The sequence below is a fragment of the Nerophis ophidion genome, linkage group LG08, assembly GCF_033978795.1.
Source record: "Nerophis ophidion isolate RoL-2023_Sa linkage group LG08, RoL_Noph_v1.0, whole genome shotgun sequence".
Lineage (NCBI taxonomy): Eukaryota > Metazoa > Chordata > Actinopteri > Syngnathiformes > Syngnathidae > Nerophis > Nerophis ophidion.
Window position 1 is genome coordinate 64,618,459 of NC_084618.1, and position 72,089 is coordinate 64,690,547.

The 72,089-nt window shown below is 40.0% G+C and overlaps 2 protein-coding genes across 2 annotated transcripts; both read left to right on the forward strand.

Annotated features, from left to right (window-relative positions):
- The first annotated feature begins 2,681 nt into the window (after positions 1-2,681).
- On the forward strand, positions 2,682-51,999 carry LOC133558171 (liprin-alpha-3-like). Its single transcript, XM_061909348.1, has 31 exons — positions 2,682-2,855; positions 14,827-15,552; positions 28,256-28,357; positions 28,501-28,665; positions 32,763-32,837; positions 32,946-33,005; positions 33,159-33,287; positions 36,388-36,480; positions 36,970-37,022; positions 38,929-39,157; positions 39,269-39,352; positions 39,441-39,572; positions 39,673-39,735; positions 39,830-39,909; positions 40,046-40,232; positions 40,300-40,493; positions 40,567-40,810; positions 40,873-41,012; positions 41,081-41,229; positions 41,300-41,396; positions 41,480-41,561; positions 41,712-41,912; positions 41,979-42,041; positions 42,417-42,443; positions 46,978-47,153; positions 47,227-47,324; positions 47,410-47,585; positions 47,656-47,724; positions 47,919-48,081; positions 50,946-51,014; positions 51,092-51,999. The coding sequence occupies exons 2-30, from the start codon at positions 15,187-15,189 to the stop codon at positions 50,996-50,998; spliced, it is 3,750 nt and encodes a 1,249-aa protein (XP_061765332.1). The 5' UTR covers positions 2,682-2,855; positions 14,827-15,186; the 3' UTR covers positions 50,999-51,014; positions 51,092-51,999.
- An 8,861-nt stretch (positions 52,000-60,860) lies between these two features.
- On the forward strand, positions 60,861-65,481 carry LOC133557108 (fibroblast growth factor 21-like). Its single transcript, XM_061907358.1, has 4 exons — positions 60,861-61,529; positions 61,604-61,681; positions 64,745-64,848; positions 64,925-65,481. The coding sequence occupies exons 1-4, from the start codon at positions 61,391-61,393 to the stop codon at positions 65,213-65,215; spliced, it is 612 nt and encodes a 203-aa protein (XP_061763342.1). The 5' UTR covers positions 60,861-61,390; the 3' UTR covers positions 65,216-65,481.
- The last annotated feature ends 6,608 nt before the right edge of the window (positions 65,482-72,089 follow it).

The window sequence follows — 72,089 nt, forward strand, 5'->3', positions numbered from 1 at the left end:
TTTTGTTAGCTGTTAGCTAGCTAGCTTGCTAGTGTCCATCCGCAGTCGATAGTGTTTTAGCTACTTCTAAATCACTAATCTTCACTGCCATGGCGACAATTAAACCACGTTTCTAAAACATATCATCCTTGAAGGACAAGGAATAGCTAAACATGCTTTATTACACACCGTTGGTGTATACAATAGATAACCGCAAGCTAGCGCTCCTGAATGTAAACAAATGGGTGGATCTACATAGACATCGACTGTAATGATATCCAGTACAATACAATGTGGACTCGTCAGACCACAGAACACTTTTCCACTTTGCATCAGTCCATCTTAAATGACCTTGGGCCCTGCGAAGCCGGCGACGTTCCTAGGTGTTGTTGATAAATGGCTTTTGCTTTGAATAGTAAAGTTTTAACTTGCACTTACAGATGTAGCGACCATGTGTAGTTACTGACTGTGGTTTAATGAAGTGTTCCTGAGCCCATGTGGTGATATCCTTTACACACTGATGTCTGTTTTTGATGCAGTACCGCCTGAGGAATCGAAGGGCCGTAATATCATCGCTTACGTACTGTGATTTCTCAAGATTTTCTGAAACTTTTAATGATTTTACGAACCGTAGATGGTATAATCCCTAAATTCCTTGCAATAGCTCATTGAGAAATGTTGTTCTAAAACTGTTCGACAATTTTCTTACAAATTGGTGACGCTCGCCCCATCCTTGTTTGTGAATTACTTAACATTTCATGGAAGCTGCTTTTATACCCAATCATAGCACCCACCTGTTCCCAATTAGCCTGCACACCTGTGGGATGTTTCAAATAAGTGTTTGATGAGCATTCCTCAACTTTATCAGTATTCTCTGTCACGTGTTGCTGGCATCAAATTCTAAAGTCAATGATTATTTGCAACAAAAATGGATTCATGTTCGCTTGACCGCACTGTGATCCATAGTAAAGTTTCACCTCCGGGATTTTTAAACAAGGAATCACTGTGTGTTTGTGTGGCTAAAGGCTAAAGTTTCCCAACTCCATCTTTCTACTGTGACCTCTCCAATATTAATTGAACAATTTTCAAAAGATTCAGCAACACAGATGTCCAAAATACTGTGTAATTATGCCGTTAAAGCAGACGACTTTTAGCTGTGTGTGTGCGTAGCGCTCATACTTCCTAAAAACGTGTGACGTCTTGCGTACACGTTCACATTACACAACTTTCCAAGACAAAACTCCCGGGAAATAAAAAATTGTAATTTAGTAAACTAAAAAGGCAGTATTGGCATGTGTTGCAATGTTAATATTTCATCATTGATGTATAAACTATCAGACTGTGTGGTGGGTTTCAGTAGGCCTTTAATACTTGGCAAACTCATCATGTGGGCCGGATAAAACCTGATCAGGCCCACAGGCCGTTGGTATGACACCCCGGGTCTAATTGATAATGAGTCATGTTGAAAATAAATGTTTATATTCTATAAAAGCTGCAGCTTTATCCAAATTCTCACCAAAATTCTAATATTTCACCTGGCTGTTGTGCTACATATATTTAGTGTTCTCATTTTATATATATATATATATATATATATATATATATATATATATATATATATATATATATATATATTTATATATATATATATATTTTTTTTTTTTTTTTTTTTTTTTGAGGGTCCAACTTTATCTGTCCATGTGTTTAATTGTTTCAAAACCACTTTAAAATAATGCTTTTGCGCAGTATCCTGAAAGATTTGAAATCGGTTTCAAATCTGACATTTATACTGAATGCATATGCAAATCGTGCAGATGGTAACATTTTTCAAAAACGGCTGGCTTGTCTAAGTTTGCCTAGCAACAAAGGTGATGTGTAACAAAAATGTGTTGTTTTCGTCTCTTAAACCTCCTTATTAATAAAGATGGAGTGTTTTCTCCATCGAAACACCCTGCAGCCTCGGATTAATTCAATCCAATGTTAATTTAATAATCTGTTTTCATGTCGTTGCCCCCAAAACGGGCATCCCCCAGGTGCTGCTGCCGATGCAGAATTTAGACGAAGCCCCACTATGGAGAAGGAAAAAAAAATGCCTTTGTCACTTTAAATCCTTGCCGTGTCTTAGTCGATGACATCATTGTCTGAGAGCACATTACATCACCCCTTCCCAGGCTTGCTCTCTTAAAGACAGCAGCACCTTATGTTTACCCAGCAGCAGCACACACACACACACACACACACAATAATGATAACATCAGGGTGAGGTTATTATTAGAATGGGGGAAATCTGGGGAAGTTCTTGCATGATTAATTATAATAACGGTTCATTCTCGAATATTCCAGTAAACGTTACATGTTAGTTTCTGCACACTGCAATGCAATACGGTGTTTGCAAATAAAACGTCTGTCACTCACTTTGAGCCTTTTTTTTTTTTTTTTTTTTCCCACTCTCCTCCCTTCGCCGCATCAACGTGTGCGTGAATGGCACGGAGTTGCGGAGAATGCTGAGAGAATGTTTCTTTAAGACCCATTACCTTCCAATTCCACAGAGAGGAGCGGGGCGGGGGGGGCGGGGGGGGTCTGTGCTAAGGTGGCGTAACGTCTCTCTCCCTATCTCTCTTTCTCCCCCCCCCACTTCCACTCCTCTTCCTTGTCGTCGTTTACATGTGGAAAAAAAAGGGGGGTGGGGGTGGGGGGGGGGGGGGGATAACACACACACACACGCACACGCACATAACGCACGCGCGCGCACGCGTTCGGAAGAGTGGGCTTCTCTCGGATCCGGATGAGGGGCGCCGACCCACGCACAAATGGATCTCGGGGAGTATTTAACGCCAAATATGGAGACTAAAGGCTGACAAAGCGACGGCTGCATGGTAAGAAATGCAACTTTGACAATGATGGATGCTGGCAGTGTAGAGACAGGAAGGCGATGCTGTCATGACAGGTGTGTTTGTGTGCGGTGAACATGCAATGTGCGGTTTTTTTTTTCTTTTTTAGTGGCCATGACGTTATCGTCTCTGCAGGATGCACGGCGTGCATGCACACACGCAATCTCTTTTGCAGCACACACGTAGGGGTATGCATAAAAAAAAATGTTCCAGTAGAAGAATGTTAATTGCTAGCAATTGGTGACCATCGTCGACCAGCTGTCATCTCGTCAATTTCCACCATTATTGCGTGGATGGCCGTGGAGGATTCCTTGTGGAGATTCAAAAAGGAAGGGGGGCGGGGGGTATTTTTCTATCTTTTTTTTTTTTTTTTTTTAAAGGCGTTGGGTTCGTTTCCGGGTGTTTTCATCTCTGCAAAGCAGCTGCCGACAATCACTTATCGATTCCAATGATGCGTTTCTTCACCCACGGGTGGATGGGGGGGGTTGAGTGGTGGGATTTGAACCCCCCCCCTCCCCCCCCCCCCCCCCCCCCCTTGTCTCCCACTCTCACACACATTTGCACGTTATTTAATTAACATTCACAATATAAGGAAATCCGAGGATCCATCACGTATTTAACTGTATTGCACCTGCTTGACACTGGGTAGTACCCCATATAAAAATGTTTCGCTTTGGTACCCGAAAGCCCGACTTTTCCAATATAGGACACTTCCCAGCCAAAAGAGGCAGTTTTTCCACAACTAAAAACAGAGTCCTATTTTGCCACTACACACTAAAAAAATACTGGGTTATTTTGATAACCCACTTTATGAGTTGCTAGTGCAGTGTTCTTCAACTAGTGTGCTGTGACATACAGTCTGGTGTGCCGTGGGAGATGATCTAATTTCACCTATTTGGGTTAAAATATTTTATGCAAACCAGTAATTATAGTCTGCAAATGATGTGTTGTTGTTGAGTGTCAGTGCTGTCTAGAGCTCGGCAGAGTAACCATGTAATACTCTTCCATATCAGTAGGTGGCAACAGGTCGCTATCTGCTTTGTAGATGTCGGAAAAAAAAAGCGGTAGGCAGTGTGAAGGTAAAAAAGGTGTCTAATGCTTAAACCAAAAATAAACAAAAGGGGGGAGTGTCCCTAAGAAAAGCCATTGAAGCTAGGGAAGGCTATGCAGAACGAAACTAAAACTGAACTGGCTACAAAGTAAACAAAAGCCGAATGCTGGACGACAGCAAATACTTAATGTGGAGCAAAGACATAGTACATCTGAACATGACATAACAATCAACAATTTCCTCACAAAGAAGAATAAAAACAACTGAAATATTCCTGATTGCTAAAACAAAGTAAATGTGGGAAATATTGCTCAAAAGAAGACATGAAACTGCTACAGGAAAATACCAAAAAAAAAAGCGAAAAAGCCACCCAAAATAGGAGCGCAAGACAAGAACTGAAACACTACACTCCAAATAAGTCAGGGTGTGATGTGACAGTACATCTACTTTGAGACAAGAGCTATAACGATGCATGCTTGCTTATGCCTTAAAGTCATATCAAACAATTGCGACAACTTTTTATTGTCAACTGAGTTTGGTTTTTTAATGATTTCTGCTGGTGGTGTGCCTCCGCATTTTTTCAACACAAAAAAATGTGCCTTGGCTCAAAAAAGGTTGAAAAACACTGTGCTAGTGTATGAATAGCAATCCATTTTGGGGGTTATGAGGGTATTTTTTCGGCAGCACGGTGAACCAGTGGTTAGTGCATGTGCCTCACAATACGAAGGTCCCAAGTTCAATCCCGGGCTAGGGATCTTTCTGTGTGGACTTTGCATGTTCTCAATGTGACTGTGTGGGTTACCTCCGGGTTCCTCCAACCTCCAAAGACATGCACCTGGGGATAGGTTGATTGGCAACACTAAATTGGCCCTAGTGTGTGAATGTCCAGGGTGTACGCCACCTTCCGCCCGAATGCAGCTGAGGTAGGCTCCAGCGCCCCCCGCGACCTCGAAAAGGACAAGCGGTAGAAAAAGGGATGGATGGGTGTTATTTAAAGTACATTTCTGGGTTTTCTAAATGATTAACCATTTTGGGGTTGTTTTTCAACGAGTAACGCATTTTAGGGTAATGTGCTTTTTTAAAATTAAAAAGTTACTTTTTTCTTGAAGGGAATTTCGTTATGGATTCATGTCATTAACATTATTTACAATCACCCAACAATGACTTAGCATAACTCAACGTTTTGGTTAAATATCTCAACCCAATAGTTTGGTTGGGAATAACCCAACATTAAGTTATTATAACTGAACTTTTCGGTTAAATAATTCATTACAAAAGTTGGTTTGAAAAAAATAACCCAAAATCTTGAGTTAAAATAACTCAAATAAGGGGTTTGTTCTTTTCTGAACCAGCAGTTGGGTTAAAATTGGGTTATTTTCTAACCCAACATTTTATTGTGTGTATTTAACTGTATTGCACCTGCAAGACACTGGGTGGTACCCCATATAAAATGTTCTGTTTTGGTACCCGAAAGCCCGACTTTTCCAATTTAGGACACTTCACGTTCAAAAGAGGTAGTTTCCAAAACTAAAATGGGTGTCACATTTTGCCACTACACACTAAAAAAATACTGGCTTATTTTGATAACCCTATTTATGAGTTGCTTGTTTATGTTAAATGTATGCCAAATTGTATGAGTCAAAGTGAAGTGATACATTTGTTGATTTAGAGAAGTTCCAAAACTTTTGCAGATATTGTCTTTCTACGGCCCAGCTTTGCAGATAAAAGAGAAAAAAAAAAATGTTAAGCAAGTGAAACCAGTGCAAGCTCATAGTTGTTATTTACATCAGCGCTCATCCATCAGTGAAATTATTTTACAGGGGCACAGTCAGGATGCCAAGTTGCTTTTTAGCCGGCTCCCCAGCATGAGGAGCTAATTCAAAACTGTATTAGCGCTACCAATGAGCAGTCCTGGATAGGAATGGGTATCAAATTCGGTCGGCATTACTGTGGACTGAGTCACGTAAACTTAAACTAGACTGACCATACGTCCTCTTTCCCTGGACATGTCCTCTTTTGCGGGACTGTCCGGGGTGTCCGGGCGGGGTTTCTTAAAGGCCTCAAATGTCCAGCGTTTTGAATCAGGGTTGCGTGAAAACGAAGGTACGCATCAACATTTGAGTAGGAAGGGCAGGGACAGAGAGAGCGAGAGAAAGAGGCAGAGGATTGATTGTCAAGTAAGGCATACTTGTTCAACAGCCATACAGGTCGCACTGAGGGTGACCGTATAAACAATTTTAACACTGTTACAAATATGCGCCACACTGTGAAACCACACCAAACAATATTGACAAACACATTTAGGAAGAACATCCGCACATAACACAATATAAACATGACACAACAAATACCCAGAACCCCTTGCAACACTGACTCTTCCGGGATGCTACACTATACACCCCCGCTGCCCTCCGCCCCCAATCTGAACCCCATTACGTCACATCAAATATTCCACTTCAAAAAATACTTTTGGTGGAATATTTTGGATATTTTGTGTGTTTGCCATAAAAAAAACAACATAGTTCTATAAATCCATTCATAAATAAATCATATCCAAATTAAAAAAAAGAGGCAGCTCAAAAGAGAGGGTGTGTGTCCAGCAGAAAATAAGCATGATAAACAAAGAGGGCTGGGGTTTGGAGGAGGGCAAAATGTCCCGCAGCCGGCCGCCCGAGTTCCGGGATGCCCAGCACGTCCATAACGCACCCCGCAAAGTCAAACTGGAAGTGGAGGGAAAAAAGCTGGGAAAGAAGTTAAATGTCCTCAAAGTGTTCCAAAATTCTGTTTGACAAAAAAGGGCTGAAAACAAAAACAAAAAAACTTAATTAAAAAAAAACTAAAACATTTCGAAATGAGGAATAGATGTGAAGGCGATGTAGACTCCAGAGATTTAAGCGTTAAGTATAAAATGTATGTTTGCCCTGGCACACCATAATCATCATTTAATGACCCAAGCAAAACACTTTTTAGACTTTTATACTGAAATAAATACATCTACAACATATTAAATAAAAACATAGAAAAAACTAGCAGTAGCGGTAAAGTTTAGATCCATGAAGGAAAGAAGAAAGTGAATGAATATTTATAACTGAATACATTTACATATGCATACAAATGTATCTTCTTTTTATATTATTTATTTTAATGGATTAAGTAATGTTTATGACAACCTTTTTTCAAAACACAGTATATAATGTGAGCTATAACAGGACAATGCATACGTTTATTGTTTTCAAAATGCTTACAAAAAAGTGGGACCCCAAACATTTACTGTGGGACCCCATTTTTATGACTTGATGGGGTCCATGGGACCCCATTTTGAAAATTTCTAGCACCAACACTGCTGTCAACAGAGGGGAAAAAATGCTTTATTTAAATAAATATATTATTAATAAAGCAAGTTGGAGTATCATTGGCAAATTTTCACCAAGTCCCGGCCTTGGCGTGCTGCCCGCCTTGGCATGCATATATGTGTCCTCTTTTTGGGATTTCAGAATATTGTCAGCCTACCTAAACCGTATCAATTTTTGATACGTCACGTCCGGTTGCAGACTTGGCACCAACTAAATAAAAATAGGCGTATTAATGGCGCACTGCCTCAAGATAATGTTGCACTGTTCCATACCAACAAAGCCGGTACTCAAATTTAAGGCTTCTCTTTCAAGCTCGCTTGATGCTAATTTGCATTGGATATTAAATATACATGCTACTGATTAGCATTGGCAATTTTACAAGGTGATTTGGACACCTCAATCAAAACTACAACTAATATGCACATTATAATCACACAGCTGGTGTGTGATAAGTACAATATTTACAGTATAAACACTTTGTAGGATTCAACAAAAGACATGACTGGCACAACTTATTGGCAAATATTACTTACAAGTGTAAGAAAATAAGATATAATGACTGAACAGAACAGTTATTATTATAACTGTATATATTTACAAACCCCGTTTCCATATGAGTTGGGAAATTGTTAGATGTAAATATAAACGGAATACAATAATTTGCAAATCCTTTTTAACCAATATTCAATTGAATGCACTACAAAGATAAGATATTTGATTTTCAAACTCATAATTGTTTTTTTTTTTGCAAATAATAATTATCTTAGAATTTCATGGGTGCAACACATGCCAAAGTAGTTGGGAAAGGGCATGTTCACCACTGTGTTACATCACCTTTTCTTTTAACAACACTCAATAAACGTTTGGGAACTGAGGAAACTAAATGTTGAAGCTTTGAAAGTGGAATTCTTTCCCATTCTTGTTTTATGTAGAGCTTCAGTCGTTCAACAGTACGGGGTCTCCGCTGTTTTATTTTAGGCTTCATAATGCGCCACAGGTCTGGACTGCATGCGGGCCAGGAAAGTACCCGTACTCTTTGACTACAAAGCCACGCTGTTGTAACACGTGGCTTGGCATTGTCTTGCTGAAATAAGCTTGGATGACAACATATGTTGTTCCAAAACATGTGTGGACCATTCAGCATTAATGGTGCCTTCACAGATGTGTAAGTTACCCATGCCTTGGGCACTAATGCACCCCCATACCATCACAGATGTTGGCTTTCGAAATTTGGGCCTATAACAATCCGGATAGTTATTTTCTTCTTTGTTCCGGAGGACACCACGTCCACAGTTTCCAAATATAATTTAAAAAGTGGACTCGTCAGACCACTGAACACTTTTCCACTTTGCTTCAAACCATCTTAGATGATCTCGGGCCCAGCAAAGCCGGCGGTGTTTCTGGGTATTGTTGTTTAAATGGGTTTTGCTTTGCATAGTAGAGTTTTAACTCGCACTTACAGATGTATCGACCAACTGTAGTTACTGACAGTGGTTTTATGAAGTTTTCCTGAGCCCATGTGGTGATATCCTTTACCCATTGATGTCGGTTTTTGATGCAGTACCGCCTGAGGGCTCAAAGGTCCGTAATATCATCACTTACGTGCAGTGATTTCTCCAGATTCTCTGATGATTTTACGGACCGTAGATGGTAAATTCCTTAAATTCCTTGCAATAGCTCGTTAAGAAATGTTGTTCTAAAACTGTTTGACAATTTGCTTACAAAGTGGTGACCTTCACTCCATCCTTGTTTGTGAATTACTTAGCATTTCATGGAAGCTGCTTGTGTACCCAATCATGGCACTCACCTGTTCCCAATTAGTCTGCACACCTGTGGGATGTTCCAAATAAGTGTTTGATGAGCATTCCTCAACTTCATCATTATTTATTGCCACCTTTCCCAACTTATTTGTCACGTGTTACTGGCATCAAATTCTAAAGTTAATGATTATTTGCAAACAAATTTTTTTTGATCATTTTGAACATCAAATATTCAACTGAATATGGGTTGAAAATGATTGGCAAATCATTGTATTCCGTTTATATTTACATCTAACACAATTTCTCAACTCGAATGGAAACGGGGTTTGTATATTTGTATTTATATTTATAGTGTTAAAGTATAAATACAAAACAAATTTAAATATTTTACAAATTAACATAAAGTACTGGAAGTTGGTACCATAATGATTCCCAGGTTTTGAGAGATGGCTCCGTATCGGTCCAAATGTGAATGGTACCCATCCCTAGTCCTGGATGTCCACATTATAACAGTTGGTACTCAAAATCTTTTAAAGTGCGGAAAGAAAAAAAAAGAAAGGCTTTATTGCGGTGCCCAGACAGGCTCACTGGCAGCCAGCATGAGACGCTGAAGAAGTGCAAAGCTCTTGTGGATGAAACAGTGAAGAAAAAACAGGAAAGAGGAGATGCACTTCATTATTGTGCAATCCATTGCATTTGGGCCGCTGGTGTACAAAAATGACACAGAGGCTGTAATCAGCAAGAAGAAACTCAACGATTGGAGCGTGATGTACAGTACTATAGGTCACAACAGCAATGCCGATTAAATGAAGATAAGTGGAGTGAGATCACATTTTCAGAGCCCTTACCTTAGATTTTTCATTTATTTTCAAGAGGGAAATGGGAAGATCAATACCATTCTAATGTCTCACCACGCTAATATACAACACAGCACAGTGGGGGCTGAAGTTAGCTTAGCAAAATGAGGCAGAGGGAAAGTGCATGCTGGCTGCCTGTGACAGGTGGACAAAGGGCCACAACATTAGCTAATCCTGTATAAACTTTAACCAAAATAATGTATGATTATGAATACATACTTTTATTTTTATTCATGAATATATGCATTTTGGTTTTTTTGTGTTTTTTTTAACAAATGTTGTGGTTTGTGTGAAGTATCCCAAGACAAACAAAGCTTTGCATCAAAACTTCTAATTTAACAAACTAATACATACATTCAGTCAGCACTGGTTAAATAGCAATACATTCTATAGTAAACGGTTTAAAAAAATATTTTAGGACTACATATTTTTAATGTTTTAATGTATTTATTTTCATTTATTTAAAACAAATGGTGGCTTGATTATCATTAAATTATTTCCTATTGTATTGATTTTTTCCCCATATTTTTGGGGTTTTGATGTAACTATATAAATGCTTTGTATATATGGACCAACAATTAAACCTTTACAAAGAAAGTTTACATTTGTAAGTAGTGATGTTAAATAGCTTTGAATTCAAAGTATATTTCTGTATTTTTAAAATATATATATTTTTCATAATTTTTTTATAAATCTTGCTTTAATTGTTTAACTCAGTGTTTCTTTCAAATTGTGCCTATTATTCACAATCCTTATGTAGGACAAGAACTTTTTTTTTTCTTAATGCGTCCTAAATAGTAAATACATGCGATCAAAAGTCCGCTTACAATGGAGTCAAGGGGAGTCGCTCTATTCTGCTTATAAAGCGCTTGAAAAACATCCAAACACCTCCATTGAGGTTTTATATATACATTGTAAGTATGTATGTAATGTCGTAAAAGGCACAATTTTAATATGTCATATTTACAAATTTTGATCATTTTAAACATTTGGTGGTGTGATGGTTAGCTGGCATCGTGGTGCGGGTTTGTTCTCTCAAGGATGCAGTCGGATATGGACACAGTGTGAAGGTAGGAAATGAAGATGTATTCACCCTAACAAAACAAACTAAGAACAGAAACACTTGCACAAGGCACTAAAGACAAAACAAACAGAACTAGCATGGGAACTAGAAGGAACTAAAGGCGCTAGCATGTGAGCTAGGGAATAAACAAAGGAACAGCGTGGAAGCTAACAAGTACAAAAATAGTCTTTTACCACAATCGAGAATCAGCGTCGTCACCTGTTGCATTAAACAGAAACTAGAATGCAAAACCGAGTAAACGAAAAAGGCAGGCTTAAATACGGACAGTAATTAGGAGGCAGGTGCGCGTCAAAAATAAAAGGCAGGTGACACAAATGCTTAGTTATGACAACAGAAAAAAAAAGAAGTGCCACCAGGAACAACGGAAGATAAACGCTAAAAAGATGTGATATGAAACAGAACCAAAACCAGAAGAAGACATGATCCGAGCAGCGGATCATGACAGGCGGAGTATTAATTTAAAAAATGCATCACTATATTTGCTTTTTCCTTTGGCAACATCACTGAATACTGATCATTTTAAACATTCGGCGGAGAATTCATTTAAAAAATGCATCACAATGTTTGCTTTTTCCTTTGACAACATCACTGATTACTGCTCACTGCAGACTTCATCGGGAGACAACAAACATAATAAAACATCCCTTACTGTACAATGTCTGCTTTCATTAGGATGCTGACTGACAGAATCTTGCTATATTACCATTTAGATGAAGAATAACTCATAACCCTAGCGAAGAAAAACGGGCGTGGAACCAAGCACAGACCAAGTGTTTTTTCTTGTCTTTCTCGCTATTTCTGGGACTCAATTGGATGCCAGAGTCTGACAAACTCATCAGATTATATCTTCATCCTTCCACTATTCAGCTGAGACGCATTATTTATGATATAGAATAAACTTCTGCAAGCTCCGAGGCGAGAAAGCCCCACACCAGACGCTGATGTCAATACAGCCACACAAGCTGTTTGCTCCCTCAGATCACAAAGCTGCTAAAAGTAGTATGTCTGCGTTAGCGCTCTTATAATGACAATATCACAAATACTTGGTATTATTGTAGCTTTTTGAAAGATTTTTTAGAGGGATTTATGGGCAGAATAGAGGACCTCCTATTTACTCCATTAAAAGCAGAGTTTTATTTAAAATACATAAAAAAAAACATCTGTCGTCTTGTCTCTCATGATCATAAATGATGGGCCAAAAAAAAAAAAAAAAAAAAGTAGTTCCCTTTTAACCATCGGGGCCCATTGTTGGGCCGCAAGCGTTCTTTTGAGGACCACTTACAGGTATGAGCCGCAGAGGCAAGATGCACTTTTCCACCACTCTTGGCATTAAAGACAATATCAAAATAAACAAAAAAAAAAGTCTATAGAGCTAAAGTCACAAAGAGGTTCTAACATGTTCCAAATAAAATGTAATTGAATATAAATAAGGTTCCAAAGCGCAAAAACTATGACAAGCAATCTAATTTTAGTGTTAGTTTATTCAATAAAAGTTATATATTATTATTATTATTGGTAATACATTTGTTGAGAATTTCTTTATTTTGGCAGTGCGTTATTTTATGTAAATATATATTTTCATCACTTTTTTGAGTCCCTTTTGCAGTGTATTTGATTAGTATTTTATTTTTGTGATCAGCCCGATCAAAGCATTGATGATAATCTTTGTGATTAACACATGCGTTCATATAATTTGACAAGGTTTATCTTGTTCAACTGTAAGTAGATTGATTACTGAAAAATAACACAATCAAGAATAAGATTACTAATTCAGTGTTGATATTTAAGTGGGCTTCATCCCCTCTGTAGTGGAAAAGAAGGGCTCGAATGTCAAAAATGAGATGATTGTATTTTTGGAGTAGGTATAGAAATGCATTAAGTCATGCTCAACTAGGTCTGTATCTAAACATCTGTAACTATTAATTTATTTTATGTATTAATATGATATAGTTTATGTGTGCTAGATGGGTCTAGTTTTATAACATATTTGTTTGTGGTTCATAGTATCCATCCATCCATTTTCTACCGCTTATTCCCTTCCGGGGCGCTGGTGCCTATCTCAGCTACAATCGGGCGGAAGGCACTTACACTCTGGACAAGTCGCCATCGCAGGGCCAACATAGATAGACGGACAACATTCACACTAACATTAAACATTTAATAAATGATCCACATATATTGATTTATGATAGGCCTAATTATAATGATGTGGTAAAAGTCGTATTTAAGATGGGTTTTTTTTTGTGATTTACATATATTAAAGGGGAACTGCGCTATTTTTTTTTAACTATGGCTATTGTTCACAAGCATTATGAAATACATGATGGATGTATTTATTTGAATGCATTCTAAATATTAAATAAATACAATCAAAAGTTCGCTTACAATTGAGCCTAAGGTAGCTGCTCTATTCTGCCTACAAATCCCTTAAAAAAAACTCCAAACACGTCCATTAGGTGTTAAATACAGGATGTAAATATATATGTAATTTAGCAACAGTCATATTTATAACATTTGATATTTACATATTTTGATCAATCAAAGCATACAGATTAATTTAAAACATTTATCACAATGTTCTCTTTTTTTAACTACATCACTGATTACTTGCTGCAGACTTTATAAGAGCCAACAAACATAATAAATTGTCACTTACTGTACAAAGTCTGCTGTCATTAGGATGCAGACTGTTCATATATTCCCATTTAGATAAAGAAAGACATGCACCTGGGTTTATGTTGATTGGCAACATTAAATTGGCCCTAGTGTGTGAATGTGAGTGTAAATGTTGTCTGTCTATCTGTGTTGGCCCTGTGATGAGGTGGCGACTTGTCCAGGGTGTACACCGCCTTGCACCCGAATGCAGCTGAGATAAGGCTCCAGCACCCCCTGTGACCCCAAAAAAGGGACACGCTGTAGAAAATGGACTAATAATCCTCGCTAAGAAAAGGGGGTTGGAACCAAACGTCCTCTTATGTAGTTCACCCCATTTAGAATTTTAAATTGGCTGTCAAAAGTGTAAAACATGTCGGATTACATCCTCATCCTACTATCCAGTCGAGAGGAATGATTCATGATTCACAATAAAGTTTGACGAACGGAGAAACGAGGAATCAGCTGATCTGTTGATCATGTCAACATTGGCATACAAGCTTGTGATCAGAGCGCCGCTATAAACAGTTTGTCTGGGTTAGTGCTTATAATAACAATTTAACTATCCATCCATTTATTTTCAACCGCTTGTCCCTTCTGGGGCCGCTGGAGCCTATCTTAGCTGCATTCGGGCGGAAGGCGGTGTACACCCTGGACAAGTCGCCACCTCATCACAGGGCCAACACAAATAGACAGAAAACATTCACACTCACATTCACACACTTAGGCAAATTTAGTGTTGCCAATCAACCTATTCCCAGGTGCACACTAATACTTGGTTAATATACAAGTTACAAAATGTAAATGGAGTATTGTTGGCGCTGTATGAATGCATTTTTATTGAGTTTAATGGGCGGGATAGAGGACCTCTCATTGGCGCCGCTGTAAGCGGACTTTTATTTACTTTTGTTACGAGTTAGCATTCATTTTAAAAAATACATTTGTCGTCATGTCTTTTATAATGATTGTGAACGATAGGCAACGTTCCAAAAAAGTGCGATTTCCCTTTAATTTCTTGGTCTTTTTGGGGTTTTTTTTTCCATGTTTGTGGTCCTGAGCTACATGTAAAGTATGCAATATAGACACACCTGTAGAATTATACATCACTTCAAACTGCAACTGCAATAATAACAATTTGGTCAATTTGTATTATCAGAAGCATGTACTTTTCCTAACTGTGCTTTTCCTTCTTTTTCTAGCTATTGCATGGTGCTGTGGGAAGTCCAACATTCAAGGGGCAGAGTCCCTCCTCTATCCCAACCTTCAACCTTTCCCCCCTTCCTCACCCTCCGCTCTTGCCTGCCGCCCACAGAATGGCTTCACCGTAGAAACATCCTTCTCTGCGTTCTGTTCACTTACCATGCAGATTGGGACTTTTTGACCAAATAACACATATAAAGAATAAGCGCTGGAGGGAAGGCTGATAAGATGATTAAAAAATGTGTTATATTTTTCCAAAAATGCTTATATGTTGAGCATCAAACTGTTATCGTACGTACAATCTCCTAAATATCCAATATTTTTTTGTGTGCAATTTTTGACACACGCTTACCGGTCTCATGATGATGTGCGAGGTGATGCCCACCATTTCTGAGGATGGGCGAAGCGGCACAGGTGGGGGTTCCTCCTCGCCTGCAGGGGCTGGCGTGGGAGGCCCCGGTGGGGCCATGGGTGGAGGAGGTGTAGGAGGAGGAGGTGGAGGAGGAGCGGGCTTTGCTGGCAGGGAGCTCCGAGGTGGAGGAGATGAAGGAGGCAGCACGGGGAACCTGGAGTCCCTGATGGTCAACATGCTGACAGAGAGGGAGAGGCTGCTGGAGAACCTGAGGGAGACGCAGGACAGCCTGGGAACGGCGCAGCTACGCCTCAGAGAGCTCAGCCATGAGAAAGAGTCCCTTCAGAGGCAGCTCTCTATTGCCCTGCCACAGGTACAGCAGTGTGTGTGTGTGTGTGTGTGTGTGTGTGGTGTAGTCTAGTAGTTGCAGTACAGCCAGAGCACTGTATTTTCTCTATCTGGAATGCTAAACAAACGAAGAGAGACTCCAGTGGGACATTGGAATGAGGACAATCCCGTAGTGCAACACTGTTGACAAAAACAGGTTCTAAAGTCTAACCTGATTAATTCAGACACGCTTATGTTGACAACCCGACTATGTCCACAGCGTTCTTCCCATTACTAAAAAGTAGACATACCCGGTCGACCCTTATGGTCAACAAAAAATTTGAGAGCCGATATGAAAAATTGGTTCATTTATACAGAGATGTGTTACGTTGTTGCCAAGCAGCTTGAAACGAAAACAGCAACACAATTAAAGTAAGGTCTACACAGTATTTGTTCAGAGCAGAGTAAGCATCGAAAAAGTAGCCAAGCAATTAAATATGCCAGGTCTATTGGGTTGGCTGCGCCTACAAGCACACGTCACACTAGTCAGGTGACCCTTCTGAATGAAGGCTGCCGATGACAGTCGAAACATGACAAGTTAAACATCTGCATTGATTATACCTAAAAATGTGTCTCAGTAAAAGAAACTGAACATCACAGCAGTATTAACTGCACATAAACATGTATACTATACCAAGTATTGTGTTTTCCGGACTATAAGGCGCACCTAAAATCCTTTTTTTTTCTCAAAACTCGACAGTGCGCCTTATGTAAGGAAAAAATTTGGTTGAGCATACCTACTTCAAAGCTACTTTATTTGGTACATGGTGTGATGATAAGTATGACCAGTATATGACAGTCAAACAAGAGATATGTGTAGTCTGAACTATGATGGCAATACTGTATGTCTCAAGTAGACAACAACATTTTAAATCTTCCATTGAAAATATAGACAATTACACACGGCGCTCAAAAATCTATCAACATTTTTTAAGTACCACTTTGGTAAGCTTTGAAGCCGCACCGCTTGAAGGATTGTCGGCGCATTAAACATGCCAGCAATATTATGTTGTGTGTATAATGTAAGACATTATCTGGCGTTCTGTTTCGCACTATTATGCAAAAGCAACTTTTCTTATCTTCTGGTACCTGCTGATCTGAATTAGGGATCTGCATAAATCCTGAAAAATTGTGCGCGTCCACACAGATGCCTTAGTCGATAAGCTTCTTCTTTTTCTCTATCTTCTTGTTATGTGACATTCTTCCTTTGTTGTTGCCATTTCTAATATAAAGTAGTTTAAAGTTCTTACTTAAATTTGTCAGTAAACTCGCCATGAAAGCGCTAACCTACTGGTGTATGGAGTTAACATTATTCACACAAGGAACTTTAGGTATTACAGTTCCGGTCGGACGGTTTTTCCACGGGACACATTTCCAGTGTGGTTGTTTCCGGATGAGGAGATGCTGCTCTGTTTCTGATTTAAGTAAAGTCTGAATGTCATTAAAACAGTTAGCTCCATCTTTTGACACTTCTTCCACTCCCGTCCTTGCACGCTACACCGCTACAACAAAGATGACGGGGAGAAGACGCTCCCGAAGGTGAGCCCCGCAAATAAGACCGCCCACAAAACGGCGTACCCGAAAACGACTGTCAGAAAGCAGCCTGAAGATGATCTGTAAAACATAATCTATGCAACATTTTGACCAAAAGAACCATCATTTCATGTTATGTACACCACAAAGAAGTGTTTTCCATTTAGAAAAAATAATAATAATATGACTCCTTCAATGCACCATATAATCCGGTGCACCTAATATATGAAAAAAGATAAACAATAGAACATTCATCGGCAGTGCGCCTTATAAACCGGTGTGCCCTATGGTTCGGAAAATACCGTACTACAAGGTTGTATTTCTCTTTGGTAAATGTCACACGTAGATACATTATAACCCTTTTTCTATCCCATTCAACAACATCTCAACACTTCAACACTTTGTTGTGATGTTGTGAATAAGTGTACTGTTATTTCTACAATGTCATGACATTATTGGTCCTGCAGAAAATGTTTTAATATTTATAAGCTATCCCACCAAATAAGTGTAATTTGCTTTTTGCGACTCTGTCAAGATTAACTTAAACTGAAAGATTTTTTTTTATCAACAGTCAATTAACAATAATGTATTTGATTTTTTACAAAGTTCTGAAGCCGAAGATGACTCATTTGAGTAACAGGCCTGAAACTACAGTGAGTTTTAGTATAAAAATACATGAAAAATATAGACACCTGGAAGGTTTGCTAGTATGTTGACAGTAAGCACATCAGAGTGATTCAACAACAACAAGCAGTTAAAAATACAAAATAACAATAAAACATTTTAAGTCCAGGATTGCACTGAGACTTCAATTGACTGCCTCATCATCTGTAAAATATTATCTAATATACAGAAAAATAAATGAGTTATTTTAGCCTCCCAATAGCCTACAGAGGATCTGAACGCTGAAACGTCCTATTGACGATGTGACTTATGGAATATTCCATTTTTTAGAGGGGGTCATGTGTTAGGACCGGGGTCCCTACACATTTTGACTCAGGAGCCACATTGGGTTAAAATAATTTTGCTGGCGACCGGTGTTGTGTCGAAACGAGCTGCTTTGTCCAAAAAAGAGCTACCAGTTGTTATTTTTGTTCAAACAATCAATCAATCAATCAATGTTTACTTATATAGCCCTAAATCACTAGTGTCTCAAAGGGCTGCACAAACCACTACGACATCCTCGGTAGGCCCACATAAGGGCAAGGAAAACTCACACCCAGTGGGACATCGGTGACAATAATGACCCAGTGGGACGTCGGTGACAATGATGACTATGAGAACATGATACAATGGTGGTCAGAAAAATGTAGGCTACCATTATTTGCATCAATGCGAACTTCCTCATGCTGTAAAGGTCAACATGCTTTGCTTACTGTCCGTTAATATACAATGTGAACTTCCTCACGCTGTAAGTGTTAACATCCATCCATTTTCTACCGCTTATTCCCTTTTTGGGGTCGCGGGGGGCGCTGGCGCCTATCTCAGATACAATGTAATTGTTTATTACCACCTCTTTTATTTTTTTATTTTTTTCAATCCCCTCCTGCTCCAGTCCGGCTGCGCCGAACACTAAATATATCCAAACACCTGATAAAGTCAAATACAAATAAGGCTACAAGAGAACTATCCCACACTTCTCTTGTGTAAAGTAAACATGTAAAGCAGATATGGAGATCTACATCAACAATATGCTTTGCCTGAGCAGCTTGACAGGACAGATTTTTCATTTATTTTCATTTGGGGATTTCTTGCAGGCCAGATTGTGGACACTGGCGGGGGCGTAGTTTGGGGACCGATTTGTTAGGGTAACAGGATGAAGTGAAATGGAAGTGTGAATTTTAACTCAACTACTGCATGTTTTTTTTTTTAATACCCATCCATCCATTTTCTACCGCTTGTCGCGGGGGGTGCTGGAGCCTATCTCAGCTGCATTCGGCCGTTCGGCGAGGTACATCCTGGACAAGTCGTCACCTCATCCAAACAATTAAAATATGATTGGAGTAAGGACTAAATATTACCAGTGATGTTGGCACGTGTAAATCGTAAATAAAAACAGAATACAATACATCCAATGATGAGCAAATCCTTCTCAACCTATATTGAATTGAATAGACTGCAAAGACAATATACTTATTGTTCTAACTGGTAAACTTTGTTATTTTTTGCAACGAGTAGCTAATTTGGATTTTGATGCCTGCAACATGTTTCAAATAAGACTGAGAAAGTTGAGAAATGCTCATCAAACACTGATTTGTAACATCCTACAGGTTTACAGGCTAATTGGGAACAGGTGGATGCCATGATTAGGTATACAAGCAGCTTCCATGAAATGCTCAGTCATTCACAAAACAAGAATTGGGAAAGTGTCACCACTTTGTGAACAAATGCGTGACAAACAGTTTAGGAACGACATTTCTCAACAAGCTATTGCAAGGAATTTAGGGATTTCACCATCTACGGTCCGTGATATCATTAAAAGATTCAGAGAATCTGGAGAAATCGCTGCACGAATGCGGCAAGGCTGAAAACCAACATTGAATGCCCATTACCTTCGAGCCCTCAGGCAGTACTGCATTAAAAACCGACATCAGTGTGTAAAGGATATCACTACATTGTCTCGGTAACACTTCAAAAAACCACAGTCAGTAACTACAGTTCGTCGCTACATCTGTAAGTGCACGTTAAAACTCTACTATGCAAAGCGAAAGCCATTTATGAACAACACCCAGAAACACTGCCGGCTTCGCTGGGCCCGAGCTCATCTAAGATTGACCGATGCAAAGTGGAAAAGTGTTTTGTGGTCTGACGAGTTCACATTTCATATTGTTTTTGGAAACTGTGGACATCGCGACGTCCGGACCAAAGAGGAAAAGAACTTTACAGACTGTTATAAGCGCAAAGTTCAAAAGCCTGCATCTGTGATGGGATGGGGATGTCTGAGTGTCCAAAGCATGGGTAACTTACACATCTGTGAAAGCAAAATTAATGCTGAAAGGTAAATACAGGTTTTGGAGCAACACATGTTGCCATCCAAGCAACGTCTTTTTCATGGACGCCACTGCTTATTTGCAAGACAATGCCAAGCCAAATTCTTCATGAGGTACAGCAGCTTGGCTTTGTAGTAAAAGAGTGCAGGTACTAGATTGGCCTGCCTGTAGTCCAGACCTGTCTCACATTGAAAATGTGTGGCGCATTATGAAGCGTAAACTATGACAACGGAGACCCCGGACTGTTGAACCAGCTGTACATTAAGCAATAATGGGAAAGAATTCCACTTGAAAAGTTTCAAAAATTGGTCTCCTCAGTTCCCAAACGTAAACGTTTGGGAATGAGTGTTGTTAAAAGGAAATGCCATGTAACACAGTTGTAAAAATGCCCCTGTGCCAATTTGTTTGCAATGTGTTGCTGCCATTAAATTCTAAGTCAACAATCATTTGCAAAAAAAAAAATCAAGTTTCTCAGTTTGAACATTAAATATATTGTCTTTGCAGTGTATTCAATTGAATATTAGTTTAAAAGGATTTGCAAATCAATGTTGTCTGTCTTTATTTAGGATTTACACAAGGTGCCAACTTCACTGGTTTTGGATTTATATAACAAACAACAAAAATACAAAATTTCTGATGGATTTAAATTTTTATAAGTTAAATTTTACGACACATGGGACAGGCAAATGTTATGTTTCCATTTCAAAGTAGTTAAAATTATTATTTAAGTTGTATTCATTCAAAAATGTAATCAGGTCATTGAGCAGAACAGTTCCCTTTGTAAAAAAAAAAAAAAAAAAGTATTATAGTTTTAAATTTTTTGAAATGCCAGTAATTTTCTCTTGCATTTCTACATATTATTTTCAGGAGACTCAAAGGGCACCAATTTGGTGGAATGGGCCATATATACAGTATGCAAATGTCCACCACCACAGATATTCCCTCTGCATTCATTTAACTCGATGAACGACCATGTTATCACACAATTTACAACTTGATTTGTAAGATTAGATTGTGCAGGTATACTTAAAGCTGTGATTCGCGGTTAGGTTTGGTGCCTCCAGGAAGGGTGCACCCTGTGACCCCCGTAACTGTTGCTGCCGTGTGCTTTCACAGTGCGCGTGGCTGTGAAGTGAGCTCATGAGACAAGTAAGGCTTTGCAGTGACAGCTCCAGCGGCACACCAAGTGAATGCTAAAAATTAATCAGCATCCTAATGTTTGAGCAGGTTGGTTTTTAAATCCTACAGTTGGCGTCAAATTTGTTGTATAACCAAGTCTTGGTGAAAAATAATGCTGGGAGATATTTGCTAAATGGCACAAGCCCAATTTCAATGAATACTTTTTCGTCGAGGAATCCTCCTTAGTATACTGGGAGGATTTTGCTGATTAATAATGAGTGCTATTTGGAGAGTTTGTCCTCCAGCTATGATGTACAGCTTTGCCGAAACCCCCCACGGGATCCATACCCACTTCTGACGGGCTTTGAGGTGTTTCCGGGCATGTTTACTTTGCAGTCACACTCTCCCGTCTGTCTATACTGTGTTCTCAACTGTACTGCTGGTGAGATCCACAGAGGAAAACGTGTGAGAACAAGACACCGTTTGAAATTTTACTTGATCTATTGAACGTGATGAGTTCATTCTGACTTGTGGCGTTAGGAGGCGAAGTTTAACATATTTTACGTTGACTGACAACATTATAATGGAGAATATGTGACTCAAAAACCAGACAAAAATGACCCCAGGGGTTGTTATTTTTCAAAATCTTTAAAATGAAAAGTTATAAGAAATTCATATTGCAGATAATTCCTCATAAAACATGTTTGTGACATGAGGCCGTTTGCATTTGTATGTATTTTTTCATTACCTTTTAAAATATTGCACTTTTTGTATCAATAACCCACTCTTCCACTAGTGGGGTCAAAAATTACTATGTAATCTTTTATGAACCTGTAATTCTTAGCAAGTCTGACTGTCCTCACATCCGATGCAACTGGCCATCAAACTGTCTGGAGAGTCAGGTGACTAGTTGTGTTTGGTGGCCATGTTGGCAGGAGAGTCAGGTGATTAGTTGTGTTTAGTGGCCATGTAGGCAGGAGAATTATGTGACTTTTTTTTTCTGGGTGTGCAATATAAGTGTAGTGTTTTATTTGTATTTTTATCCATACATACTGCAGTCGTTAATCCGCAATATGTATTATTTATTGCTCATTTTAAAATGTTCCAATACATTTTACTACGGTGTTAGCTTTCACTGTTATGCTGATGACACCCAACTCTACATGCCCCTAAAGCTGACCAACACGCCGGATTGTAGTCAGCTGGAGGCGTGTCTTAATGAAATTAAACAATGGATGTCCGCTAACTTTTTGCAACTCAATGCCAAAAAAACGGAAATGCTGATTATCGGTCCTGCTAGACACCGAACTCTATTTAATAATACAACTCTAACATTTGACAACCAAACAATTAAACAAGGCGACACGGTAAAGAATCTGGGTATTATTAAACAAGGCGACACGGTAAAGAATCTGGGTATTATCTTCGACCCAACTCTCTCCTTTGAGGCACACATTAAAAGCGTTACTAAAACGGCCTTCTTTCATCTCCGTAATATCGCTAAAATTCGCTCCATTCTGTCCACTAAGGACGCTGAGATCATTATCCATGCGTTTGTTACGTCTCGCCTCGACTACTGTAACGTATTATTTTCGGGTCTCCCCATGTCTAGCATTAAAAGATTACAGTTGGTACAAAATGCGGCTGCTAGACTTTTGACAAGAACAAGAAAGTTTGATCACATTACGCCTGTACTGGCTCACCTGCACTGGCTTCCTGTGCACTTAAGATGTGACTTTAAGGTTTTACTACTTACGTATAAAATACTACACGGTCTAGCTCCATCCTATCTTGCCGATTGTATTGTACCATATGTCCCGGCAAGAAATCTGCGTTCAAAGGATTCCGGCTTGTTAGTGATTCCCAAAGCCCAAAAAAAGTCTGCGGGCTATAGAGCGTTTTCCGTTCGGGCTCCAGTACTCTGGAATGCCCTCCCGGTAACAGTTCGAGATGCCACCTCAGTAGAAGCATTTAAGTCTCACCTTAAAACTCATTTGTATACTGTAGCCTTTAAATAGACTCCCTTTTTAGACCAGTTGATCTGCTGTTTCTTTTCTTTTTCTTCTATGTCCCACTCTCCCCTGTGGAGGGGGTCCGGTCCGATCCGGTGGCCATGTACTGCTTGCCTGTGTATCGGCTGGGGACATCTCTGCGCTGCTGATCAGCCTCGACATCTCTGCGCTGCTGATCCGCCTCCGCTTGGGATGGTTTCCTGCTGGCTCCGCTGTGAACGGGACTCTCGCTGCTGAGTTGGACCCGCTTTGGACTGGACTCTCGTGACTGTGTTGGATCCATTGTGGATTGAACTTTCACAGTATCATGTTAGACCCGCTCGACATCCATTGCTTTCCTCCTCTCTAAGGTTCTCATAATCATTATTGTCACAGACGTCCCACTGGATCATTATTGTCACCGATGTCCCACTGGGTGTGAGTTTTCCTTGCCCTTATGTGGGCCTACCGAGGATGTCGTGGTGGTTTGTGCAGCCCTTTGAGACACTAGTGATTTAGGGCTATATAAGTAAACATTGATTGATTGATTGATTGATGTAAAAACCTGCATTGCAGCAATATAATTTCCCCATAGTGGGATGACTAAAATGATATCTAGCTACAGTCGAAAGAAATGAGAACAATCACAGGATATCATTATGATATTTACTTTGTAGTTAGCTTGTTTTTTGGTCAGATTTTTTTATCTTTGTGCTTTTTGTGATATAATTACAAACATATAGGAAATTTCGGTAACACTTTACAAACCCCGTTTCCATATGAGTTGGGAAATTGTGTTAGATGTAAATATAAACAGAATACAACGATTTTCAAATCTTTTTCAACTCATATATTCAATTGAATGCACTACAAAGACAAGATATTTGATGTTCAAACTCATAAACTTTTTTTTTTGTGCAAATAATATTTAACTTAGAATTTCATGGCTGCAACACGTGCCGAAGTAGTTGGGAAAGGGCATGTTCACCACTGTGATACATCACCTTTTCTTTTAATAACACTCAATAAATGTTTGGGAACTGAGGAAACTAATTGTTGAAGCTTTGAAAGTGGAATTCTTTCCCATTCTTGTTTTATGTAGAGCTTCAGTCGTTCAATAGTCCGGGATCTCCGCTGCCGTATTTTACGCTTCATAATGTGCCACACATTTTCGATAGGAGACAGGTCTGGACTGTAGGTGGGCCAGGAAAGAACCCGCAATCTTTTTTTTTTACGAAGCCACGCTGTTGTAACGTGCTGAATGTGGCTTGGCATTGTCTTGCTAAAATAAGCATGGGGGTCCATGAAAAAGACGGTGCTTAGATGGCAGCATATGTTGTTCCAAAAGCTGTATGTACCTTTCAGCATTAATGGTGCCTTCACAGATGTGTAAGTTACCCATGCCTTGGGCACTAATGCACCCCCATACAATCACAGATGCTGCCTTTTGAACTTTGCGTCGATAACAGTCTGGATGGTTCGCTTCCCCTTTGGTCCGAATGACACGGTGCCGAATATTTCCAAAAACAATTTGAAATGTGGACTCGAAAGACCACAGAACACTTTTCCACTTTGCATCAGTCCATCTTAGATGATCTCGGGGCCCAGAGAAGACGGCTGCGTTTCTGGATGTTGTTGATAAATGCCTTTCGCTTTGCATAGTAGAGCTTTAGTGACCAACTGTATTTAGTGACAGTGGTTTTCTGAAGTGTTCCTGAGCCCATGTGGTGATATCTTTTAGAGATTGATGTCGGTTTTTGATACAGTGCCATCTGAGGGATCGACGGTCACGGTCATTCAATGTTACTTTCCGGCCATGCCGCTTACGTGGAGTGATTTCTCCAGAGTCTCTGAACCTTTTGATGATATTATGGACTGTAGACGTGGAAATACCTAAATTACTTGCAATTGCACTTTGAGAAACTTTGTTCTTAAACTGTTTGACTATTTGTTCACGCAGTTGTGGACAAAGGGGTGTACCTCGCCCCATCCTTTCTTGTGAAAGACTGAGCAATTTTAGGAAGCTATTTTTATACCTAATCAGGGCTCCCACCTGTTCCCAATTAGCCATGCACACCTGTGGGATGTTCCAAATAAGTGTTTGATGGGCATTCCTTAACTTTATCAGTATCTATTGCCACCTTTCCCAACTTCTTTGTCACGTGTGGCAGGCATCAAATTCTAAAGTTAATGATTATTTGCAAAAAAAAAAAGGTTTAGCAGTTTGAACATCAAATACGTTGTATTTGTAGCATCTTCAACTGAATATGGGTTGAAAATTATTTGCAAATCATTGTATTCCGTTTATATTTACATCTAACACAATTTTCCAACGCATATGGAAACGGGGTTTGGAGTATGGGGAACATTTTCTAAATAACAAAGACTTCATATAGAGTTATTTTCACACTAGGGGAACATATTCTAAGTACCCTAACCTTATTGAAGGAAGACTCTTAGTTAATGGCTTACTGGTTGTATAATGAAGCCATGCAGAATAAGACATTAGTAAGTACTTAATAATGACTCATTAAAAGCCAACATGTTAATAATTTGCATGTTAATAAGCAACTAATTAATGGTGAATATGTTCCCCATACTCAAGTGTTACCGAAATTTCACTGAAATATTTTGTTGAATTTTCCTTTTTTTTTTTTTGCTTTTTGTGGAGAAAAATTAATCAATACATGTTATTTGCCACAACACTCTACAAAAACCTTAGTATTAATACAATTTTGCAACATATACAATAAATGACAAAAAACTCATAGTTGAACTGTCACATTAAAATATTTGTTTTTACATCAAACTTTCTCTAAAATCCATTTTTTGACCAAAATTTGGTAATCATTTTAAAAACTCATTCTACTGATAAGAACATATTTTTTAATATAATTTTGACTATGTAAGGCATGAGCAATATTGTTTACCAGATATACAATTCACTATTCACAGACGGTGTTGGTGTTTTTTAAAGGGACCCTATGATGAAGTTTGCCTTTTCTGACTCATAAATGTTGTGACAATGTTGAATACGCATGTTATTTAAACAAGGCCAAAGCGTGAAATCATAAGGCTAATGCATTTTGGCGTAAGCAGTTTTGGATTTTTCAAAGGGTTTTTACAGTCTGGCTTCACAGTGAGTTTGACATACCTTTTTGACATTAAGGGCTTGACTAACTTAAGGTTTGCGTGTACTAAAACATGTGCAAACTTAATAGCCCATGCATAGCTGATCTACTAAATATATGCAAAGTGCATTGCGTCTGTTATGTGAGCAGAATTTTTCAGGCCTTACGTGGCGTAGTGGTAGAGTGGCCGTGCGCAACCCGAGGGTCCTTGGTTCAATCCCCACCTAGTACCAACCTCGTCACATCCGTTGTGTCCTTGGGCAAGACACTTCACCCTTGCTCCTGATGGGTGCTGGTTAGCGCCTTGCATGGCAGCTCCCTCCATCAGTGTGTGAATGTGTGTGTGAATGGGTGAATGTGGAAGTAGTGTCAAAGCGCTTTGAGTACCTTGAAGGTAGAAAAGCGCTATACAAGTACAACCCATTTATCATTTAAGTCAAACTCTTGTGACCGGGGAAATGTACATAATATGTATGAAGTTAATTTAAGACTGTGTCTGGATAAAAATAGTGGTGATGACTTCAAGATATATATTTGGTCTGTGTGTTTTAGCACTTTTACTATACCTGAATGATACACAAAGCGCTTTACATTATCCATCAGATTCACCCGTTAACACACACATTCATACACTGATGGTGGAAGCTGCCATGCAAGGTGCTAACCAAGACCTATCAGGCGCGAGGGTGAAGTGTCTGGCGCAAGGACACAGCGGCCGTGACTACGATGGCGGAAGTTGGAATCAAACCTGGAACCCTCGAGTTGCTGGGACGGTCGCTCTACCATCTGTGCCAAGCCACGCCCTCTGTGTACATTTTCAAAAGATAAATGAATGTACTTTTGGGGAGGGTGGGTTGTGGTTTCATTTGCAATTAGCAGAGAGAAAACCAAATACTGGTTATAAGGCAAACTTTACATTAATGCACTGGGGCGCCGAAAATGGGGGGTAAAGGAGACGGATTCTAGGTGCCCATGATGGAGGGGGGCCCAGAGAGGCCCCTAATGATGATGAAATTATAATACAGGGGGCCCTGTAAAGATTCTTTTCATGGGGCCCAAAATCCCTAGTGGCGCCCCTGTCAATGCATATCGAACGCATATTATCTAAATCACAAAGAAGTGTTTTAATTGTAGATCAAAAACATCATAGGTTCCTATCAGTAATTATATGATGTTAGTCTATGTTGCCATTGCAATCACCTCTCCTACCAAATTCTCGCCACAATTTTAGCTGGGAAAAAAACAACGGGGGTGGGGGTTAACAGAGAAACAAAGTGCCATCCAAACCACAAACAATCCTATCAGGCCCAAAGACCTACTGTGTAGCCATCTGCATCCTGTTCTACCCTTTTATTGCTTGTCTCGTTCTCGCAACATACCGCAAATGATGCTAACATCACACTGTGTACATAAATATGTATAGTAAAGAGTGTAGTCATAGTTCTACTGTGCTATTTAAAAAAACATACAATGGAATTAAATTTGTTCCGTGTAATTAAACAAGGTGTCCTGCTTCAAAGCAGTGTTGTAAAATGACACATGGACATTGTTATCTTTTTGGTAGGCGATGGGTGAGGGGTGGTTGGGGTGTCTCTCTCATGCATTCTAGTGCGGGGCCATTGTGTAACAGTGTGATGTAATGCATCCATGTGTTCACAAGGCGAGTGAAAAGTGTGTCAGTGATTTGCATGGTTGTTATGTAGTTTTACATCACGGCCTCCTGTATGGTCGCAGATGGGCTCTGTTGAAGGGGCGCATCTGTATTGATAATGGGTTTATCTGTTATTATCACAGCATTTCAATAATATTTTTGTTTGGCTGTGCCACGTCTGGGTTGTGTTTCCCTCCAATAAAACAAACATTGACGCACCGTTTAAACACTTTGTTTTGTTTGCCCCTGTGAACGCATCGTGTGTGTTCTGCAGGAGTTTGCTGTGTTGACTAAAGAGCTGAACGTTTGCCGGGAGCAGCTACTGGAGAGGGAGGAGGAGATTGCTGAGCTCAAGGCGGAGAGAAACAACACGCGGGTAAGATGTTCAGCAGCCATTTTGCCTGATTAGCACTCTTCCAGCACTCGTGTTAGCTTTCTCACCCGTTGTGGTGGTATGTGTGAGACTGACTCACTTTGCTCCCTCCATCTTGTTCCTGTCTTCACTGTCCTACTGTACAGTTGCTGCTGGAACACCTGGAGTGTCTGGTGTCTCGTCATGAGCGCAGTCTGAGGATGACGGTGGTCAAGAGGCAAGCCCAGTCCCCAGCGGGGGTCTCCAGTGAGGTGGAAGTCCTCAAGGCCCTGAAGTCTCTCTTTGAGCACCACAAAGCTCTGGATGAGAAGGTGGGTCCTCAACACCGGCCTTGTATGGCCAATCAGACCACTGATATGTACGTGTGATTTAAATAAATATTTATCATTCCTAGTGGTATTTTTTGGGGGCGTCTGTGCTTAGTTTAAGAAATTAAGTAAGCAAGACTATTACACGAACTTATAATTTATGCTATATTGTAAAGTCGTATATTGTTGTCATCCTCAGGCATGTATTTTCTTTTTTAGTATATCATTTATTTGATTGGTTGTGCTTTAGACCAGTGGTTCTCAAACTTTTTTTCACCAAGTACCCCCTCAGAAAAAACTTGGCTCTCCAAGTACCACCATAATGACTAACATTAAAATACAGTAGTGTAGTATGCCTACGTAGGGCTGGGCGATATGGCCATTTATTAATATCTCGATATTTTTGGGCCTTGTCACTATACACGATATGTATCGCGATATTTTGCCTTAGCCTTGAATGAACACTTGATGCATATAATCACACCAGTATGATCATTTTACGTGTCTACATTAAAACATTTTTTGTTCATACTGCATTAAAATACGCTCATTTTAAACTTTTATGTAGAGACGGAAATCACAACTAAGTCAATTTAGCAAAACTGTATTTATTAAACCGTTATTAAGCAGTGGCAAAAATATTCATGTCATTTCCAAAACAGAAAGTTAAGATTGTCAGACATTTTAAAACAAGCTATTAGTGTACTTTTGTGCAAGATGTCACTAAGATGACATATCAAAACAACAGTAAAGTGCACTTTTTGTACAGAACGTCACTACAATAGTTTAAAACAAATAAAGAGCATGATGTCACACAAGATATTTCAATAACTCCATCCATCCATCCATTTCTACCGCTTAGTCCCTTCGGGGTCGCGGGGGCGTGCTACAATCGGGCGTAAGGCGGTGCACACGCTGGACAAGTCGCCACCTCATCGCAGGGCGCAGGGCCAACACAGATAGACAGACAACATTCACACTCTAGGGCCAATTTAGTGTTGCCAATCAATAACTGTCAAATTAAAAGGAGCTGCATAATAGGAAATTTGTGTATGTCCTTCGTTCTGTGGTAGGTTCCTGTGGACGTTATCTCCTGTTGTTGATTTTTTTTTCATACAGTGGTGATGTGGAAAAGTTTGCTTGGGCATTTTGTTTGTGTGGCACCGAACGGCGATGTTGACATGCAGAGTTTCAGGCACTCCTTATTCTCTACCGGGTGACTTTTCAAATGATGCTAAATTAGCAGTGCTGCTACTTTTTGTAGCAACGCTTTTGCCGCATAATTGCTCAATATATTCCCGCTTGAAGCCAATCCATCGCCAGCATCCCGTGCTGTTTTTCTTGGGAATTAATTCTTCCTTCATTTGTTACCAGATTCGCACATTCTTTCTCTCGTATTACCAATCGCAAAGCACCATTAGCATCACAGCTAATGTTACCCATGTAGCTACCACTCTGCTCGGGGAGGGCGTGTGACGTATGTAAGGTGCGCTTGTTTATGTCTGTGAAAAGGAGAGACAAGATAGAGTGGGAAACGCCTGCAGTGTAATGCCCGCAGCTAAAAGCAACTGTGTGAGAACATATACTCGAACATCACGATATAATCATTTTCTATATCGCACAGAAACAAACTTGCGATATATCGAGTATATCGATATATCGCCCAGCCCTAGGCCTAAGTATTCATTAAAAACAAAGAGGCTTTATTTAATAAGTATATTTATTATATTTGGCCACTGTAACATTACACATGGTTTCAACAATAGCACTGTGTTTTAAAATAGGAAAATAAAACATTGGATTTTAAACAACTGATTACATGCACGTCTGTTGAAGGCAGTCAATTTCAAGTAAAGTGCTGGTCAAGTAAAGATTGCCTGGTTTTCAGCTGAATGGTAGTATAGTACTATGGTCTCTCGCACAAGCAAAGTGGGTTTGAGCCACACTCGGAGCAGTATGAAAAAACAACGCAGCCGTAAGAGAGTACACAATCGCTAGATGAAGTTGAGCTGTATGTGATTGACAGTTATAAACACCAATCATTGTGTTGTGGCCGGTTGTGTTGCGTGTGATTTACTAAGACTGTTTGCAATTGATAAATGGTGCAAACCGTCCTATTTAAATGAGGTTTTGTGTTGACTACCTGCCGTCACCAGGGAAACACTCATTCACTGCACACATATGTAACACATTCTGCAATATAGAATCACAATCGAGGGATCAGAAACTATTCTAGCAAACTGACGGCGTGCTAGTGGTGGACCATAACAGCGCCGCAGCGCATTAATGATCCAAATGCAAGAAAATCATATTGAAATACGTTTTTTTTTTCATAAAAGGTAAATTATAATAATATATTATATATTTCCTACACCAAAATGCATTCATTTAATTTGTTTTAATTAGTCCTTTAAGTCACCCAGCAGCTATTAAATTATACAATTATATTACTGAATAGGTGAAAAGTATAAAATTGTTTTATTTTTAACAGTCCATACATCTTGACACACACATTAGAGAAGACAGACACGCTAAATGGATTGGGCTCCTTATTCTGTTCACTAAAGAGACACAATCCTCAGCGTACAAGCTTATTAGATTAGCTTCGCATGTGAATCAAGTTTGCACATGTTTTAGTACACGCAAACCTTTAGTAGATCAGGCCCTAAGTGTATTGTTAGCATCGTGGCTCACATAGCTCTGATAGTGTTGCTAACATTAGTGTCATCCTGTCCTGCTCTTTGATGTTGCATTTTTGCATGTGATATGTGTTATTTATTTAGTTGTATAAGTTCCTCATTATGTGTATATGTACAAAAAGGATAAAGTGTACAATAGCGCTGTCTGTAGGAGACAGATGTGGACAGTGTTGCCAGATGGGAAGTGACAATTTACCATTACCACAAACAGGATATTGTATAGCTTCTGATGCTTATGATAAACTAAAAGCATTGTTGGAAAAAAGCTGCCACTGACAAAACAGCGCCCCCACCTGACTATAAAAAGGCATGTGAGACAAAGCACAACATCAGGCGCAATGCAGGAGGTATGCTGTTTGTGTTTGCTAATGGCCATGCATTGAAAGGGGTCTAATTATTGTTGATTTTGCCATTTTTTGGTTTATGGACAGAAGGTGAAATTATCACGCAAACACGTTAATCATCATACACCCGGGAACACTTGGTGTGGACAAACAGTTCATTACAGACAAACAAAACGTTCCCTTTAGGGTTTGAAAACCATACATTCCAGCATCAAAGCTAGATTTTAGCTAGCAAACTTCCAACACACTATTGTGAGAATTCCTATTGATAATTGTTTATAAAAAAAAGTATAATATTTGATAGGGGTGTAACAACTGATCCTCATCCATATCAACATGGATGAGGGGGCATACATGCTTCCGCACACCTGGGATGCTGTCCGTTGTCAGCGGCGCCAGAGCGGAAAACAGATACTGTATGGCCGGATCGGAGAACTTTATTTAGCAGATAAATCTACTGTTGGTTACTCTAGTTTTATTGAAAAATTGTTTCCATCCATCCATTTTCTACCGCTTATTCCCTTTTAGGGGTCGCGGGGGGCGCTGGCGCCTATCTCAGAAAAATTGTTTGAATGTTGAAAATGTGAGCAGAAAATGTTTCCTCTTTTTAATTTAACCTATAGTGTTGGTTGCACTTTATTCAAAAAGGTTGTGAATGCATTGGCCATTAAATGTTAAGTTGCTTATGTGTTTCCTTACAAGTAAATAACATTATTATGGGAAACTCCACTTGAAGTGTCCGGTATCCTGTGTTTATTTCACAGTCACATTTAAAATTACTGGATCCATTTAAACTCACTGAATCGTTTAGAATTGTATCGTTCTTAAGAAAAAATATCATCCCTGAATCATATTGGCAACCAAAAATTCGAATCGTAGGTAAAACTAATCGTTACAACCCTGATATTTAACCTTTAATAAACTGTTTTGACTTTATAATATCTTCCTTGGGGTTGTCCCTGTTTGTTCTACTGTGATATGTAATCTTGTAGTCCCCCACTTAACATAATTTAAACAGTGCAAATTGAGTCCCAGTTGGCACCGTCCTTTCCTGCAGGTTCGAGAGCGTCTCCGAGTGGCCCTGGAGAGGGTGTCAATGTTGGAGGATCAACTTGCAGCATCTTCTCAAGAGGTAAAGTCATGTAAATTGGTCTCGTTTATTTAATATATATTTCACATGTGACAATACTCATTTGTGTTGTCTGTATGCCTGCTTTGTCTCCCTCTTTTTTTGTTCTAGGTAATCTCTTTAAGAGACCAAATTAAAAGGCGTCAACAAGGGGTGGACAGCGGGAAAGATGTAAGGGAGGGTTTTATGGATGTTGGTTCCAGTTGTTTTGTTTTTGTATACGTGAAGTAGAAAAGTAGATGTACGGGTATCATCGTGTATCACTGTGATTTTAACTTCCAAGCAAATCTTACCCTAATTTTTGTTATGTTGTCGCCATCACAGCGACTTCCCAATGGCCCTGCCTCTGGTCTGGAGGACAGTGAGCTGGAAAGACAGCGGGAAGGAGAGATAGAGCGACAGAGAGCTGAACTCTCCCAGCTGAGGGAGAGGCTGGCTCTCATGTGCCGGCAGGTGAGAGTGTGGATGTATTTCTTTCCGTGCAAATACCTTTTTTCATACAAATTTTTGAGGTAACCTGAAGGTGGCTGTTAACAGGAAGTGCCCTTGCATTCAGATACATTTTAGGGACCTCCGTAATATAGAGTTGGCACATTTAAGCAAGTAAAAGGCAAACAACATTGTACTAAAATCAGATTACGGACAATCAATACGGATACGGAACTAACATCTCAACATTGAATGCATTAATCGAAGTTACAGAAGAAATTACTAACGCAAAAGAGAGCAGACAGCATACAGCTGCAGTGTTTATCAACTTAAAAACATGTCATAATCAATAATAATATCCAATTCAGAAAATTATAAGGGTATGGCATCATGATGGCTTGTCTTGAACTGGGTAAGAAGCTACAGTACTTAACCAACAGGAAGACAGACTTAAAGCAAGGCGAACAAACAGCTAAAGCTCTAAATCCAGCTTGCAGCGGACCCCAGGGATCAATACTGGGACCAAAACTGTTCAATTTCAATATAGACAATATTTGCAAAGTAACAAAGAACTTACTATTTGCCGACAATACGACTACATTTTGTTCAGTAGAGAACACGGACAAAAGTTAATCCTCAAATCTATCCATCCATCCATTTTCTACCGCTTATTCCCTTTGGGGAAACGGGATGCGCTGGTGCCTATCTCAGCTACAATCGGGCGGATGGCGGGGTACATCCTGGACAAGTCGACACCTCATCACAGGGCCAACACAGATAGACAGACAACATTCACACTCACATTCAAACACTAGGGCCAATTTAGTGCTGCCAATCAACCTATCCCCAGGTGCATGGCTTTGGAAGTAGGAGGAAGCCGGAGTACCCGGAGGGAACTCACGCAGTCACGGGGAGAACATGCAAACTCCACACAGAAAGATCCCGAGCCCGGGATTGAACCCAGGACTACTCAGGACCTTCGTATTGTGAGGCAGACGCACTAATCCCTCTACCACCGTGCTGCCCTCCTTATATCTAAGTAAATCTAAAATAAATACATCCATCCATCCATTTTCTACCGCTTATTCCCTTTTGGGGTCGCGGGGGGCGCTGGCGCCTATCTCAGCTACAATCGGGCGGAAGGTGGGGTACACCCTGGACAAGTCGCCACCTCATCGCAGGGCCAACACAGATAGACAGACAACATTCACACTCACATTCACACACTAGGGCCAATTTAGTGTTGCCAATCAACCTATCCCCAGTTGCATATTTTTTTGGAAGTGGGAGGAAGCCCGAGTACCCGGAGGGAACCCACGCATTCACGGGGAGAACATGCAAACTCCACACAGAAAGATCCCGAGCCTGGATTTGAACCCAGGACTGCAGGAACTTCGTATTGTGAGGCAGACTCACTAACTCCTCTGCCACCGTGAAGCCCTAAAATAAATACAGTTAAACTTAAATTGACACAGTAAAATATATCTAATTTAAAACATACAAACTAAAGGTGGAATTAAATACTACAATAATGAATAATGCTAAATATGTCTGTGTTGGCCCTGCGATGAGGTGGCCACTTATCCAGGGTTGTACACCGCCTTCCGCCCGTGTGCAGCTGAGATAGACTCCAGCATCCCCCACGACTCCATAGGGGACAAGCGGTAGAAAATGGATGGCTGGAAGGATGGATGGTCTTGACCAAAAATGTGTCTTAATTGTCAACTAATGGCTAATGTTACCACAGCTAAGTTATTGCATAGAAATATGGGGTAATAACTACAAAAGTATGCTTAATTTACCAATTGTGTAACAAAACTGATCAGTTAAAATAATATACAATGTTGACAATAGAGATCACTCAAACCCTTTATTTAATAAATCAAAACTATTGAACTTCAATGACTTAGTGCATTTGCAAAAAGCTGAAATTATGCAGAGAGCAAACTATAACCTGCGACCTAAGAATGTACAATTTTTCTCAACAAATATTTTACTTACCGGTAAATATCTGTGTGCATGTAGATCACTCAAAACGTTTGCATATCCGGACAATATAATAATTTACTAATAACAATCTAATAATAGGATCCAGTTTAAGAACATTTTCAGATGCCAAGTGTTTACAAAGAATAACCCAGATAAACATCTTGATCCTCAGTGAAAAATTAGAAATTTAAAAACAACTATTTATTCATGAAAAATGTATTTATAAATGTATTTCCTTTTTTTCTTTTTTTGTATTTGTTTTTGTTGTGGAGTAAGGAGAGGACAAGAAACAAACAATTGGCCTACACATTTCTATGAAACCGGGGTAAAATTAGATTAACCTAATATCTTTTTACACCTTTTAATGAGAAACAAAAAATATATATTGTAACATATTGTGACTGGATTCATGTTCAAAATAAACTAAAACCAAAGACCTTTTAGAAAAGTCTTGCATTAGACAGCAAACACACTCTGATTTATTTATTTGTACCGTTTATTTTGTAACTTTTTAAATGTAAGTTATGCGTTAAACTCCAAGTACACAGAACAAAAAAGTCAATCTTGTTAACAGAAAATCATATTACTCTTAGTTTAAATACACACAATTACAATAAGCAAGTGTACGAAGTGAGGGACCATTGAAGGAGCTGTCCTTATGTTTTTTTTGCTAAATGATTTTATTGGTAATCTGGTTGTACTGCCAAGCTGTGTAGCAGTTGTTTCCAACATTAAATTCCATCTTGTGAGCACTAGTGTATTGCAACTGCATTTCCAAGCAATACGAATAACCTATAAAGTGTTCACTAATGTGCAATTTTACTAAGCCAAGCAGTGGATGACATTCTGTGGCATCACTTGATGAGTAAGTGATGAAAGGTTTTGCCCTTTAACATCCAACTGTCTGGTTGGAGGGTGAGATGCTTAATGAGACAAACGTGTGGGTTTTCAAGTCAGCATGTTATGCTGATGTCACGATGGCATTTTAAGGGTGTTACAAAAGGCCCGATGGCCACTTGGTAATGAATCACTGTCACTATTTATTTACACTCTTGCCGCTGTGGGAGTGGACACTGACTCACCTTGATCTGTTCAATCTTTGTTGTCTTGTGTCTCTTTCGTGGCGTCGCGTCAGGTCGGTGAAATTGAGGAACAGCTTGCGGCCGCCAGGAGGGAGGTGACGAAGTCGGAGGAGGCCAATCAGAAGCTGCAACGGGAAGTGAAAGAGGTCTGTTGGGTCAATCTGTCGTTCAGTGGCAAAATCCCTGATCTTCCTTCACAATAGGGGGCTCCCGGTGTATAACTGAACATAATGGGCATACAGTATGTTATAGAACACAAGACTATAAAATCTGCATATTTTTCACATACGGTACATTGTTAAACCTTCCATTATATATATATATATATATATATATATATATATATATATATATACATATATGTAGGTGTGGGAAAAAAAATCACAAGACTACTTCATCTCTACAGATCTGTTTCATGAGGGGTTCCCTCAATCATCAGGAGAAATCTCCTGATGATTGAGGGAACCCCTCATGAAACAGATCTGTAGAGATGAAGTAGTCTTGTGATTTTTTTTTCCCACACCTACATATTGCGCTCTACCACGGTATCGAGCACTATTCTCTGGATAATCCAATCAAGACATATATATACATATATATATATCAGTTTTATGGTGCATTTATATGTTTTCTAGGCCCTTTGCCAAAGGGAGGACATGGAAGAAAGGATTACAACCCTGGAACGCAGGCAAGCTTTATTGATACCTGTCAACATTTGAATTTGAAAACAAAGACAGCCTGTGTTATTTCAATGTATTATGAGAGTTGCCAAGTGAACCTGAAGCGTTGCTACTGCAGCAGTACCGGAGATTATTTTTGGTTTGTCGCACCTTCCTACTAGTGCCAGGTTAAAAAAGATGGCATTAACAGCTGTGTAGATTTTATTAACTCCAAAAGATTTCAATCGTAGCATTTGAAGTATCATAAATGGTCAGCATCTAGTAGATTTATGCAACTCACCTGGTAATGACATGTTATATTTGCCTTACTATGGTTTACTATAATAATTTTAAAAAGTATACATTTTATTTATAGTTCCGTTTTATCAGGAGCTCTCAAAGGGTTACAGATTACAAAGAAGATGATTTTTTTTTTTATACAAATCTCCTACTGTTAAAAAAAAAAAAAGCTGTTTTATAGAAAATAAAAACAAAAAAACAGTTTAACTGGCGTAATCAAAATATCCGATGAAAAGAAAAGTCTGACCACCCTGTTTAATGCTGACAGAGGGATATGGTGCCCTCAAAGTGTCATGGAGGTCATCTCATGTACGTGAGTCGTTAACACAGAAGGGCCTTACTACCATGGTCCTGACTTTAGTTCTGGGTATGTGGAGGAGCTATAAGTGGGTGGATCATGATGTGTTTAGAGCAGTTAGAATGTATTTGAGGTTAGGGTGGGACATGTCCATGAATGCAAAAATGTGCAAGAAAGGAGACCTACTAAATTATTGTGGAAACGGAAAGCCATTGGAGTGAGTGAAAGATCAGAGCAATGTGTTTATATTTGCGCACTGTCATCAGGATCCTCACTGTAAATATTTGGATGTATTGGAGCCTCTGTAGGCTTTTGCTAGAGATCCCAATGTAATGTACATTACAAAATGTAGAGCCTGGAAGAGATAAAAGGCACGGAAAAGCTTTTCAGGATCTGAAAGGGACAGTATTGGGTGGAGTTTGGAAATATTGTGCAGGTAGTAGATGCCGGTATTGCAGACGTGATTAATATAGGATAAAAGGTAATTAGGAGGTCCTTTTTTATGCCAAGATTAGTGACTGCTAGTGAGAGAGGTATATTATTGTTTCTTCCTTGACTCTCTACAAAGACGGTCCTATTTCCCTCCCTTTTCTTTGTCTCTCCTGCACTGCTTCTCTCGTTTAGTCTTTTCTTGTCTAATCAATCAATCAATCAAAGTGTATTTATATAACCTTTAATCAGCGTCTAACAGAAAATCTAAACATAGAAGCGATAAACTGGTCCCTTAACTCAATTGACAAGATCTTCTCGACGATAGGGGAATCTGCCTGTTGCGTGTCAACATAGCAATGGAAAGAAAAAACATGGATTTTTATAACCGGACCTATTAGGGTAGGGTAGAAGATGAAGAGAATGGGGCCGAAGACGGACTGCTGAGGAAAACGGCAAGTGACTATGTGATTTGATTTGGAGTGGAGATTTAATTTGTTCTGAATTCATTAGTGATATTAATGCTGAGTGAGTCAGTTTTTTTTTAAACACTATTACAACATTGGTTCTGTTGCTGTGCTGTTGTGCATAATACAGTGCTTGGTAATAAAATGATTATGTGGTCAAAGAAACTTCACTACAGCTCATTATTATCGTAAAAAAGTACATTTGTTATCAATATTTCTATGTAATTTTGTACCTACCAACCTCTTTCCAATCACTCTAGAGTTAGAGCATTTATGGTATTTTAAGGATCGACTATGTGTGCACAATCAGACCTGCAGTATATAAAAAACATACTGGGGCAACTTACTATATTAAGTCTTAACTAAAATGTAGTTAAGACACAGATCTCAGTATTTTTGTGTATATATTTAGGTTCTAATAAATTATGGTGTTATGTACAGGTACCTTAGCGCCCAGCGGGAGGCCACTTCCCTCCATGATATCAAGGACAAGCTGGAAAATGAGCTTGCCAGCAAAGAGTCGCTCCATAGGCAGAGCGAAGAAAAGAACCGACAACTGCAGGAGCGCCTGGATGAAGCCAAACAGAAGCTCCAGCAAACCCTGCAGAGAGCTGAGACGCTCCCTGAGATCGAGGCGCAACTGGCGCAAAGGGTTGCGGCTCTCAACAAGGTGGAGAGACAAAGTCTATCTTAGATACTCCATCATGGCTTCTGTTTGTTAACTATACCGTCCATTTAAAACTTGATTTTTACACATTGGGAATGGACATGTGTCATTTAGGCCGAAGAGCGCCATGGCAACTTTGAGGAAAGACTTCGGCAAATGGAAGCTCAACTAGAAGAGAAGAACCAAGAGCTACAGAGGGTAAACATCATGTAGCTTGTCCTTTTTGGTGTAACCTTATCAAAAATTGTCGCCCACCCATTCATGTGTCAGTATTTGCTCCGTTCAGGCAAGGCAAAGAGAGAAAATGAATGACGAACACAACAAACGACTGTCAGATACCGTGGACAAACTTTTATCCGAGTCCAACGAGAGACTTCAACTGCATCTTAAAGAGAGGATGGCAGCACTGGAAGAGAAGGTAAGCTCAGAGCTAATAAGTGGGGGTAGATGTTTTTTTTTTTGGTGTATACCCCCCTAAAAAAAGTACAGAATTTTTTAACATAATTTATTCTTCTTAGAATGCTCTCTCGGAAGAACTGTCCAATATGAAGAAAATCCAGGATGATCTTCTTGCTAACAAGGTATTCATCTGTCATGTTTGAGTCCTAACTCAACAGACAGACCAACAACAGAAAATCAACAAGGCTGGCTCTACTCTTGTCCTCTGTATTCTAGGAGCAGCTCATTGCTGAGCTGGAACGCATCCAACTGGAGCTGGACCAGCTAAGGGGCAGGCCTGGCTCATCTTATTCCAGGTTTGTCATAATGAACCATCAAGAGAGTTGATTTATACTGTACTCCATCACTTCCTGGACGAACAAAATATTTTCTCATAAGCGGGGGACAGTTATGAGTGTGGTGGACTAACAAGAATTGTGAATCTTACAATAGGACAGGCAGCGTGAGCTCTCTCCCTTCCACCCTGTTTCGAAGATCTCTTCCCGGCAGCGCCTCAGAGTTGCGGTATCCCCAAGGTGGGGGATCCCTCCCAGCTGGCTACAGCAACTCCTCTGGTGGGGTGGTGGTCAGGCGGACTCACCGCGGCCGCTGGGGGCAAGCTCGGGATGATTGTAACAAGGTATTGTTACATGATAACATTCCTGTGCATTCTTTCAGTATCCATCACTTGTATCTTCTTCATCCAGTATGGTGAGTGGGACAGTGGCACCATTATGGGTCCAGGTTATGAAAGTGGTGTGGAAGGAGGATGCTCTGATGATGAAGACGACAGGGAGACGCTGTTTGGCTCTGAACTGCTATCTCCTAGCGGCCAGACAGATGTACAAACGTTAGCCATTATGCTACAGGAGCAACTAGAGGCCATCAACAAGGAGATAAAGTACTGTATGCAGTTTGAAGTGGTCTTGAAGGGAATTGCTTACTTTAATTACACTTTCCAATTGTTCTCTCAGGCTCATCCAGGAGGAAAAGGAGAGCACCGAATTGAGGGCGGAGGAGATCGAGAGTCGGGTCAGTAGCGTGGCCCTTGACGCGTCTTCCATTCCGCCCTCTTCCCTAGGAGGACGAGACAGCATTGGTAGGGGCTACATGACTCCCTCTATCACCTCCTCCACGTTGGCATCACCCTCGCCTCCTAGTTCTGGACACTCTACCCCCCGCCTTCCACATTCTCCTGCCAGGGAAAATGAGAGACAGGTACAAAGTTGGCACAAATAGATCTTTATGCAAAAGGCTAACACATTATATCCACCTTGCAGAATATCAAAGATGGTGAAGAATGCAGAGCACTTGCTTTGATTGATTCGAACCCTCCACCAGTCCCTCGAGCCTTACGATTGGACCGGATGACCCACACTCACCCAGGAGCAGGACTGGATGACCACAGAGAATTTCGCAGGTATTGAAAGGTATTTAGGTCAGAAAATGTAAAAAAGATGTGGTGGGTAACTTCACTTTCATCTATAGTTTGTCTGCTGATGGCGCTACCACCGCAAGCCAGGATTCTCTCCACAAAGCCAGCAAGAAGAAAAGCATTAAGTCATCCATTGGTCGTCTCTTTGGGAAAAAAGAAAAGGGGAGGATTGGCACACCTGGACGCGAGTCTACCTCTTTGGGTGCCTGTTTTAATTGGAATCCTTTCACCATTCTGAGTTGCTTTGCTGATATTTTTTTATCTGTTTGAAGCCTCAACGCCCTCAGATGACCTTGGCCCGGCGGACCCGTTGGGGCTAGCTAAACTGGGGACAGGAACAGTAGAAAAAGACCGCAGAAGCAAAAAAAAGTGTGATTTTTGACCACATCAATTAAATCTTTGTCTGAAATTACACCAAAATCATAAATGTTGTTGTTCCATTCTCTTGCCAGGCATGACCTGCTAGAGGAGGCTTGTCGTCAGGGTTTGCCTTTTGCCTCATGGGATGGACCAACAGTTGTTACATGGTTGGAGGTATTGCGACCCCTTTTTCTTTAAGATGACTTAGACTATAGTGACTTCTTGCAGTACAGTTATTGAATGATTTGAGTGTAAACACACAAGAATAAATGTAAGGATATAAGGAAATAATCAAGGAATGTTTTTCTTTTCTGGTTATTGCAGTTGTGGGTAGGGATGCCCGCATGGTATGTGGCAGCGTGTCGCGCCAACGTGAAGAGCGGCGCCATCATGGCCAACCTTTCGGACACTGAGATCCAGAGAGAGATAGGCATCAGCAACCCTCTCCACAGGCTCAAACTCCGTTTGGCTATCCAAGAAATGGTTTCCCTCACCAGCCCCTCGGCACCCGCAAGCACACGCTCAGTAAGGAAAATTCAAGTTATGAACCTAAATGCTCATTTATCCTCAATGTTATACCTGCCATTGCAGTCGACCAGCAATATTTGGATGACACATGCTGAGATGGAATCACTCGCTGCTGCCACCAAGCCAGTAAGGCTGACTATTTCATCCATTGTCAGACATGATATAACAAACAAAACAAACTAGAATTATCATACATTACTACTATATAAGAATGCCTTTAATCATGTTGATGTGATTTTTCAACATTGACATTTTTTTTCTTTTTCTTTGTCTTTTATTAGGCCTGTTTGGCTACACCTTTCCCCTACTATTCCCTTAAAATCTGTACAAAAGTAGTGTTTTTTTTCCAACTAATTCTCACTAACAAAATCTTTTCCTTCTTCTGCTTTCCCTGTCCGTGTACTTGTTTTCACAACACACACACACACACATTTTTCCTTCTATATATGCACCTCTCCATTCCCTTCTCTCTTTCATTATTCCTCTTCCTGAAACCACAAGGAGCAGAAAGAGTTCAGCTGGGATCAAGTGAGTTCAAGTCCGCAAAATATCTTAAATTCAGTCTGTTGTTTTTCAGGAAATTGTCAGTTTTAACCTTAATTCAACAGTACATTTTGTGTCATTATTATTTTACATTTCCAAGCCGTTTTTGGCTGTTTTCAATAAATATATTTAATATTTGTTGGAATTTATACATTTTTAAAACAATTTAAAAAACAATTATTTTTAACATAAAATGGCAACCTCTCAAAAACCGTCAAATTGCTTTCCTAAAAAAAATGTCTCATTGAAAATGCAACTGTAAATCCTTTATGTTAAGGGGAACTACGCTGTTTTTCGAATTTTGCCTATCGCTCACAGAGCGTGTATTAAAAAAAAAAAATGCATTCTAACTCGTAAATAAACGTAAATAAGTCTGCTTACACCTGATCCAAGGGGAGGTCCTCTATTCCAACCATAAAAGCCAATAAAAAAATATTCAAAAAGGACCAACAATACTTCATTTACATTTTGTGACTTGAATATTAAGGTATTAGTGATATTGGTATTATAACCGCTAACGCAGACAAACTATTTATAACGGCACTGTGATCATAAGCTTGTGTGCCAATGGCGACATGCTCAACTGATCAGCTGCTTCCTCATGTCCTTGCTCACTAAACTTTATTTTAGATCATGAATCATGCCTCTCACCTGGATAGTAGAAAGACGAGGACGTATTTCGAAAAGTTGGTAGAATTTGACAGCCAATTAAAACCCACAAATGGCAAGAACACAAAAAGACGTTTGGTTCCACCCCCCTTTTCTTCACGAGGATTATTAGTCATTCTTCATCTAAGTGGGAAAATATGAAAATCCTAGCAGTCGGCAACCTAATGACAGTAGACCTCATACAGTAAGTGATGTTTTATTATGTTTGTTGGCTGTCATAAAGTCTGCAGTGAGCAGTAATCAATGATGTTGAAAAACAAAGAGCGAACGTGATGCATTTTAGAAATTAATGTGCTGCATATGCTTAAAATTAGCAAAATATGCAAACCTTTACAGTGTATGCAGGGTGACCTCTGATCATTAGAAATTTTTTTTTTCTTTGTGCTATGTATAAACCAGAGGCCTCAGACACCTTAATATGAAAATGTAATGTTAGTGCGGCCCGCGAGTTTTAGTGCGGCATAGCTCGGTTGGTAGAGTGGCCGTGCCAGCAACTTGAGAGTTGCAGGTTCGATTACCGCTTGTGCCATCCTAGTTACTACTGTTGTGTCCTTGGGCAAGACACTTTACCCACCTGCTCCCAGTGCCACCCACACTGGTTTAAATGTAACTTAGATATTGGGTTTCACTATGTAAAGCGCTTTGAGTCACTTGAGAAAAGCGCTATATAAATATAATTCACAATTCACATATGAATGACAGCGTCACACCTCCCAACCCTCCTAATTTTCCCGGGAGACTCCCAAATTTCTGAGTAATTATTCTGTCGAATGTATGCTGGTGTTCACCCAATGAACAATAATAAGGGCGTACAATGATGGCACTGCCGCAAGCGCCCTCTGCAGATTGTACAAAGAGCTTGCCAGCCCAAAGAATTGATTGACGAAGCTATTGCTGACACACGTAAGAGACTGCAAGGCATCCTTATTCAACAGCAATACAGGTCACACTGAAGGTGGCCGTTTAAGCAACTTTAGCACTCTTACTAATATGTGCCACACTGTGAACCCAGACCAAACAAAAATTAAAAACACATTTCGGGAGAACATCCTCACTATAACACAACATAAACACGACAGAACTAATACTCAGAATCCCATGTATCCCTGACTCTTCCCGGCTACATTATACACCCAGCTACCACCTCCCCCTCACCTCTCCGTGCGTCGGTTGAGGTGGACAGGGTTGGGGGGACGGGGTGTATAATGTAGCCCGGAAGATACATTGGATTCTGGGTATTTGTTCTGTCGTGGTTGTGTTGCGTTATAGTGAGGATGTTCTCCCGAAATGTGATTGTCATTCTTGTTTGGTGTGGGTTCACAGTGTGGCGCATATTAGTAAGATAGTTAAAGTTGTTCATATCACAACCCTCAGTGTGACCTGTATGGCTGTTGAGCAAGTATGCCTTGCTGTGGCGTATGCGGTCAGATAGAGGACAAATCCAAAATGTGACCGGCCGGCACGCTGATAGAATGGTGAAAATCCTGGTGCAATGACATGTAGAAAGGGTGTTCGAGGCATTGTCATCACGGCATGTCCTCAAAGTTGTTGTCTGGGTGAAAATCGAAAAATATTTACCCAGGAGATTTCTGATAGAGACACTGAAATTTAGAAATCTACCGGACTTCTCCGGGCGGTCGGCAAGTTATGGCTGAGCTACATCAGAGTGGTCAAAGAGCCGCATGTGCCTCCGGAGCCGCGGGTTGCCGACCCTTGCCCTAATGGATGTGAGCCTCGTCAAGGGTTCACATCTCAGCTTTGACATGAAGCCAATTCTACAATAAACGCTGTAATACAAGATGGATGTGGCGGACATATTCTTGGTGATTTTAGGAAAAGATAAGAATCTCATCAAAGTATACAAAACAGATCATGTCCTTGAGGACATTCTAAATTAGATTTTGGAAAACTGCGGGCGCAATAGTGCGCCCAAAAGACATTACTAAATATTCAAAATGTCCGATACGGCTGGTAAAAGCTGTCTTGCACTCATCCCTCTCCTTAATTCTCACCATGTACTAAGCATTGCGTAAATCTAATTCAGTGAAAACAGCAGAAGATAAAGTAAACGCCGAATCCATAAGTGGCAAGGGATAGATATTTTTCAGTTACAGTATGTCGTTTAGATCACTATAGTCAACACAGGGTGAAGAGGATGAGGGCCGAAGGAGACCCACCGCAAGAGAAGACGAAATATAGTCACTTAATAAGGACTATTCTGGACTTGACACATTATAAAGTCTTGCAACAGGCAACAACGCCTCCAGGAGGAATTTAATGGAACATTCGTAAGGACCGTGTTTGAGGTTGTGAGATTCAGCAGATACCCACGACAGATAATGTTTTTATTTTCATGGCTAAGTGTGGCCGTCGAGGGAAAAGCAGAATGCTTCAATTCAGAGCTACTTCAGTAAAGGCTGGGATCATGCCATTTCAGCCAAGGGAGACCTGATACAATGGGTGTCAACTAACATGGAAGAATAAAAAAGTGCATCACCACCTGGTGGTTACCCGGTATTTGTAAAGCTTAAGTCTCGGTTTGGTTTATCACCCTCGCCAGTAAGCGGCCATCTAAAGACCGGACCTCCTTACGGGAGCAAAGTTTAATTTTAGAAATGTCATGCATCTACACAAGGTTTGAGTCCATGAAACAATCTTCTGCCACAGAGTCAATAAATGCAACAATCTTGACACTGCAACCCCCCCAGACAAAGTCCCTGAAAGTTCAAGTTTCTTTCCAGGAACGGAAGCCTGCAAGTACTCACACAATCCATTACTAGAAGGCTGTTTGTTGATCCCTGCAGAAGGAGAAAAAGGTTGATGAGCAGGAGGTGCAAGTACCGTCTGTCTGAGAAGACTAATGGCACAGTTGGAGATATGGTGGCTGGGGCTTGATGCGACTATTTAATCCCTTGCGAAAAATACTGCATAAAGCAATGTCACCAAATCCGCTCACTGCAGCAAGGATATGGAAGTCCATGTAGTATGCGGCCACAGAGAGCTGGCAATGCTTAAAGTATAGCAGACGGCTACCTGCTTCTCTGCCTTTTAGGAGGTGATCAAACACCTTCATTATTTCTTTAGTAAACAAGGGGAGTGACGTGGGCATAGCGCAAGCATTCTTATGAACCGCCATGGCCTAGGCGGCGGTTTTGTCAGGGGTGGACCATTCAAATTTGCCAAAGGGGTGTATGTTGCTGAAGTTGTTGGTCTGTTGGCATTGTTGCAGTCAATAAACGACATGTAAGAGGGCATATCGATACATAAATTACTGGTGCCGACATTAAGGGTAATGTAACTATATGGTTGATACTGGAGTGATTAGATTGATTTCTTTATTTTGTCAAAATCATTTTTGTTATTTTGTTAATGTTTAGAAATTCAGGGAAAAAGTACCTGGACACAGGGGACTTTAAAGGCCAAAATTATTTAAATGAGAAATGGGTTGTAGTTTTTGCTTTTGTTTAGTTATTGTGTACGATTGACTTTGTTTTTATCAATTGTATAAAATAAAAATGAAAAATACAGAACTAATTAAAATAATGTGCTGATATTGCTAAACTATGAATAGCACTCAAAATGAACAAATTGAAAGATGTACAGTTAATCCATGTGATTGGTATCACTGTTGGTGTCAACCGATCTCACTTATGATCTGCGTCTTACTCTGGAGAAAACCATGCAGGCAAGATTTAATCCTCATTCCGTGAATTTAAATTACATTTGAGAGACAGTGCCCTCCGGTGGCAAGATATAACAAGTGTGACAACCAACCCTATTATCTACTGTATTATTTTGTATCAAAACGCAGGACATTGTTGACGGGCGTGCTGTGCCCCTCCCCCTCTAGATCCTGGCCTATGGTGACATGAACCATGAGTGGGTGGGAAATGAGTGGTTGCCCAGTCTGGGCTTGCCTCAGTATCGCTCCTACTTCATGGAGTCTTTGGTTGATGCCAGAATGCTCGACCACCTCACTAAGAAAGAGCTAAGAGGCCAGTTGAAGATGGTGGACAGTTTCCACAGGTAGGTTTACTTTATGTGACATTCTTATCTCCACACCTGCCCTCTTCTTTGTTATGTCTTTGCATCTTCGCAGGGTGAGTCTTCACTATGGCATCATGTGCCTGAAGCGCTTGAACTACGACAGGAAGGAGCTGGAGAGGAGGAGGGAAGAGAGTCAGCATCAGAACCAAGGTGATTCAAAGAAGCCCAGGAAACATCCTCTAGTTATTTTTTAATGTAATCACATTTATCTTCTACACTGTGTCCTCCTTCTTAGATGTGATGGTATGGTCCAACGAGCGTGTGATGTGTTGGGTGCAAGCCATTGGTCTCAAAGAGTTTGCAGACAACCTGTTAGAAAGTGGAGTCCACGGCGCCCTGCTGGCGCTCGATGACACCTTTGACTACACTGATCTGGCTCTTCTTCTCCAGATCCCCAATCAGAACACACAGGTTGCACGAATCGTCAAATCAGACTTTGCATCAGCACCTTCTTATGATTTGATCTTCTATTGGTTTGCAGGCAAGGCAGCTCTTGGAGAAAGAGTACAATGCTCTTATCTCCATGGGAACAGAGAGAAGGCCAGATGAGGTACTGTCTGCAAAATAACCAGTCAAGATGGTGTGTTGAATTGCCTTTCTGTTGCTACTTTAGCTGTGTTTACATCGCTGCTAACCAAGGCCCAAATACAACGTGTATAATTGAGCCACTGCTGGTGTATTGTCACAACATGGAGACAGCGGTTACTGTTAATCCCCGTTATTACTGTGTTGGGTGTTCTATAGGACGGCACCAAAACGTTCACACGGTCACCCTCGTGGAGGAAGATGTTCCGGGAGAAGGACCTTCGCGGAATGACTGCCGACTCTTCGGAAACATTGCCTGCCAACTTCCGTGCCTCGGCCATCTCTACCCCTTCAGTCACCCTGAGAAAAGTGCAGAGCGAAGGTAAGGAGAACTGCGGTCAACTGTACACCACACATGCACTGTAGTAGCATGATGTACTATTATAAGCACACAATTGCCAATTCATTAGGGATGCATCAAGATCCATAACAAAAGCGACATTGATGTCCCACTGGGTGCGAGTTCTCCTTCCCCACTGGGTGTGAGTTTTCCTTGCCCTTATGTGGGTTCTTCCGAGGATGTCGTAGTGGTTGTGCAGCCCTTTGAGACACTTGTGATTTAGGGCTATATAAATAAACATTGATTGATTGATTGAAAATTATACAACTTTGACAATGATTCAACTTAAAACAAGATAATCTAAAAAACAACTAATTGTTAGTCAAATCAGAGGTATCACAGTACAGCACCTCAGACAAGTAAATGTAAATGTTGTAATTTGTCTGAATTGAGCTATGATTAATGCATAAATCTTAAAGGGGACTTTTGCCTATCATTCACAATCCCTATGTAAGACAAGAACACGTTTTTCTCTTTTGTATGCGTCCCAATTCGTAAAATATGGCAAGAACAAGGTGGCTAACAATGCAGCTAATAGGAGTGTTCTAGTGCTATGTTATATAACTAACTATATTGTTATCATGATTGCTATCGCAGACAAACTGTTGTTAGCGGTGCCGTGATCACAGAGAGCTAACACAGTTTCTAAAACTTATAGCTAGGGTTGTAATGAACAATGGATATATCGATTTATATTCCCAAGTTTAAACTACATCGATCGGTGTTTGGCAAGTTTAGATATCATCCAACATCAACGTATGTGGCGTCATCGCCATCAGTCAGCAAAACAAGAATAGCGGATACCTTACGGTGACCGCCAAAGGTCACAATAAATGCAAACGTGACAAGACAAAATCATAAAAACACATCACAACAACTTTCAGCTACAGCACGATTGCAAAAGCCACACTAAACACAAACAAAACACAATAATAAAAAGCCGCAACACAACTTTAAGCTACAAAGGACGTGACAGACACAACGGATGTGACCGCGACGAACCGTGCTGGTCTGCCTGGAGCTGCTATGACTACCACAATAACCCGTAAATCACTCAGAAGTGCAGATTCCAACCATATAGTTCAAGACTTACGGTAATTTGAAAACAGCACCGCACATCATTAATGCGGGTACAGTTTCAATGTTAAAGTTCTAAAAGCAATTTTTGGAAACACAAGATGGTCCAGATTAAAAATCTTAAATGGCTGTATGCGGCACGAGGGCCGTCTCTTGCCCAGGTCTGATCTGGATCATTTGATGAGCGGGAGGTGCAAGTACCGTCTGTCTGAGAAGACTAATGGCTCAGTTGGAGATATGGTGGCTGGGGCGGTATAGCTCGGTTGGTAGAGCGGCCGTGCCAGCAACTTTAGGGTTGCAGGTTCGATCCCTGCTTCCGCCATTCTAGTCACTGTCGTTGTGTCCTTGGGCAAGGCACTTTACCCACCTGCTCCCAGTGCCACCCACACTGGTTTAAATGTAACTTAGATATTGGGTTTCACTATGTAAAAGCGCTTTGAGTCACTAGAGAAAAGCGCTATATAAATATAATTCATAATTCACTTAATTTGTCCCAAACGATGATCATCGCTCATGAAAAAAGCTAACGCGACGCGTTTATGAAATTAATACGTTGCCATATGCTTAAAATGACAAAAATACGCAAAAAAAATGTGCCTATTACTACATTACATATATACTTACAGTATTTATTTAAAACATTTATGGAGGCTTTTGGAAGTTTTTAGACCACTTTATAGGCAGAATATAGGGACTACCATGCATTGGCTCCCATTATTTGCAGACTTTTGCTTGGGAGTTCAGAGTGCAAAAAAGTAAAACGCAAGTGTTCTTGTCTCACATAAGGGTTGTAAATGATATGGAAAAAACAAAAAAAGTGGAGTTCCCCTTCAATGGTAGGGTAGAAATGTGTATCTTTAATAATGCTAAATGTTATGCTGTTTCAGTTTGATGCAACTCTTATTTTGAGGGGAATTAGACTGTGCTGTTTACATAATTGTGTGTCTGGTAGGCTAGTACTATAAGAAGAATTACAATCAAATGCAGCTGAGATAGGTTCCAGCACCCCCCGCGATCCCCAAAGGGACAAGCGGTAGGAAATGGATGGATGGACAGTCGGAGAAGAAAAAAAAATTAGGCAAAAAATAATGCCTATCCTATACCCTGGACAAGTCGCCACTTCATGACATGATGTCAAAGAGAGCAAAAAAAAATCTGACTTCTTTTTATTAAAAAAATCTGACTTTGATGGTCATTATTTAATTCAGAGTTTTATCTCGCTACATCAGAGTTTTTTTTTTCTTGATGTTTGCACTTTATTCTGGAAGCAATGGCATTTTATTCTCATAAATTTACTTTTTTTTTTCTCAACATTTTATTTTATTGTTTCATCAAGATGGTATTTCAGGTAACACAATAAATACAATTGGATAATGGACAGTAAAGATATTATTTACATTATCATACAAAAACATAATATTACAGCACACCAACATTTTTCTCACAATATTATGAATTTGTTCTCTTGCAATTACTCCTCTCACGCTTAATATAAAAAATATTAAAAAATCACATTGTTCTAATTGGGCAACATAATATTTTCGAACAAATATTCAAATTCCAAAATTTGTGTCAAAACATCAGCATCTTGTTACCCTAAAATTACTTTATAATTTTTGTCATACATTTTTTTAACTAATAAATCACATAATTATTAGCTAATAACGAGTTGAATGTAGTCCATTGTGGGGACTATTTATTTTTAAAGTCAGTATAAATTAGTCAAATGGTTGATGCTCCTAAATAATAAAATATGTTTTGTCTGTTAGTGAACTCGGGTCCAAGAGGAGAGTCGGCGTCAGTGAGAACATATTCCTGCTAAGACAAAAGCACATCAGGTGAGAGAATATAACTTACAGTAACATGTCCACCTGAACGTATCTCATTGTTTTGTTACTTTGATGTTACTTTTCAGACCTCCATCACCAACCTAATACACACAAGAGAATCCCAGGAAGTGATAAACAACATTCGGGAAGATTTACAGACTCTGAGTGAATGAGGTCAAATAATATTATAATGAATGGATGCCTTTTTGAAAAAAAAAAAAAAAATCATCTCTCTTTGTCTTTATCTCTCAATCCATTGTTGTGGCATGATGCTGTTTGATTCTGTAGAAAGTGACCAATCGTGAATACATTTTCTGTTTCTGAGTGTGCAACGGCAATACTGACATATTGAATTCATGGTACTCACCGGCTCCTGTTTGGATTTTGGAACAATGCTCACTCACATCCTTTCAGGTGAATTGGATACTAATTTTAATAAGTGATAACATCTTCTTCGTAACATCTCAGTTCAGGACATTTGTTGGTGTCCACAGGGGAGGTCAAAAGTATGTTCTGAAGCCATAAAATAAATGCAAGATGCACAAATGTGAACAATCCCGTTGAAACGCGGAAAATAAGAGATAACGCATTTGTGTTCATTTGCATGCCAAAATCTACCATTTTAGAGTGACGTCAAGATGTGGAAGTTTGAGTGTGAGGACTTTGTAAAATGTGTGTATTTTTATTTTGTATAATTTTTTTAATTGACAATTGCTATTGTATGTATGTACAGTATGTACGCGTGTAAACTATATGTTCATTTCATACTTAGTTTGAAGACCAATGAGTATTTCATTTTAGCTTAACAAAAAGAACTGTTTTAAATGATGGGCAGTGAAGATATGCTAATTGTGTGTGTAAATTTGGGGGGACTAATTGTTTAATGGGTTATTAAGTTCATATTATTGGAGAGTAGTGATGATAATTGAATATAATATGATAACAATAATGATCATGATTGTAAAAGCTGTAATTAAAAAAAAACATACCTGTATGATGCCTCCGAAAGAGTGATTGTTTAAGTAGCTACTGTAATATGGGGACAGAGCTGTTTCACTATCGTACAACCGTGTGGATACTCTTCCTGGGTGTTTCAAACCACACATTGCTTGTCCCTTGCTTTGTTTGGTCCCTTTGCTTTGCGGTAGCAGAATTAAAACAAATGTTGTAGAAGGGCTAAAATACACTTAACAGGAACACAAAGTAGCTAAGGACAACACTGCTGACACGGCACCTGAGATTGATCAGGCCGCACACAAAAGCTGGGCGGCCAGGCACAAAATGGCTGTGCTGCAAGGTACACAATGGATGGATGAACAGTTCATACGCAGAGACAAGATTTGTCCACTAAAGTTAAGTATAATCTTAATATGGGTCAGGGGTCTCAAACTCAATTTACCTGGGGGCCACTGGATGCAGTCAGGGTGAGGCTGGCCCGCAAGAAAATATTTCTTTAAAAAAATATTTTTAAATATCTTTATTTTTATTTTCAACACAAAATAAAATCAAAATAAAAAATGAACACAATGAGAAATAAGTAATGTGAGGCCATGCAAATTAAACAATTAAAAAAAACAAGTAATGGTTTGAATTGGTCCAGGTTATCGGGGACTGTTATTACTGACGGAGAGGTGTCGCGGTGCGACTCCAGCCAGCAACGTAAGAAAACCCTCGTTTCCATGGCAACGTTTCTGTCGCTTTCACTCATTTGCCACTTTTCCACTAACGCAGGGGTAGGCAACCCAGAACATTGAAAGAGCCATTTTGGACCCAAATAACAAAAATCGTCTCTGTCTGCATGGAGCCAACGGGAGGGCGGGAGGGTACGCCCTGGAGTTTACAGTTACGGTAGCACAATGAGCCCCGAACGGGGTAACATCACGACTAAAGTGTTACACGTCCGATTCGCCCAGCGACTCTCTGTCGGAGTATCAGTGCTTGAGTCCAGTGCACCACGGTTTTGTATTGTCGCTCGGTCCTTCGGTAGAGTGATTCGGAAGCTACTGGACCACTCGTCTCCTCGGCGCTGGGGGAGGGAGCGAGAGAGAGACACACACAAAATGACAGAGAACGCTCGAGAGAAAGAGAGAGCAAGCAGGCGGGCGATCGAGGGAGGGACGGAGGAAGAGCGCGTGCGGGTCGAGTGGAAAAGCAGCAAAATGTTTCTCTGCTTGCATCACGCAGGTGACGTCAATGTTTGGCCCGACAGAGCCACATACCACACCGTGATTGGTAGATTCCTTCAGTTCTGCACACAACGCTGTCAAGCGGCATTCCTATAAAATTTGCAGGCTGCACTAACATTAAAGTTTCATATTAAGGTGGGGGCCGCAAAATAACATCTCGCGGGCCGCAATTGGCCCACGGGCCGCTTGTCTGAAACCCCTATTTTAGGTCGGTGGCTATTAAACTGAAGTGTTTACAATGAGGGGTATGTTAAGTGGAGGTTCTTGTAAGAAACCAGTCAGAGTGAGTCAAACCATGAAGACCAAACTTTAGGAAAACTAGTCTATGGATGTTCTCATTCATGCTAAGTAGCTATAGCACAATTTCTATGGCAGAAAAACTTACAACTTTAAGTTACTTTTCTCACCTGTACATTAAACAGATAGATTTCTTAGCTACCAATATTCCAAACCAGAAACTAAAGGAAAAGAGGCAATACTGCCTGAGTTACCATAATAGGGCTAGACGACAGTAGTCTTGAGTAATTTTTAGTCAGCAAAGAGGTCTAAATATTTAGTTAGCAAACAACCTTATTACCGTAAAATGAGTCTTACAAACTCTTTGGTAGACAATGTTCTGTCTTTTTATGACATTAGGGGAATTTTATGACATTAGTGGCGTAACAGCACTTTAATGACGTGCTTGTTGGAACTAAACTTTGGATTTATGATAAACAACTTTAAAAAGAAATGTTGTCAACAAGCGTCAACATCTGTTTTTAAATAAAACTCCTATTATTATAATTGTACATTATCTATATATATATATATATATATATATATATATATATATATATATATATATATATATATACATATATATATATATATATATATATATTAGGGCTGGGCAACGATTAAAAATTTTAATCGAAGTTAATCGCACTATTTCTCAGATTAATCGCGATTAACTGCATTGTATACGCAAAGCCCAATAAGGAATTCAAAAGTAGTGTGTAGTGCACCTTTATTGGAATATTCTCCCACATAAACAAAAGCGCCAAAACATTGGTTGTGCAAACACAATTTAAATCAGTCCTTGTTAAACAGTAGCAGTTAAATAGCATATTTTATGAAAATCAACTCAAAAAATGTAAATACAAACATTTAAGCTTATTGCCACTGCCAGGGTATTTAAGTTATCCTGTTTGTTATGGAAAATAAATATAATCTACATACAAATCTCTGAGCCAAAATCATAACATCTGAACAGGCAATTTCTGAGGTAACAGCAGAAACATTTATTTTATCAGGGATCTTATGTTTAAAAAACCTATATTATAGGTAGTGGGCTGTTTTAGGGAATTTTTGATCAAATTATCCGTAGTAGCAATATTAATAATGTCGTGTTTATTCTGCGTAGTGCACTTAAAATAATCATGACCATATCTAGGAATTGATATGATGGGAATTTTCCGATTGTTTGCTTGGTGCTTTAATAAACAGAACGCATATACATGGTACTATTTGTGATGTTATGAGGCAGGGAGAAAAAGAACTACCCTACCCAGCATGCAACAGGAGTGACGAGCATGCGCGGTAGTCCGGTATAGGTTGTGTGTCGCCATGACGGCATCTTGTATGTTGTGATATGCACGCTCTGAAAGCAAACGTTAAGAACTCAGCCAACACTCCTCGTCTGCATTATTCATAAATAGACAGACAACACATATATTCCGCTGCTTCACAGGCCGCTGGATGTAGCCGGCAAAGTATTCCCATGCTAGCTAGCCGGTCTAGCAAGCACGCGTCATTCAGTCCAAAACGTCCCGGTCTATCCACATTCAGAATTGTCTGGCGGTCGTAAGTGATCCCGGAGTGACCACGCTGTAAGCCAGCCATGAAATTTGCAGAATTGTCCGGTATTTTTGCCAAATGTTCCATCTTTACCAAGAGCCCCTCGACGCCGAAGCACGTCCGGGCGTCGCCATCTTGCTAAGAAAAAGCGTTAACAAAATAAAAACATGTAAACAACATACGCAAATGTGCGATAAAATAATTGTCGGCGTTAATAGATTGATGAGTTAACTCGTAATTAACGCATTAATTTGCCCACCCCTAATATATATATATATCGATCAATCAATCAATGTTTACTTATATAGCCCTAAATCACTAGTGTCTCAAAGGGCTGCACAAACCACCACGACATCCTCGGTAGGCCCACATAAGGGCAAGGAAAACTCACACCCAGTGGGACATCGGTGACAATAATGACCCAGTGGGACGTCGGTGACAATGATGACTATGAGAACCTTAGAGAGGAGGAAAGCAATGGATGTCGAGCGGGTCTAACATGATACTGTGAAAGTTCAATCCACAATGGATCCAACAAAGTCGCGAGAGTCCAGTCCAAAGCGGATCCAACACAGCAGCGAGAGTCCCGTTCACAGCGGAGCCAGCAGGAAACCATCCCAAGCGGAGGCGGATCAGCAGCGCAGAGATGTCCCCAGCCGATACACAGGCAAACAGTACATGGCCACCGGATCGGACCGGATCCCCTCCACAAGGGAGTGTGGGACATGGAAGAAAAAGAAAAGAAACGGCAGATCAACTGGTCTAAAAAGGGAGTCTATTTAAAGGCTAGAGTATACAAATGAGTTTTAAGGTGAGACTTAAATGCTTCTACTGAGGTGGCATCTCGAACTGTTACCGGGAGGGCATTCCAGAGTACTGGAGCCCGAACGGAAAACGCTCTATAGCCCGCAGACTTTTTTTGGGCTTTGGGCATCACTAATAAGCCGGAGTCCTTTGAACGCAGATTTCTTGCCGGGACATATGGTACAATACAATCGGCAAGATAGGATGGAGCTAGACCGTGTAGTATTTTATACGTAAGTAGTAAAACCTTAAAGTCACATCTTAAGTGCACAGGAAGCCAGTGCAGGTGAGCCAGTACAGGCGTAATGTGATCAAACTTTCTTGTTCTTGTCAAAAGTCTAGCAGCCGCATTTTGTACCAACTGTAATTTTTAATGCTAGACATGGGGAGACCCAAAAATAATACGTTACAGTAGTCGAGGCGAGACGTAACAAACGCATGGATAATGATCTCAGCGTCTTTAGTGGACAGAATGGAGCGAATTTTAGCGATATTACGGAGATGAAAGAAGGCCGTTTTAGTAACGCTTTTAATGTGTGCCTCAAAGGAGAGAGTTGGGTCGAAGATAATACCCAGATTCTTTACCGTGTCGCCTTGTTTAATTGTTTGGTTGTCAAATGTTGGAGTTGTATTATTAAATAGAGTTCGGTGTCTAGCAGGACCGATAATCAGCATTTCCGTTTTTTTGGCGTTGAGTTGCAAGAAGTTAGCGGACATCCATTGTTTAATTTCATTAAGACACGCCTCCAGCTGACTACAATCCGGCGTGTTGGTCAGCTTTAGGGGCATGTAGAGTTGGGTGTCATCAGCATAACAGTGAAAGCTGATACCCTATTTGCGTATGATGTCCCCTAGCGGCAGCATGTAGATGCTGAAGAGTGCAGGGCCAAGAACCGAACCCTGGGGAACTCCACACGTTACCTTAACGTAGTCCGAGGTCACATTGTTATGGGAGACACACTGCATCCTATCAGTAAGATAAGAGTTAAACCAAGACAGGGCTAAGTCTGACATACCAATTCGTGTTCTAATGAAATATTATGATCGACGGTATCGAAAGCAGCGCTAAGATCGAGGAGCAGCAACATAGATGACGCATCAGAATCCATCGTTAGCAATAGATCATTAGTCATTTTCACGAGGGCTGTCTCCGTGGAGTGATTGGCCCTGAAACCGGATTGAAAGGTTTCACATAGATTGTTAGACGCTAAGTGTTCATTTAACTGCTCCGCAACAATTTTTTTGAGGATTTTTGAAATAAAGGGAAGGTGAGACACCGGTCGGTAGTTTACCATGAGGTCAGGATCGAGGTTAGGTCTTTTAAGAAGAGGATGAATAACCGCTTTTTTGAATGCTAGGGGAACAGTGCCCGAGGAGAGTGATAAGTTTATAATATTTAGCACTGATGGACCTAATAATACAAAGAGCTCCTTGATCAGTTTCCCAGGGAGAGGGTCAAGTAGACATGTTGTCTGTTTTATTCCATTTACACGTTGTAACAATTCCTCTAATGTTATTTCCTCAAAACGAGAGAAACTATTTTGGAGGGCAGTATCCGCCGTATATACCATCGTGTCAGTGTTAATAGAACCCCGTTGTAGCTGGGACGCATTGTCTTTAATCTCCTTTTTAATGACTTCAATTTTCTTACTAAAGAATTGCATAAAGTCATCAGCTGAGTGGGTTGAGCTACTGGAAGGGGTCCCTTGTTGGGTTAGCGATGCTACCGTACTAAACAAAAATTTAGGATCGTTTTTATTACGATGGATGAGATTTGAGTAATATTTAGCTTTAGCTAAGGTAAGCATGCGTTTATAAGTTATTAAACCATCACTCCATGCTTGATGGTGCACCTCAAGTTTAGTCGTGCGCCATTTGCGTTCCAGCTTTCTACATAATAATTTCTGAGCTCTAGTTTCTTCTGTAAACCATGGGGTGCGCTTTTTTGGAGCCTTTTTTAACTATAGCGGTGCTATATTATCAATGGTTTCGCGCAGGGCGTCGTTAAAGTTGTTAGTGAGGTTATCAATAGAGCCCACATACTTTGGGAATGGTGCCATTACCGAGGGCAGTAGGTCAGCAAGAGTTGTCGTTGTGGCCGTATTAATGTTGCGGCTGCTATAGCAGTTATTATTATTATTAGTTTGACGAACATGCGTCTGAACCTCGAATTTTATAAGGTAATGATCGGACAATACTTTAGTATACGGGAGTATCGTAACTTTGGAAACGGTGATACCCCTGACAAGCACTAGGTCTATCGTATTACCGTTGCGATGCGTGGGTTCATTTATTATTTGTGTGAGACCACAGCTATCAATTATAGTCTGGAGCGCTACGCACGGTGGGTCCGATGGGGTATTCATATGGATATTAAAGTCCCCCATTATGATTATATTATCGGCGTGTGTCACTAGATCAGCAACGAACTCTGAGAATTCATTGATAAAGTCCGAATAGGGCCCTGGGGGGCGGTAGATAACAGCCAGGTGTAGAGGCAGCGGTGTGACAGACCTCATAGTAAGCACCTCAAACGATTTATATTTATTATTTATGTTAGGACTAAGGTTAAAGTTTTCGTTGTATATTAGTGCGACCCCCCCACCCCTTTTAAGCGGACGGGCAATATGCGCATGCGCAATAAGATTGTTGTCTCTGATAATATCATTAACTAATAACGTTTTGGGAGACAATGATCTTATGTTTAAAAAACCTATATTATAGGTAGTGGGTTGTTTTAGGGATTTTTTGATCAAATTATCCGTAGTAGCAATATTAATAATGTTGTGTTTATTATGCCCAGTGCATTTAGTAAAGTTACGACCATATCTAGGAATTGATACGACAGGAATTTTCCGATTGTTTGTTTGTTGCTTTGATAAACTGCACACATCATGGTTAGCTACCTCAGTAACGGGAATTTTCCGAGTGTTTGTTTGTTGCTTTGATAAACTGCACGCATCATAGTTAGCCACCTCGGTAAAACACATTTCCAACTCTGAAACACTCAAAGCAGAAAAAACTTGTTCTAATCTAACAGACTCCTTACCCAGACCAGTAGTCTCGCATTTTCCATTTAAATCCGTCTTCAGGATGGAGGGAAGTGGTGTTCTGTGGGAATTAGCCTTCTGCTTTGTTTTTAGCCCCGCTCGGCATCCGCGTTTCCGATCACACCGCTGGCGTCTGCTCCGTAGACGGCCCCCGCTGCTACTATACTCCCCTGCTTCACAGGCCGCTGGATGCAGCCGCCGACGTATTCCCATGCTAGTTAGCATGTTTAGCACGCACGCGTCTATCAGTCCAAAACGGCCCGATATGTCCACATCCAGAAGTGTCTGGCGGTCGTACGTGATCACGGAGTGACCACGATGTGAGCCAGCCATAAGGTTTGTAGAATTGTCCGGTATTTCTGCCAAATGTTCCATCTTTAGCAGGAGCTCCGCGATGTTGCAGCCCGTCTGGGCGCCGCCATCTTGGATTCACCTATATATTGACATATATTCACATATATATATATATATATATATATATATATATATATATATATATCTATATATATATATATACATATATATATATATATATATATATATATACATATATAAACTGTATGATATTTATACTTTGGTCCATATACTGCATAAAACAAAAACAATAGTTAAATTCTGGCAGTGTCTATTAAAAACAAACATAAGTGTCAATACATTACAAATACTTATATTTAATAAGATGTTCAGTAATGTATGTTGCAGGTTTATCGCATTTGACATGATTTTTCATGCATTGCAGGATCCTTGTATTAAATAATTTTGAATAAATAAATAGTTTACCAATAAATACACAATATAATAAATGGGTACAATCAAAGCCAATTAGTTTGGTAATATTTCAATCAAATCCATTAAAGTAATTAATAAGGTCATTAAAAAATTGTATTAATTACGTTCAATATTATATAAAAAAGGGACGTGTGCTGAAATAGATAAACTAAATTAATAATTAATATGTTTCCTAACTAAACTGTCACTTTAGTCATCATTTTTGCGCTTAAGAAATGTTTCTATGACTTTAGCTCCAGTGTATTACAAATTAGTACTGCTGCGGCCCGTACCGAGCCCAGCTGAGAAACATAATTTTTAGTAGCCTCTTGGGGTCACTGGGCCCAACAATGAGCCTATGGTTAAGAAACACTGTCCTAAATGACAAACTACAAATATCTTTAAGTAACAGCCCGCGAGGGACAAGCAGTAGACAAATGGGTGGCTGGATGTATCTATTGTGTCATCAAGCTCAAATTTATAAGAAATATAACGGTGGCAGAGGGGTTAGTGCGTCTGCCTCACAATACGAAGTTCCTGCAGTCCTGGGTTCAATTCCAGGCTCGGGATCTTTCTGTGTGGAGTTTGCATGTTCTCCCCGTGAATGCGTGGGTTCCCTCCGGGTACTCCGGCTTCCTCCCACTTCCAAAGACATGCACCTGGGGATAGGTTGATTGGCAACACTAAATTGGCCCTAGTGTGTGAATGTGAGTATGAATGTTGTCTGTCTATCTGTGTTGGCCCTGCGATGAGGTGGCGACTTGTCCAGGGTGTACCCCGCCTTCCGCCCGATTGTAGCTGAGATAGGCGCCAGCACCCCCTGCGACCCCGAAAGGGAATAAGCGGTAGAAAATGGATGGATGGATGGATGGATAACACATTAACGGCGTCACTTGCCGTTATTTCGGTCATTCAGCTTCATTTTTAGAGCGGATGAACATGGAAAATGCTTTGGCACGCAACCATGTCGCAATCTTAGAAAGGACCCTGTAAGAAGCATGCAACTCAGTGATGCTTTTCCAAGAAAGCGCATTTTACAGGCAAGCTCTCTGGTCATTGCACAGCTGCACTCACGTAAACACGGCGCCTACTTCTTCCTTTCGCTATTTCTCTTAAACAAACACCCATCCAACTGAGATAAACGGGCTTCAAATCAAAACAGAGCGGGTCATCAGAGGTTTGCATTTTAGGATGACGCAGTGGGATGTGTGCGTGTTGTGCAATTGCTACAGTGGATGAAGGACCCACATCCTGGTGGTTTACGGTACGTTTTTGTTAAATTACCCCATATTTGCGCTTTCTTGATAATGACACGTACATGACAAGTCAAATTGAGGAGCTCAGTCAATTTACATTAAATTAACTAGTGTCAATTAGCAAATTGATGTACAAATTTTACAGGAAAGTAATTATTTTTAATTCATTAACGGTTTTGTACACATTGTGGATGATAACAGTTAAGCTCTGGAGCTCTATAAAAACAAGGAAGAAGTCCATATATAGGTGCAGAAGTTCCGCTCTGCATTAAATCCCACTTTTGAATGTCTGACTCATGAAGGAGGACACTCCTTCTTGGCCTCCTTTTAAAAGGCGCAAAAGTCTTTGGAATGAACAGAAAACAACTTGCTTCACTACAGCTATAATATTCCTTGTTTTGCTTTGTAATATTGTAATTTTTTTATATGATTACTTATATTGTTTTTATTTGACACTTCTTTTTGAATTACGTCAAATTGTCTAAATGTTTTGGTCAGCAAACAACATCTTTTCCTTTTTTCTCCTCATATTTCAGCTTCCTACTTCTCTAACTTTCTATATTGCTGACTCTAACCCCCTTCTTGCATTTAACAATCAAGTCAGAGAGGGGCATCTTTACACAGGTAATTCATGTTTGATTATGGTGTCAAATCTACAATAAATAAATATAACTAATATTTTTTTTTATCCTTTGCAGAAAATCACAGACGAGGGATGTATCTACAGATGACCCAGGATGGGAGAGTATCTGGAAGTGAAGTCCAGACGCCTTACAGTGAGTTTTTTTTTGGGAATGTATTGAGTATTGTTGCCATCATAAAACCTTATTTATTCAAAAGTAACATTTTGAAACATTGAGAGTTCCTTTTAAATAAAATATTACGCGTATGACAAAAAACTACTGTGTTATATAGTAATATTTTTGAGTAAATTTTAAGCCTGATATATAATTATCAAATGTTAATCTTTTGAATCCCAGTGTGTATCTATTTTTTATTATAACTCATTTATATTATCTGTTGAAAAAAAAAATAGACTTTTCGAATTAATCCATAAAAAAATACATTATTTAAAATAAAATTAAAAAAAAACATTTATTCATATGTTTTTCCAAAACCTGTCCTGTGCAGCCTCTTTAGTAAATGTTTGGGTATAATTTCATTAACCGAAACCAGTTATTTTAAAAGTAATATAGATAGTATATATGATTCTCTTCATTCTCTAGCGAGTGACTTTTCAAATGATGCTACATATTAGCAGTAATGCTACATTTTATAGCAACGCTTTTGCCCCACACTTGACAAATTAGGGTTGTCTGTTCGAAATATTCCCACTTGAAGCCGAACCACCACCAGACGATGGACCCCTGATGTTTTTATTGGGAAATAAGTCTTCCTTCATTTGTTACCAGATCCGCACCTTCTTTCTCTCGTATTACGACTCGTACGGCTACGTTAGCATCACAACTAACGTTACCCAGTCTGCTACCTCTCTGATGGGCGAGGGCGTATACGTATGTGACGTATGACGTGACAGTATGTGACGTGTGTAAGTTTGTGCGCCCGCTTGTCTGTGAGAAGGAGAGACAGGAAAGAGTGCGAAGAGCCTGTAGTGTAATGCCCGCAGTTAAATGCAACTGCGTGAGAACGTATACTCGAATATTACGATATAGTCATTTTCTATATCGCAGAGACAAACCCGCGATACATCATGTATATCGATATTTCGCCAAGCCCTACTGTGATGTCATCAAAACAAATATGGTGGCTGTCTACTGTGGATGAGAAAGGTCACAACAAATGGAAACGCCACAAGACAATATCACAAATTACAACACTAAAGCTTTCAGCTACAGCACGAGTGTAAAAGCCACATCTAAAACAAACTACACACTACAAAAATATGAAGCCATGACAAAACTTTGAGCCTCAAAAGTCGCAAATGACAAAACAGAAATGATAGCGGAAAAAGTAACGGCAACGCACTGACTTCCAGAACACAACAACATGTAGTGTGAATTTTCCTTGCCCTTATGAGGGCCTACCGAGGATGTCGTATTGGTTTGTGCAGCCCTTTGAGACACTAGTGATTTAGGGCTATATAAGTAAACATTGATTGATTGATTGATAGTGTGACACACAACACGCAACTGGCAGCCGAGGAAAAGCAATTTAATCAGAAAACTAATAAACAGAAGAGATGGATGAAGGAGGATATGGAAATTAAGAAGCAAGGGGCCAACACCATTAACAGGGATGAGGGGGGCATACTTCCGCACACCTGGTACGCTGTCCTTCATTGGCGACGCTGAGGAGAAGAACAGATACTGTATGGCTGGGTCGAAAAATCTTAATTTAGCAAGTAAATCTACTGTTAAATTTTAGGTTACTGTAGTTTTATTGAAAATTGCTTGAATATTGAAAATGTGAGCAGAAAGTGCGCATACTTGTTAACTCAACCTAAATTTTTTGTTGCACTTTATTCAAATAAGATATGAATGCATTGGCCATTAATTGTTTACATGTTTGTTTGTATCTGTAATTCATTTATACATTATTATCTTGCAAAAAATAACAGGAATATAGGAAACTTCACAGTAGTGACTTCACTGCAGTGTCTAATATTTATTTCAAAGTCACACTGCTTGTTTTTTTTCTTTTCTAGAAATGTACTTAATGATTTCAACACGTTGAATGTTTCGGAACGATTCGTTCTTGAAAAAAAATTGATTTTTCCTGAATCGGATCGGCAACCACAAATATCGAATCGAATCGAACCTAATACACATACGGTAAAAATTAACACAAAATTATGAAATTGCAATAGCAATGCTTACTCCCGGCAGAAACACTGATCTATTTGGTTGTTTGGGCCCACAACCACTAAGGGGAGCCATTTGATCAAAGGCTGTAACCAAGTTCAAGTCAACTTAATTGAGCACGGTCAATATTTTCAAAAACTGGTGACATTTGGACAAGTTCAATTGATTATTAATATGCATAATCAAACCTTAGTAATATTGAAGAGTGAACTGGACAACACGCACTTACGAGTTCCAATGGGCATTGGCAGTTATTGGCCGAAACACTGATTTTCTTAATTTTTTTCTACGGAGTCAGATTTTTTTTTTTTTAACTCAAAAAATGTCAGGTCCCCAAACACTTCTGTTTAAGTAGATAACGTATTTATTATTTTCCTATTTAAAAATGTTGGATTATTATCCTTATACAGTTGTTTAACATGAAAAGAACTAACATACTATCATACACAAACAGCAGTAGAAATACCCCATTTTAGAAGAAGGCATCTTTAAGCAAACTGTTTTGCATGTTTTTAACAGGCAAAAGTAGGGCTACTGTATCTGGTGGACAGTTATATGGTGCATTAAAATGTCCAATGGTTCTCAGTTAACAACTTTTGGGGGGTTAGTTAATGTTACCAATTTTGGCTAATCTAAGATACAGAGATAACAATTCTAAAAGTTTACAAATAGACATGTATTCATTCAACAGTCAAAGGGCTTACAAATAGCATAATAAATATCCCTAGGAAGTGTATAATTTAAAACTAAAATAAAGTGACATTACCTACCCCTGAGGGAAGTGATGCTATTTACATTAACGCATGAATGTGTGTATTTGATTGATTGTATAATACATAACCCTTTCCTATGTTGCGATACATTTTTATTTTATCTTCTATGATTATCATTACATCTGTGGAGTTTACTTGCAGTAATCCTCTAAAATGCTCATTGAGCTAAAGTCCCGCGTGATGTTACACATGATGATGGTTTGAGGTACAAATTTTGCCCTAAGTGTCCATACTGTGTGTGCAGGTTTGCTTCAGTTGCAGTCGATACAACCAGGCCACATTGCCATTAAAGGTCAGAGGTCATCCCTGTTTCTATGCACAGACAGTGAAGGCTCTCTGAGGGGGCAGGTAAATCAAATAAAAGGGGCGGGGGTAACATATTGTGGCCTGGGTTGATTCTTAACATCTGTCGTGTCCCACACAGACACACTTCTCAGAGGACGACTGCAGTTTCAAAGAATTGCTGCTGGCGGACGGATACACACGTTTCCTGTCCGCACATCACGGACTTCCTGTGTCGCTGGCGTCCAGGCGTTCCTCTGATCGACAAGCGATCCCCTTCACTAGATTCCTGCCACTCAAGGATACTCTTCCAGCGGAGGCTGCATCCGAGCATCCGCCAAAACCAGAGATCTACTTCAACTTGGACTCTGAAGACCTTCTCGGAATGGGTCAGAATTCCATGCTCAGTCCTCATTTCTCAGTGGACAATTGAATAAGGAAAGAGTGAACATATACGGGTGAATGTATTTAATTAAATTAAGTATTTAAAAGCATCCATTCGGAAAGAATTGTGGACTGTATTTAAAAAAAAAACCTTCAAGACTGATAATATTCCATTTTATTTATTTAAGTGTGCTTTGTTTGTGTATTTATAATAAGATAATGATTATTTTTCATTGTTTTGGGTTTTTTTTTACTGTGAAAGGGTGGTTCATTCTGAGCCATAGGGTTATATTTGAACATTGCAGGCACTTTGTAAGACTGGAAAAAATTTGAATGAAAATAAATATTTGTAAAACTTTGCCACCTGGCTGTATCAGAGTCGTGCATAAAGAGAGTATGGCCAACTAAACAGGCGCCATGATTGCTCACAAGAGTTATGGGGCTGTACTCGAATACATGAAAATGCTGTCGTTTTAACATTTAGTTTTTCTGACAAAATAAATTAAAAAATATGTCTTTGTTTAGTTTGAATAATAAATAAAATATTCCAGTTCATAAACTTACAATAAAACATGCTTTTATTTCGTGAAAGTAGAATTTTGCAGCCGTATTTGACCAGAACGCACTCTAACACACCTAACGACGCAGTAACTGTTAAAAATACACGGAACGACCAAAAAAAAAACCTATTACCCTCATTTTGACAAACTCTTCATTAGCTTTAGACCAACAATCACAGAGAAATCAAGACTTTTGTGTGAGGAATGTTAACTGTGGTGTCTGCCTCCAATGTATCTGCAATCTCTGTAAGTATCACTCTTCATGTATTCATCCAACACATCTTTCTCATTTGTAACATACTAAGTTAAGTGTACTTTAGTACTTATTCCCCCATACTTTGGCACAATAACTCAGATATGGTAACACTGACGAGCAATAGAGAATATGGAATGATTTTTGGTTGAGAAATTATTGTTTTCTTCATTTAGACCAGGGGTCCCCAAACTTTTTGGCTTGGGGGCCGCATTGGGTTGAAAAAATATGTCCGTGGGCCAGGCTGTAGATATATATATATATATATATATATATATATATATATATATATATATATATATATACATAATTTATATATATTCGTCATGCACTAATTTACTGAAAGAGATTATGTCACATTATCGACGGGAAAATGCATTTTTACACAATATGATTTGCCTGAGCGGCTATAGGCGACCCCCAAAATAATAAGCGGTAGAAAATGGATTAAAAAGGACAGATTTCCATCCATCTTCTTCCGCTTAACCGAGTTCGGGTCGCGGGGGCAGCAGCCTAAGCAAGGAAGCCCTGACTTCCCTCTCCCATACCACTTCGTCCAGCTCCTCCCGGGGTATCCCAAGGTGTTCCCAGGCCAGCTGGGAGACAGAGTCTTCCCAACGTGTCCTGGGTCTTCCCCGTGGCCTCCTACCGGTCGGACGTGCCTGAAACACCTCCCTACGGAGACATTCGGGTGGCATCTTGACCAAATGTCCGAACCACCTCACCTGGCTCCTCTCGATGTGGAGGAGCAGCGGTTTAACTTTGAGCTCCTCACCCTATCTCTAAGGGAGTGCCACAACCCGGCGGAGGAAGCTCATTTCGGCCACTTGCACCCGTGATCTTGTCCTTTCGGTCACAACCCAAAACTCATGACTATAGGTGAGGATGGGAACGTCAGTCGACCGGTAAATTGAGAACTTTGCCTTCCGGCTCAGCTCCTTCTTCACCACAACAGATCAATACAGCGTCCGCATTACTGAAGACGCCGCACCGATCCGCCTGTCGACCTCACGATCCACTCTTCCCTCATTCGTAAACAAGACTCCGAGGTGCTTGAACTCCTCCACTTGGGGCAAGATCTCCCCAGCCCGGAGATGGCACTCCACACTTTTCTGGGCAAGAACCAAGGACTCGGACTTGCAGGTGCTGATTCTCATCCCAGTTGCACATTCGGCTACGACCCGATCATTGAGAGCTAAACATCCTGGTCAGATAAGGCCATCAGGCCTGTGATGAGTTGGCGACTTGTCCAGGGTGTACCCCGCCTACCGCCCAAATGCAGCTAAGATGGGCTCCAGAAGCCCCCGCCAAGAACCATTCTCTACAAGCGGTAGAGAATGGTTGGTTGATTTAAAGACCTACTGAAATTAGATTTTCTTATTTAAACGGGGTTAGCAGGTCCATTCTATGTGTCATACTTGATCATTTCACGATAGTGCCATATTTTTGCTGAAAGGATTTAGTAGAGAACATCCACGATAAAGTTCGCAACTTTCGGTGCTAACAGAAAAGCCCTGCCTTTACCAGAAGTCGCAGACAATGACGTCACATGTTGATGGCTCCTCACATCTTCACATTGTTTATAATGGGAGCCTCCAACAAAAACAGCTATTTGGACCAAGAAAACAACAATTTTCCCATTAATTTGAGCAAGGATGAAAGATTCGTTTTTGAGGATATTGATAGCGACGGACTACAAAAAAAAAAAAAGTTAAAAAAAAAAAATCACGCGATTGCATTGGGACGGATTCAGATGTTTTTAGACACGTTTACTAGGATAATTCTTGGAAATCCCTTATCTTTCTATTGTGTTGCTAGTGTTTTAGTGAGTTTAACATTACCTGATAGCCGGAGGGGTTTGTCCACGGGTGTCTTGACGCCAATGTCTCAGGGAAGTCGACGGCAGCGTTATGGGCGGCAAAAGCTCATCTGATCTCCAGTAAGTCCCGACTTTTTACCACAATTTTCTAACCGAAACATGCTGGTTGACATTCGGTTGGGATCCATGTTCGCTGTGATCCATAGTAAAGTTTCACCTCTGTGAATTTTAAACAAGGAATCACCTTGTGTTTGTGTGGCTAAAGGCTAAAGCTTCCCAACTCCATCTTTTTACTTTGACTTTTCCAATATTAATTGAACAAATTGCAAAGAAGTAAGCAACACAGATCTCCAAAAGACTGTGTAATTATGCGGTTAATTATGTGTGTGCGAAGCGCTCATATTTCCTAACAGCCCGTGACGTCAAGCGTACACGTCATCATTATGCGAAGTTTTCAAGAAAAAAACTCCCGGGAAATTTAAAATTGCAATTTAGTAAACTAAAAAGGCCGTATTGGCATGTGTTGCGGGCTTCACGGTGGCAGAGGGGTTAGTGCGTTCAAATTCCTTTCTGTGTGGAGTTTGCATGTTCTCCCCGTGAATGCGTGGGTTCTCTCCGGGTACTCCGGCTTCCTCCCACTTCCAAAGACATGCACCTGGGGATAGGTTGATTGGCAACACTAAATTGGCCCTAGTGTGTGAATGTGAGTGTGAATGTTGTCTGTCTATCTGTGTTGGCCCTGCGATGAGATGGCGACTTGTCCAGGGTGTACCCTGCCTTCTGCCCGATTGTAGCTGAGATAGGCGCCAGCGCCCCCCGCGACCCCAAAAGGGAATAAGCGGTAGAAAATGGATGGATGGATGGGCATGTGTTGCAATGTTAATATTTCATCATTGATATATAAACTATCAGACTGCGTGGTGGGTAGTAGTGGGTTTCAGTAGGCCTTTAAGGCAGATTTGTCAATCCAGGTCGCACGTTGGTGCTGGTATGCACATGCCAATATATATATATAAAAAAAAAATTTAAAGTTAAAATCTTTTTTTTTTTTTACTTGGGACTTCTGGAGGGCTCGATTTTGGAAGGGTGGGCCATACACAGCCCGCGGTCTGTAGTTGTCTTACTAAATCCGAATTTTTCTCTCTCTCTCTCTTTCAGTGTCAGTCTATTTGTATTTGCGTATGACTTTCTCTTCTACTGGTACCAATTGCATTATTTTAGTTTTACTAAGATTCGAATATAGTCTGTTTTTATCAAACCTTTTATGTGTTATTTTCTTGTGTTGTTATTTGCATTATCTTCTGTGTTCTCTCCTGAACAAAAACAGACGTCGTGTCGAGTGTTTACCTGGCACAAGACGCTGTGCACTGTGACTCTCCAGCGTTGATGGCGAACTTTTACTTCCCATACTTGTCTTCTTTTCTAGGGTGTTGGGAATGCAATGTAGAAGCTTTCCACGATTCTCGCGGGTGGAGAAAAAAAACACGCAAAAAACAAAGTTCGTAGCAATGGCGCCCTGTAGTCACGTGAGTGCCCTTCGACCAATCATTGAGGAGATGTCCTGAAACCGAGTTGGCCATACTGGCTATGAGCTACAGCCGCCCCCTAGTGGACAAATGCAAATACACGGCCTGCTGATGTTCATTAATGACTGGTTTAAAAAAATTTTTAAAAACCTTGATAAAGTTAAAATTATGATCATTTTCAATGATATGTGGGTGGAACAGACCGAATCATTTAAAAATGGTTAAAATGTGTAGGTAAGTGTTGTTGTTGAAGCCGACCTTATATCTATTCAAATGTTATACTAGGCTTCAGTAATGCACTGATATTGATTGATTGATTGATACTTTCATTAGTAGATTGCACAGTTCAGTACGTATTCTGTACAATTGACCTCTAAATGGTAACACCCGAATAAGTTTTTCAACTTGTTTAAGTTGGGTTCCACGTTAATCAATTTATGGTACAAATATATACTCTCAGCATAATACAGTCATCACACAGGTTAATCATCATAGTATATACATTGAATTATTTACATTATTTACAATCCGGGGGTGGGATGAGGAGCTTTGGTTGATATCAGTACTTCCGTCATCAACAATTGCATCAACAGAGAAATGGACATTGAAACAGTGTAGGTCTTACTTGGTAGGATATGTACAGCCAGCAGAGAACATAGTGAGTTCAGATAGCATAAGAGCAAGTAAATACATTACAAGTAAATTTGATTATTTACATTAGGTTATTTATAATCCGGGGAGATGGGATGTGAATGGAGGGGGGTATTAGTAAAGGGTTGAAGTTGCCTGGAGGTGTTGTTATAGAGTGGTTTTGAAGGAATATAGAGATGCACTTACTTGTACACCTGTTGGGAGTGCATTCCACATTGATGTGGCATAGAAAGAGAATGATTTAAGACCTTTGTTGGATCGGAATCTGGGTTTAGCGTGGTTTGTGGAGCTGCTCCTGAGTGTGTGCGTGTAGATGTCATCAGGTCACCTTTTTTTTTATGTGCGTGGCAGTGACACTGACACAAACTATCGCACAGTATTAGAGTTACACATGCCTTCCGTGGGTCATCACTCTCATGTTATGAAAAGAAAGGGCTTATGTGTTCCAGGAAAATCGAGGATAAAAACCGTCCATAGTCACGCAGCTGCATGTGCAGACTGTGAGACATGGCCGTATTAGAATGGAACACGTTCAGCAATCTGGTTTATAGTGGGGCAAAAAAGTATTTAGTCAGCCACCGATTTTGCAAGTTCCCCCACTTAAAATGATGACAGAGGTCTGTAATTTTCATCATAGGTACACTTCTACTGTGAGAGACAGAATGTGAAAAAAAATCCATGAATTCACATTGTAGGAATTTTAAATAATTTATTTGTAAATTATGGTGGAAAATAAGTATTTGGTCACTTCAAACAAGGAAGATCTCTGGCTTTCACGGACTGTAACTTCTTCTTTACGAAGCTCTTCTGCCCTACACTTGTTACCTGTATTAATGGAACCTGTTTGAACTCGTTATCTGTATAAAAGACACCTGTTCACAGCCTCAAACAGTCAGACTCCAAACTCCACTATGGCCAAGACCAAAGAGCTTTCGAAGGACACCAGGAAAATAATTGTAGACCTGCACCAGACTGGGAAGAGTGAATCTACAATAGGCAAGCAGCTTGGTGTGAAAAAACTCAACTGTGGGAGCAATTATTAGACAATGAAAGACATACAAGACCACTGATAATCTCCCTCGATCTGGGGCTCCATGCAAAATCTCATCCCGTGGGGTCAGAATGATCATGAGAACGGTGAGCAAAAATCCCAGAACCACACGGGGGGACCTGGTGAATGACCTGCAGAGTGCTGGGACCAAAGTAACAAAGGTTACCATCAGTAACACACTACGCCGACAGGGAATCAAATCCTGGAGTGCCAGACGTGTCCCCCTGCTTAAGCCAGTGCATGTCCAGGCCCGTCTGAAGTTTGCCAGAGAGCACATGGGAGAATTTCATGTGGTCAGATGAAACCAAAATATAACTTTTTGGTATAAACTCAATTTGTCGTGTTTGGAGGAGGAAGAATACTGAGTTGCATCCCAAGAACACCATACCTACTGTGAAGCATTGGGGTGGAAACATCATGCTTTGGGGCTGTTTTTCTGCTAAGGGGACAGGCCGACTGATCCGTGTTAAGGAAAGAATGAATGGGGCCATGTATCGTGAGATTTTGAGCCAAAACCTCCTTCCATCAGTAAAGGCTTTGAATGCTTGACCAAATACTTATTTTCCACCATAATTTACAAACAAATTCTTTAAAATTCCTACAATGTGAATTCCTGGATTTTTTTTTCACGTTCTGTCTCTCACAGTTGAAGTGCATCTATGATGAAAATTACAGACCTCTGTCATCATTTTAAGTGGGAGAACTTGCACAATCGGTAGCTGACTAAATACTTTTTTGCCCCACTGTATATTCAACACTTTTTATAAAAATAATCAATACTTTTGTCATAATCATGGTACAAACGTATATCTCGCTGTCTATATGCATCACTACCTTTGCAACATACTGCATTTATGCACTGGACATTTAATTAGGTACCACACAAGATACAGGGCTGCACTACATCAGACTGGGTGCTATATACTGAAAACAGCACTCAACCACAATATTATAAACAGTAGTACCTCAGTGTTTGTCAATTTTTATCCGCTCCAAAAGAGTCCGTCGAAAACCCACACATTTTTTTTCTCCCATAACAAATAATGTAAATTCAATTAATCCG

What these genes read in the sequence shown, in the direction of transcription:
- LOC133557108 (XM_061907358.1), top strand. Translation starts at nt 61,391, where the DNA reads ATGTTTTGGTCAGCAAACAACATCTTTTCCTTTTTTCTCCTCATATTT. An exon ending in AGAGGGGCATCTTTACACAG is followed by an intron (nt 61,530 to 61,603) that starts GTAATTCATGTT and finishes TATCCTTTGCAG; the next exon opens with AAAATCACAGACGAGGGATG. An exon ending in TGAAGTCCAGACGCCTTACA is followed by an intron (nt 61,682 to 64,744) that starts GTGAGTTTTTTT and finishes CTGTGTGTGCAG; the next exon opens with GTTTGCTTCAGTTGCAGTCG.
- LOC133558171 (XM_061909348.1), top strand. Translation starts at nt 15,187, where the DNA reads ATGATGATGTGCGAGGTGATGCCCACCATTTCTGAGGATGGGCGAAGC. An exon ending in GGGTGGACAGCGGGAAAGAT is followed by an intron (nt 33,006 to 33,158) that starts GTAAGGGAGGGT and finishes TCGCCATCACAG; the next exon opens with CGACTTCCCAATGGCCCTGC. An exon ending in CAGAGAGAAGGCCAGATGAG is followed by an intron (nt 47,725 to 47,918) that starts GTACTGTCTGCA and finishes GGTGTTCTATAG; the next exon opens with GACGGCACCAAAACGTTCAC.